This window comes from Leiobunum rupestre, chromosome 11 (assembly GCF_980474605.1).
Source record: "Leiobunum rupestre chromosome 11, qqLeiRupe1.1.hap1, whole genome shotgun sequence".
In the NCBI taxonomy this organism is placed as follows: Eukaryota; Metazoa; Arthropoda; class Arachnida; order Opiliones; family Sclerosomatidae; genus Leiobunum; species Leiobunum rupestre.
Window position 1 is genome coordinate 10,320,709 of NC_143394.1, and position 72,089 is coordinate 10,392,797.

Below are 72,089 nucleotides of genomic sequence, written 5' to 3' on the forward strand. Positions count from 1 at the left end.
GAATGACCTCCAGGACATGGCTCAGGGTCATCGAGTTTTGTATAATCTAAAGACCCCCTGCGCTTGCTATACGAAAACATCAAATTCGTAAGAAAAATAGCTTTTTAATTATTAGCTCTGGATCGTTTTGTAGTGGACACCCTGTACATACGTTTGTAAGATTATTACACAAAAGACCGTTTTCGACCATCACTCTGAATAGATCGACCGAAAAGGGGGCAGCATTCGCCTTTCTCTACAAGTCCGATAACGGCGAGAAAAGAAATGAGCCTCGACCAAAAACGGGGTTAGATTTTCTCCTTTATTCGCCTTAGACCATGAAGATATTGGCCTAGGCGGCCGAGGGTTAAACGACACCGTTGCCGAAGCGAAGGTTAGGGTTACGGCTGCGACACCGCGTACGGAGACGAAACCGTAACTTAAGCTTCGGCCGTTCCCTGAGAGAGGGAAAATATAGTTCACTATTTTTCCGCGCCAGCTGAACCCACAGTAGTTCGAATAGTCCAGAGTTTTGGGAGTCTGAACGGTATTACTTGTAAGAAACATACCGTCCAAGTTGTATAATCATTTAGAAGCGTAAGAGATTTTATTGTTTAACTTAAGGGGCGGCTCAATTTTGCCTGAAAGAGTTTCCCGAATTCTTGGCGCTATATTTTTGAGGTCTTTTGTGGTGGTGCCAATGAAAGCCCTTTATAGCTAAGCCTAGAAGCGAACGGTCGTAACTTTGTAGTGTTACTTATAAACTTTCCTTTTTACTCCGTCGCGGGCTCTACTGTACTATAATTCGGGAAACTTGGAGCGTCCATTTAATCCTATTACACCCGTATCGCCGCCGGAAGAGCCGTTACTCTTGGCCGGATGCGAATATACAACGTAAACAGCGCCCTCTAGAATTTTACGCGACTACCGCATCTTTTACCCCGTTTGGAGCACTTTTCTTTTTCGTTGCAGGAAGCTCGGCAAATCTTATTTTTACGGGTTTGACCAAATCGCGCACGAGTTTCAGGTCTCTCTTCTTTCTTAATTTTAATCGCTTTTTTCTACTGAAATGGTTTTAATGATTTTATGGTTTCGTGCTAGCTGAAAGAATTTTAAGTACTTCATTACGATTATCGGTTCCAGTCTTACGAAAGAGATTAGGCCAATTAGCCTCTACGGTTTACATAAACTGCTGGAAATTCGTCTGCTCAGCAGACGAATATCCAGGGAAAACAAAATAAGTGAAAATAATCACGTGACTTTAGACGTTGTCGTTCAAATTTCTAGAGCGCTTTGGTTAAATTGTTTATAGGCTTCGATTCCGTGATTCCACGTTGCTTCGGTATGATTCCAGCATGATTCGGTATGATTCCAGCATGATTCGGTATGGTTTGGTATGATTCCAGCATGATTCGGTATGATTCCAGCATGATTCGGTATGATTCCAGCATGATTCGGTATGATTCCAGCATGATTCGGTATGATTCCAGCATGATTCGGTATGATTCCAGCATGATTCGGTATGATTCCAGCATGATTCGGTAGGATTCCAGCATGATTCGGTATTATTCCAGCATGATTCGGTATGATTCGGTATGATTCCAGCATGATTCCATCATGATTCGGTATGATTCCAGCATGATTCGGTATGATTCGGTATGATTCCAGCATGATTCCATCATGATTCGGTATGATTCAAGCATGATTCGGTATGGTTTGGTATGATTCCAGCATGATTCGGTATGATTCCAGCACGATTCGGTATGATTCGGTATGATTCCAGCATGATTAGGTATGATTCGGTATGATTCCAGCATGATTCGGTATGATTCCAGCATGATTCGGTATGATTCGGTATGATTCCAGCATGATTCGGTATGATTCCAGCATGATTCGGTATGATTCCAGCATGACTCGGTATGATTCCAGCATGATTCGGTATGATTCGGTATGATTCCAGCATGATTCGGTATGATTCCAGCATGATTCGGTATGATTCCAGCATGATTCGGTATGATTCCAGCATGATTCGGTAGGATTCCAGCATGATTCGGTATGATTCCAGCATGATTCGGTATGATTCGGTATGATTCCAGCATGATTCCATCATGATTCGGTATGATTCCAGCATGATTCGGTATGATTCGGTATGATTCCAGCATGATTCCATCATGATTCGGTATGATTCAAGCATGATTCGGTATGGTTTGGTATGATTCCAGCATGATTCGGTATGATTCCAGCACGATTCGGTATGATTCGGTATGATTCCAGCATGATTAGGTATGATTCGGTATGATTCCAGCATGATTCGGTATGATTCCAGCATGATTCGGTATGATTCGGTAAGATTCCAGCATGATTCGGTATGATTCCAGCATGATTCGGTATGATTCCAGCATGATTCGGTATGATTCCAGCATGATTCGGTATGATTCGGTATGATTCCAGCATGATTCGGTATGATTCCAGCATGATTCGGTATGATTCCAGCATGATTCGGTATGATTCCAGCATGATTCGGTAGGATTCCAGCATGATTCGGTATGATTCCAGCATGATTCGGTATGATTCGGTATGATTCCAGCATGATTCCATCATGATTCGGTATGATTCCAGCATGATTCGGTATGATTCGGTATGATTCCAGCATGATTCCATCATGATTCGGTATGATTCAAGCATGATTCGGTATGGTTTGGTATGATTCCAGCATGATTAGGTATGATTCGGTATGATTCCAGCATGATTCGGTATGATTCCAGCATGATTCGGTATGATTCCAGCATGATTCGGTATGATTCGGTATGATTCCAGCATGATTCGGTATGATTCCAGCATGATTCGGTATGATTCCAGCATGATTCGGTATGATTCCAGCATGATTCGGTATGGTTTGGTATGATTCCAGCATGATTCGGTATTATTCCAGCATGATTCGGTATGATTCGGTATGATTCCAGCATGATTCCATCATGATTCGGTATGATTCCAGCATGATTCGGTATGATTCGGTATGATTCCAGCATGATTCCATCATGATTCGGTATGATTCAAGCATGATTCGGTATGGTTTGGTATGATTCCAGCATGATTCGGTATGATTCCAGCACGATTCGGTATGATTCGGTATGATTCCAGCATGATTAGGTATGATTCGGTATGATTCCAGCATGATTCGGTATGATTCCAGCATGATTCGGTATGATTCGGTATGATTCCAGCATGATTCGGTATGATTCCAGCATGATTCGGTATGATTCCAGCATGACTCGGTATGATTCCAGCATGATTCGGTATGATTCGGTATGATTCCAGCATGATTCGGTATGATTCCAGCATGATTCGGTATGATTCCAGCATGATTCGGTATGATTCCAGCATGATTCGGTAGGATTCCAGCATGATTCGGTATGATTCCAGCATGATTCGGTATGATTCGGTATGATTCCAGCATGATTCCATCATGATTCGGTATGATTCCAGCATGATTCGGTATGATTCGGTATGATTCCAGCATGATTCCATCATGATTCGGTATGATTCAAGCATGATTCGGTATGGTTTGGTATGATTCCAGCATGATTCGGTATGATTCCAGCACGATTCGGTATGATTCGGTATGATTCCAGCATGATTAGGTATGATTCGGTATGATTCCAGCATGATTCGGTATGATTCCAGCATGATTCGGTATGATTCGGTAAGATTCCAGCATGATTCGGTATGATTCCAGCATGATTCGGTATGATTCCAGCATGATTCGGTATGATTCCAGCATGATTCGGTATGATTCGGTATGATTCCAGCATGATTCGGTATGATTCCAGCATGATTCGGTATGATTCCAGCATGATTCGGTATGATTCCAGCATGATTCGGTATGATTTCAGCATGACTCGGTATGATTCCAGCATGATTCGGTATGATTCCAGCATGATTCGGTATGATTCCAGCATGATTCGGTATGATTCCAGCATGATTGGGTATGATTCCAGCAATATACGGTATGATTCCAGCATGATTCAGTATGATTCCAGCATGATTCGGTATGATTCCAGCATGATTCGGTATGATTCCCTGATTCGGGTATGATTCCTAATTCTAGAGGTGATTCCAGGATTCGAAGTTAATTCGACTATGATTCCGTGATTCGAAGTTGATTCGCTTATGATTCCATGATTCGAACACGATTTTTTGATTCTGAAAAATTTATGATTCCCGCCTAGATTCCTACGATTCGGAATCAAGGAATCAGGGCTTGTGCATGATTCCTTGAAGTGACGGACCCCTCGGTCCTACCTGTTTAAAAAGGAACGCCATGGGGAACGCTTGTTGTTATCATATAAAGGTGAAAATTTTCCATTATTTTAACAAGCACTGTATAAACAGTGACTTGCAGGTCCTGTCTCTCGGCGATTTCCTGGGAGGAGGATTCATATAGTGCGGCAAGCATTTTTACGAACCTTGAGGATGATTTATTGAAGCGTCTATTTGTTCCCAGGAATCCATACCTCTACTTCGAATGCTTATGGCGGCAGATTTTCGTCTCGATAAGGCTGACGGTTTTTTGACGTCACTATGTTAACTGAACAAACAACAATGTGGGAGGGGAGCGCGCGCAGATTGTATTTTCTCTATTGTAGGCGGGGCCAAAGCCGTCAGAGTGATCTTACAATACGCGATACGGCAGGATAAGCATTCCAATAAAATGTATGCATTCCTGTTGTTCCTTATTGCTAGTTTTCAAAATGCAAAATGCGATGGCGGGCGTCATCACTAAAATCTTTGTTAAAGGGCCACAGAATCATTTGAAAATTTCATATTAGTATGGATTAAAATGGAATTATTAATACCCTTTGATGATAAGACCAATTTTGTCACATTTTAATTATATTTAAATTCCGTCCCTAAACATTAATTGACGCAGGCGGCAATAGTTCATAGAAAGTACATAAATATACCAATTTTATTATTAATTAATTAATAATAAGAGTATTATGAGCTTATCGAAATTTATATTGTTTCCGGTTGATATATTACGAAAAGTTAATGAATGGAGAAAAGTCTTCCATCACTCGCTAAAAGGGGGCGCGACGTTACCAAAACGTAAAAGGCCACGAGGGGGCGCTGTTGGAGTTAGATGAGCCTGAAATGATGAAAATGAACTATGACGAGCTGTTACTGTTTCCCTCGTCATTTACCATTAACCTCATAATTTAAGTTCGTTTCAGTGCCGTAATTAACGTCTCTTTAGAACACAGATTAGCGCGTTAAGCCTTTGCCGGGCCTCGGCCTTCTTTTCCCACCCTTTCCTTATTTCGCGAGTAATTAGCCCCAACTGGCTGCCGAAAATCGATTGCGACAATATTTCGCGTATTTTCTCCGGGCGAAGACGAAGATGCGCTTGGACGTCGTTTTCGGTCTGATATAGTGGCCATAAGCCATTAGTTTGTAAAGACAAGCGTATTAGACTGAGAGACCGGTATTTTAGACAAACAATTTAAACGTACGTGCTATTTACTTAGTTTTCGAGGGAAAATTTCCTGTACTAAAACAACCATTTTATGTTGGTGAGCACAATACGCCAAATACGTCATATCTGCCGGGTGTAAGTAGGGTTGGGGGAAATTTACCATTCAGCTATGGGAATTTAGACTATCAAACTTTTTCGACACCATAAGCCTATCATAAGGTCGCCATAAGCAAAGGTCTAGGCCAAATTTTTGACGACCACATACCCGTTATTAAGAGGTATGTATTCAAAATCTGCACCTCCTAGTGGCTACGCATTTTTGAAATAAATTTCGCGAAATGCATGATGAATGCGCAGAAGGCGTGCGCGAACGTTTTTAAACTTAGAACCAGGCGGGAGAAATTTCTGCCGCGAGCCCTCAACACCGTGGCCAAGGCTTATTTACAATTCTTTCGCTTTAAAACTTAAAATTACCACTTATCTTTGTAAAATGATTCATGGCAACACTGATTTTCGTTCACACGCTCCCATGGCCGTAACCAGGGGGGGGCGGTCGGGCCGTGCCCACCCTGAGCCGTATGGTTGCATAGCATATACAATTTTTTATTTTTATTTATTTGTTTCCATTGCGTGCCCCCCCCCCCCCCCCCCTGAAATCAAATCCTGGTTACGGTGCTGCACGCTTCTGGAAAAGTTGTCAAGAATCGAGTGTTAAACCATGGTCTAATTAAAGTACTTCGTGAATATTTGCTTCGGGCGATTGTTAAATGTGCGCTCTGGCGGCGGAGTTAAGAACCAACGGCAAACTAGGGTCAACCGGGGTAGAAGAAATGGGGGGGAGGTGAAAATTCAAATATAGTTTCAGCACCTGGCAATCACGTGGGATTAACTTAATTTTTAAACATAGTTCTTTTTATTGTTTATTTTTGGTATTTCTATCCGCTGGAAACTTTTTCAGAGGTGGGGTGGCGGAGTGGTTAGCGCATTCGCCTCGCAGCGAGAGGAGCCGGGTTCGATCCCTACTTGTGGCACTGGGTGAAAACTCGGAACAACTCCTTCCGCGTTGAGTTTGCAAGTTCTCTCCCCATTGGCTTAAGGGATTTTCCCCCGAGTTCTTCGGTTTCCCCTTCCGTAAAAACTTGTAGAGGTTAACCGTAATAGTTAGTGTAGGGCGCTGTTGGCTCGCGTGGCATGTAGGCCTTGCCACCACCCTCCTACGCATTGTAGCCCAGCCACCTGTTTAAAGGCATAATAAGTCGCTAGCTGATTATTATTATTATTTTAAGAAATTTAAAATGAATTTTTAATCAATCCATTTTGACATTGTAAAAATGTACTTAAAAAATAGTAAAAATACATAATAATAATCATCATCAGCTAGGCCCAAATCTTATAATGCCTTTAAACAGGTGGCCGGATTACAATGCCACGCGAGCCAACTGATCCCTACACTAACTATTACCCTTAACCTCTACAAGTTTGTATGGAACGGGGGGACTGGGGAGAGAACTTGCAAACTCAACGCGGAAGCAGTAGTTCCGAGTGCCACAAGTTGGGATTAGAGGTCGGGGACGGTTAATCATTGTCCATGTTTAAATTGATTTTTTTCGGAAAAAATGTAAACAAAGAAATTTACCGGTTAATATTTCGGAAAATGATTAAAAAAAACATGTATTATTCGTAAAATTTGAGCTTTTTATCGAAAAAACGTCGTTTTTCCGATTAATTTTACAAATTTATCAAAAAATTAATCGGATAATTCAGAAATATAAATTACTTAATCAAAACGTTTTACGAATAATTTTGAGAGCTTTATCCATTGAATAAAAGTTAACCATCCCCGACCTCTAGTTGGGATCGAACCTGACGAGGCGAAAAGCGCTAACCACTCCGCCACCCCAAAACCGTTTCAGGTAATTCAGTACTAAATCGCCTCCGATAACTAATCCGTTGCAAAATGTTGTAATTAACCGTCTGCTAATCTAGGTGGTGGTAGCCGTTTCTTATTTGTTACGTTTTGACCCTAGTATAATTTTGGCGGGAAGTTGAAAAAGTGGTTTTGCATTTAAGAAGCCTCTATCATAGACCCCGACGCCGCCGATCGTTTTTTTTTGCGCGCCGCTGCTTTCTTGGCGCCGCCGACGGTTTGTAATATTTTTTAACAGGGCTACCAATTTTCCGTCGATATCAATCTCTTTGCAGCTTTATCAAAAATCTAGTTCTTTATTTAAAACATTTCAATGTATGTCTTAACCTCCTAGAAAAGAGATTGCTAAATCGTCCTACAATGAAAACGAAATTTCATATCAACGCCGCGCCACGCCGCCGCCGTTAAATTTTGTAGCTATGTGTAAACGATTTCGATATTAATGTATATTTCAATTTTAAATACTCCATCTATCGGTGGAAATCTTAACTACTTACCTGTAGCCAAACTTTAATATTCTAAATGTAGTTCCAAAGATTAAACCTTACGTCCAGGGCATTGGATTGGGAATAGTACCGTTAGAATGGCAATTTCAATCTGCCTTCCGCGAAACAAATTTTTCCAAATTGAGAATTCTATCATTTGTCGGTAGCGCCATCTGCTGTTAGCGGCGGAAACTATATTCTATGAAAATGACTTTTTCCAATATTTCACCTTGAAAGTGATAGATGGCGCCACCGTATAATGATAGAGTTGACGGCTGAGTGCTCCGACTGGAAATTTCGTCTCAATAAACTCCGCTCTCCTTTCCCTTCTATCATGACGTAGTCACTGATCTGAAATATTTTCGGTCGGGCGGTAACAGGGTTGCCAATTCAACCGGTAACCAACCAATTAAGCCAACTTCAATTCGACTTGTAAAATAGATTTTGCGTTTCACTTTCACCATGCTTTCACAAAAGAGACAAGCCTTTGCACACGTGTTCGTAAATGATAAATTTTATATGATATAAAGGTAAAATTTAACCTTTTTTAAACTTTTATATAACTTTTACCGCCTTAAATGTAGTCTTATTTTTGGCACCGCTTCAAAACCAAGAGACAATGACTAAATAAAACCTATCTTTCCATTCTACGCTCTCAGTGCTATTACTCCTTGGGGACTCGCTGATCTGGTTTTATTGAGACGCCTATTGATTTTGCGAAACCACGACACCCGAACGCGCCTTTATAATTCTGGCGGTACTATTCCCAATTCAATGGTCCAGGGGGGCTTAAAAGATGGTAGGCACGTGACTTTGTGGAGAACTGCAGCGCCATCTATCCTAAGAAATACGAACTATTATTCATTTTATTTTTGCTAATGGTGGTTTAAATTTTTATCGATTCATCTAAATTATCTAATTATTATTATTATTTAAAACATCTTGAAATAGAAAGGTGGAAGTTAATTACATGTCGTTAGTATCTGGAAGGAATTATTTTTTCTTTACCGTCGCACGGCCAACTAAGAACACGAGTTACCGAATCGACTTGGCTGTGATATAGTAGTCACGTGATTTGTTTTCCCCATTTTAACAAGCTGGTTAAGACCAAATTGATTTTATAGTTTCGCACACACCGGTGACGATTTTCCTAAGGTAAATTAGATCTTGATTCCCGCGTATCACCTAAACATTATCACTAAATATTCATAAATAAGCGTTGGCATTGCATAAACTAGTGCGTTTTCAATTGCGTAATCGAGTTCTTGGTCCTTATTCAAAGTGTATCGCTACATCAGCTACTGGAGCTTTTGGATTAAATATATTAAATTTCAAACGAAAAAATTCGAAATATTTATATCTGACAGTCGGTTTAATAATTGGTTTCCAAACAAGTAACAACTTTTTTAGGTTTTTTTTTTCAGCAAAATTTTCATTTCGCTTGAAATATATAGCTATCATATTAAAATATATGAAATGGAAAAAAAATCTGGCAAGATCCGAATCCATCGGCGTTTTTTTTAGCTCGGAGGCATAATACGAATTGTTATCCACGCTGTCATCATTTCTCCAATCTTTTTATTGGTAGAAAACATATTATTAGTTTTGCCTATGTCAACCCCTACTTTCCAGTCCAACGTTTTTATTCCGTTTTTTAAATTTATTCTTTACCCGGCTGCGAAAAGTAGTTTTGGCTTTCACTGCTAGTTTTATGGATGGCTAGGCCTTTGAAAAGCGCTTTCGGAAAAAGGCTTAGGGTTCTTTAAAAATATTGCCAGAAAGCCGGCCTTTTTTCCCCTAGTATTGTTAAACCAGCTGCGGTTCCAAAGATCTTTATAAACAAGTTTCCCTCCACCCTCCCTGAACTGGATAGAATATATTTTCGGTTCTTTTTTTGTGGTTGAGACTTTTAGTTGATACGCGGTTTAAATATCTTTAAACTTTAAATTTTTTGCTTAAAATGATGAACCAATTTTGTATATGGTAGCGATATCTTACAACAGTAGATTTTGTCAATTAGATTTGCTTTGGATGCGATTATTGTTAATTTAATGTTATTTGAACGGTGTTAATGGGAAAATTTGCTATGATAAAATTTTAAATTTAAAAACCATATGACGTTTATTGAATTTGCAATTTGTTAACAATATCGCGTTTCTTGAATTTGCAATTTGTAAACGAAATTGTTAATTGATAATTTGCCATTTATAGAATTTTAATTTTGTAAACCAAATTAATAATTGAATTTTTGCCGTTGATAGAATTTTAAATTTGTAAACCAAATTATTATTTGATATTTTGCTGTTTATAGAATTTTAAATTTTGCGCGAAGATTGCGAAAATAGAATTTTAAATTTTGAAAAAAGTCTAGATTATTGGAAATTTTCCAAAAAGTGGTGTCTATAGAATTCAAAATTTTGGAAATAAGATGGTGTCTATAGCATTTTAAATTTTTAAATAAAGTATATATTCTTTACAATTTTGTAAAAAGATGGTGTTTATAGAAATTGATAAATTGACAATTTGCAATTTTTTGGAGGGTAGAATCGTTTCATTAAGAGAAAATCCTGTTAATGTTTAGTATCGTTTTCTGCCACCAGATGGGGTAAGGACTTCCCCAGCATCGCCCTGTATTGTTATAATAACGCTCAAACTAATTTTCTATAGCCAGATGTGAGTAAGATCCTGCACGCTTCGAAATATCGTCTTTCAATTAATTAACATCTCGGCCGCATATAAGCCAATTAAAAAATTTAATAAATGAAATAAAAAGTTAATATATATGGCGCTATAGAAATCGAGAACGATGGATAAAGTGTGATTTTTTATTAAATAATTAAGGGTCTAATTTGGAAAAGTGCTCCGAAAATATTTGAAATTATTACCCATTTAACAAAATAAACCCGACCGCAATCAATTATATTACGCCAATCTCATAAAAAAATTATTTAAAAATTGCCAAAATTTATTGTTTTAAAGGGAATATAACCTGCAAAGCAATATTGATGAAAGACGCCTTCAATTTTTCAAATTTCCCTGTACAGTGGCGCCAAACATTTTAAAAGCCAAAGGCAAGAGCGACCAGAGCTGCAAACGTTGGTGTTCCACACCTGAGGTTATATTCCCTTTAAGTTGGTTTAAGATTTTTGGAATAAAATGACTAAATTATTAGTCAAAATAAAGTTTATTTTTAAAGATTTTATTTTTAATCATGAATTAAAGATAAAATATCAATTTAAAAAATTGATAAAACAACGGTTTTATCGAACTAACAGAACTTTCAAAAACGTATCAATGAACACGCGAAGGATTTAAATTTTAATAGACCGGGGAAACTTATATTAGAACACTTAACTAATAAGAATAATCATGAGATAAATTATACGTTAAAAATCCAATACGCTGTTTTAAATAATGGTTCTTTAAATTGCTCTCTCGTGGATGGAAATAATTAAAATAAATACCAAAAAAATGAATTTAATTTTATGCACAGGTAGTTACAACCAATTTTATTGACCTTAAAGATAAAATATTTCATTTAAGAAAAGATATACAAAATATTAACGATCGAATTTCAAAATGAAGAATGAAAACAATGAATTTGTTTCGTATCTTTAACCAGACCTTCGGAAAGAACTGCTCGAATTTAGAACGTGATCAACTCTGCATTTGTGGCGCCATCTATTGCCGAAATTTGATCTAGCGAAAATGTTTGAGAATTTGTTTCAACTAATTTAACTTCGATAAGTTTGCGAAACGCGATCCTCTAAGGCCGTAATCGGCTCTGTTTTAAAACTTGACACCGTTTACGTTTACTTTAAACAGCGTCGTGGCGTGAAATTTAACGCTTAACCTCTATTACGTAAGTTTTCACGTGTAGATGGCGAAAGCTACGTCGAAATAGACGCTCGACTGTAAATAAATAATCAATACCGTTGCCGTGGCTACTCAGTATCCCGATTTTTTAACCTTACCGCTTGACAGGGTTGTTGTGAAGGTGCTAAATTTGGGCCATCCGTTATTGGTGTTTGTATACCATAAGTAGCCTTATATGGTCGTTCTTAACACTACCATAAGTAACATAGTAAGAGAAAGTTGTACATTTTTTATTAAAATATTTTAATGATATGTCACCAGAAACAATATAAATAATTACGTGGCTTAGGACTAAGAACTCGACTCGAGCGCCATTTTGAAGGATCGACCAAGGCTTAAAAATCTCTGTCAACAGTAAAAATAACTTTTATTTAGGCCAAATAATGGGACTTATTTTCGGATTTGATACCTACGATCATTTTTACAAGTATGTATCAACATTACAGTAACGTGGCACTAATTGTGCCAATGAAGAGAGTAGGGTGTGACGATTTTCCTCTTGCGAAATTTCCATTTACGCAATCACTTTAAGGAGTGGTAGGGGGTGAGTAGAGAAGTATGCCTGTTTTTTTTTTCTTCATATTTTCCTACGGTGAGTTAAGAGAGCGCCAGAGAGCTTCAAAGTGTGGCCTACTAGCCCCTGGACGTAGGCTGCAACAAGCGCAAAACCAAGCAGCAGGGACTTTAAATAATGTTTAAGTTTACTTTTTTTACGCTGGTTACCTCGATTTGTTTACCAAATCCTTTTTAAATATCACACGAACCCAAACCTTAATGTTCGTGTTTCCCTGCTGCTTGGTTTGGCGCTTGTTGAAGCCTACTTCCAGGGGCTAGTAGGCCACACTTTGAAGCTCTCTGGATCTTTTAACTCAACGTTGGAAAATGGGGAAAAACAGTCATATTTCTCTACTCACCCCCTACAACTCCTTAAAATTTTGCATAACCTTTTGAAACACCCTGTATATACTTAAGTATTGTAATGAAAATAGCTACCATAAACGGGGACATTTCAGCCTTAAAGACCCTCAAGATGGCGGAACTTTCTCAATAGCCGGTAAAATAAATGGGGTGGAATTTTTAATCGTCACTGCTACTTTTAAACTGGGCGCTAGCTAAGGAGGGAACACCGGATTGGTTGGTATTTTTATGTTTCCTCATGGAACACGTGGCGCCATCTAAGTTAACTGACCGTTATATTTCGGAAATAAAAGATGGAAAAAATGATCGTTTAACCATAAAGTTAGGTATAACATGGAATTAGTTAAATTTAAACGTAAATTATTAATTGAAATAGTCGTGAAAAATGATAGAAATGACCTCAGTGACAAATGAAGTCACAAAGCGTTGAGACTGGCTGCCATGCTTTCACCAAATGTTCCCCTTTTTTTCCTACCCCCCCTTCCACCCCACCCCCGAGGCTGGTTGGTTTCTTTCGGGGCCGAAATAGCTCAGTTGGGAGAGCATTAGACTGAAGATCTAAAGGTCCCTGGTTCGATCCCTGGTTTCGGCAACGTGCTCCGAAGATTTAATGTATTAAAATTGCACTTGTTCTTAGTTGCCTTAATGCGTTCTCGATGATTACAAGCGTGTGAAGCTGTATTATGAACGTGGCGATCTTTCGTTTTAGTTTGGCCCATTTTCATGGTGGAGTGTTTTCATCCCAGAATTTTGTTTGTTAAGCCACAGAGTCCATCAGTTTTCGGGCTGAGCCAAGCAAATTGGGGAGCCGTAAGCTCTTTTTGATGAAAAACATGACCCTTTCACGCGCTAAATAGCCGTTTTATTGTTTCTCCATCTAGTGCCGCCATCTGTCGCCCAAATGTCGCTTCGATGTATTTCCGCATCTTCGCTCCCGCAGACAACTGAACCTCCTTAGCCTACTTTCCCACCAGCCAACGATTACTTTAAGACAAAACCATTACACGCGCTTTTAACGCAATAACCACAAAAAAGGTCTACGTTTTATCAGAAGTAAATAATATTTTTATTTTCAAAATAAGTTTCCATTTTAATGTTAATTAAAATATGAAAATATATTTATAAACAAAAAATAGTTAAGGTAAAATTCGATGTTATACTTTTTTTCTAAAGGAATTACAGCGAGATAGTATGGTTTATAGATATGTAAATATTCTTACCAGGGCCGGACTTAGAGATCCTGGGCCCATAGGCAGATAAGGAGTCTGGGCCCCCTTTTCACGCGCTGCATTTACTCTTATCCCTGGAACTAGGCTGTGCCTGAATTTCCCTGATTCAAAAAAAGAAGTCTGAGCTCTACGGTTATATTACTAAATAAAAGCTCTTAACAATCGTCGACTAAATACGCGATAATTATGCAACATTGCGATTAGGCTGTTTCTCCAATTTAAATTACGATTGTTATTGTAGATTTATGACTTCGAATATAGTAATTACGGTCACTGGAGGGCCCCTTCCAAGGATGGGCCCCTAGGCCACGGCCTAGGTTGGCCTAGGCGGAAATACGGCACTGATTCTTACGCCACGTAATAAGGTGGTTTCTTTTCGCCTGTTCTCGGACTAAAAGTGTACTCTTTTTAGCCTAAACCGTTTTATTCGCCTCCTCCGGGGATAAGAATTACTCCGCCAAATAAACTATTGGCTTGTTCCAGAGTACTAGGGCTACTCTTTTTCCTCCTTCTGAAAAGGAGGTGTACAGGAGTAAATCAGATTTTGTCGTCTGCTAGCCAGAATTTATATGCTGAAAAGGCCACAGGCAGCCATTTTTTACTCCGACTCGAATTATTCGCCACGACACAGAATCGGAGTAAAATGACGTCATAGCGTTACCCTACTCCGATATCCCGGAACAAGCGAAATTAAACCACTAATTATTTACTATGACATTTTACGTACTTAGGTGGAGTAATACAGGTGGTAAATTTCGTTCAGTGATTGATAAAACATAGTATAGCCTTAGATAATGCTAAAATCTTGAATTCCTTATGTAATATCTTTAGTACACTCAAAACTCAGCTAGGCTAATACCCAAGGCACCACCTTAAGCCTAAAGTCATCAAACGACTTTTAAAGCCACTAATTCCGGTGGCCGGGTTACAATGCGTAGGAGGGTGGTTGCAAGCCCTGCATGCCACACGATCGAGCTAACAGGAGCTGCTCCCTACACTAACTATTAGCGTTAACCTCTACAAGTTAGCGTGGTTATTCTTTCGGAAATCACAAACAGGGTTCTGCCCATACATTCTCTGCTCACCTGAATACGTTCTTCCTAAAATATATGCATGTTTAAGTTGAGGTCGATAATTTAGAAGCAAAACGCATGTAGATCTCATTTTCGAAAATTATAATCTCAATCGAATCCAGTCTTTCAATTCGTGATTATTTTTCCGTGCGAACGTTCTTTTTTTAAGTACTTTGAATTTAATGTTCTCGGTCATAGTTACCTTCCAGTTACTTTCCGTATTTGGCATCGTAAATTTACTCCCATCTGCACTTATAAAAATGAACTAAATGCTTATAGCTACTCGGAAAATTGTAGTTCATTCGGGGAAAACGTGGTGTCGCTGCAGTCCATTTTTTAGCACACCCCTCGTTGCCATAGTTCAAAGGAATTATTAAAGGGCTTCTGGGTTTGAATTACAGCCGCTAATTTATAGCAGCAAAAGTACGCCTACCGTGAAAAAATATCGGGAAAATTAAGTCCAATAATAAATTCTTGGATCATTAATAAATATTTTTAGAATTTGAAAAGCAAGCAGACGAAAAACAGAGCATCTTGTTACCGATTCTGTCGTTGTATGTCACTAGCTAACCAATAAAATCCAGTCTATATTTAGGAAGATTTTTACTCTTACTATCATGTAGATGGTGCCACAAAACAGTAGGACGTTTTCCAGCTTTTAATTAATAACGGCGCGTGACGCACGCTTGGTGTCACCTTTGAATATTTAACACTATCATTAGCCACGGTATTATTCGAAAGAATTTGGGGCGGAGCCTATTTTCGCGCCTCACGAGTGATTTACATTTTGAAGCCAATAAGAATGAATTTGGAAATTATGTCATTTTAGGAAAAAACTGTTTACGAGCGCAGAATTAGCGTGAAATGATTTATCACGGATGGTTCACGTTATAAATATTTCTAGAATAAAAAAAAATGAAGGAATGTAACTCCGATCTTTTGGAAGCGTTTATATCGAGTGCCTGTGAAGTTTTTATCCGTGGTTCTGCGGCAGAACGCTCAGCTGTCGTTCAAGAGGGCTCGGGTTCGAATCCCGGCCGATTTAAAAATTATACTACACCCAATGACAAAAAGAGGGCGCTTTTGGAAAAACTTTTTCCCTGATTCTGAGAAAATGCGTACGCAGTGATTACCCTTTGCCCCGAAAATGCGAACGCAATCGCAGGCCTGACAGACAGACCCACAGACAGACAGACAGACACGGTGGTTGTATAACCCCTCCTAGGGTACAAAGTCCCCTCGGAGAAGTAAAAACTACCTCTGAAAGCTTAAGCCTTGGCGATACATTGGAAGGAAACCTGAGTCAGTGTTTGCCATATCATTATTATTATTAAATATTAAATGCTCTGTTATCATTTTATTATAATAATAACTTTTCTAATAATAATATTAAATAAATACATGAATCTATTTAATTATAAATACTGCGAAAGGGAAACCTAATATTTTTAGGAACGCGCTGTTATGAATCAGAAGCGGGGAAAGCCCCCTAGTGTTGTATGACGCCATCTACAGAATAGTCGGAGTAAAAATCTTCCTTGTCCTTCGTTGGTTTTTTAATCGAAGAAACTTTGAATTTGTTGTTGATCAAATACGAACCGGAAAAATACGTGATGTAGGTCAAAAATAGTAGATTTTTTCCCGCCCCAGAATTCCAGAGTTTCTAAATCAAACAGACGTTTTAGATTGAAATGTATGAATAGTAAATAGTGCTACGCAATACAATGTGTTTGATATATTTAGATTGTGCGAAAAGGTATGTGCGTACAGTGCTAGTCAGTCCATGTTTTTTTGTATTATTGGGGGGTACTTTGTTTGCCAATGGAAGAGGGTGGGTTACTTTCCTATTGATTATATTATTGAATTTAAAGCGCGCGTTTTGCGTAAGGGCTATTATTTTCTGGCTTCAATGTCAATTGGTTGATACATTTGCCTAACAGCGTATTGTAGCAGCGCTATTTCTTGAGAAAATATTACTCTTTGTGAAAAGTCTTACGTGACACATCTGGTTCTTTGCGGTTCACCTACTTTGGCCCCAGCACTCTTAGTTACGTCGTACATCGATTACCGCGACAGACCATATTTACATTGTGTGACGATTTCTTTAAATTGCAGTCCTCATAATGGTTAAATCCATACTGGCTTTTCCTATTCAAATTGATATTTTTCATTCTTTAGTTTTCCTTAACTAAATGCGAGAGACCTTACGTTTATGACAATTAATCTAATTAATTAATATGCACTTTTAGTATTAAATTAATTAATAAAGCTTATAGAATAACGCTAATATATCAACCTTAGTAATAGGCGAATTTAAAAGATTTGAAAACATTTAATTATTATGTTTTAGAATAAGTATAATTTAATGACGTTGAAACTAGTGTAATATGTAAAGCTTTTGAATTAGTTTAATTTAAAAGATTTTGAATTAAGTTAATATATTAAGATTTAGAATAAGACTAACTTCAGAGTTTAAAAATAAGGTTAACAAAAGCTTTTGAACTTAATATGAAACGTTTTAAAAATGATTAGTTGTTAGAATTGATCTAATTAATAACGCTTTATTATTGAAGTAATTGCTAAATTCTTTAACTTAAAACTATGTGATAAAATACTTACTATTAATTTAAATTTATCTAATTCTTTTGTATTTCCTTAACTAATAAACTCTTTAACTTTGAACTACGTGATAAATTACTTACTATTAATCTAAATATATGTAATTCTTTTGTATTTCCTTAATTAATAAACTCTAAACTAATATAATTCTTTCACATTAATTAATTAATAAATTCTTTAACTTTGTACCATGTTATGATTTTTTAGTATTAATCTAAATACGTCATCCTTATTAGTAAACTAAATTCTTAATACGTATTTAGTAAGAAATTCCTTAAGAGACAAATTGCTAAATCGATAACTTTGTTCCAAAACCAGATAATTTCAATCATCATTTATACTAAATAATAAAAATACAAATAACGTAACGAAGTAAGGGGGAACAATCAAACGTCATTAATTTTTTAATTTGTAAGGTTTCACTCAAATAATACTTAACAACTCAATAACCAAACCGAAATTAGCCATTATTTTAACTAACATTCGTAAATAATATATAAATAAGCTTTATGTTGAAGTAAATTTATTAATTTTAAGGTTTCTGGTGCTATGAGGCTGCCGGGGGGTATGGCATTTTTTAATTAAAGCAAGTGTCGGCTCTAGGTGAAGTAGCTCTTTTTTCAACAGATGTCACTAGCATCGAAATCAAAACAAGATGTCGCTAGCATTGCCATAAAAACTAGATGCTTAAAGGGCTCCATCACTCACAACAGGGGTAGGCATAGGGGTAACATAAAATCCAGATTTGCAGTGTGCTTCAAAACCAGTTTTTTTGTGTCCCCTATGCCTTCCCCTGTTGTGAGTGAGGGATCCTTTTAAGCTACATTTTGACCCAAAAGGCGGGACATAAAAGTATGCTTCGCATTGATTGGCTCGTTTGTAAATTTGTAAATAACTTCAATTCTAGTAATTGTTTACAATATATTTTATATGGGATATATAATTTAGGTTAAAGTTCACTAAGTAGAGTAAAATGGTCTAAATAGAATACTCTATAATGGCTCTCTGACGACGTTATTGTTTCGCTATTTTGAATTTTAGCTTCCGTTCCCATTAATAGATGGCTCCACGCTCTCCATGAAAGTCATTTTTTTCGAAGATTCGGATAGATTCATGGCCATCTCTAATAACGGGGGCCTTTTCATAATACAGGTGGCAATGATAGAGCCTGCAGTTGCTTTAAATTTAGGGGTTCGGCACTTTCAAATTGTGAATTTTCGTTGCAAGGTGTTAAGTAATTGGATAAAATTATAGATTTTTGAGCTATTATTAACTCAATGGTTTTTTGAGATACCTGTTTTTGGAAGCAAAGCAATGATTCAAACCTATAAAAGAAGCAAAATTTGGTAAAACACAATTTAATGAGATGAATAATCTTTTTACAATTCCAAAATGCGAATGAAGTCAATAAATGAATCGGAATGAACGCGTTCATAAAGCCGAGATGAATTGCTGTGTCGTCCGTCATCTGGTCAAGCCGTCATTTTGAGAGTGGTGGGGTTCGTGGGGCTTTTCTGGTGCAAAATCAGCAACTGGCGCAGAGCGTGCGCTTCCTCCCTGAGTGTGCCCACCTGCGCTCTCAGCACGGCGTTTTCCTTCTCCAGAAAACACGCTCGGAGCGCCACTTCGTCCTCTCGAGCCTTTCTGGCGTCTCTGGATTTTTTGGCGGCCAAATTGTTGCGTTTGCGACGCTCGTAGTATCTGTTGTCCTGCGGAAAAAATTGAGACTCGCGATTAGGGGCAGTCCGGGCAGAGGTGTACCGACCCGGGTTAAGGGGGTGAATATTTAACCGGGCGCGCTGGCTATCATCCTGTAGGGGGCGCCAAAAAACCAGTGATCATTCTGATTAAAGGCTTCAAAAGTCACTTGATGACTTAGGCCTAAGGTGGTGAATTGGGTATTAGCCTAGCTGATTATTATTATTTTTTTTTATTATTCGGTCAATAGAATCTTAATATTTCAATTGTTCAGATTTCTATCTAAAACTATTTCTAGTTTTTCCAAAATTTCTCTAAATATCTCATATCTATGATATATACAGAACAAAATCGAACTTTCGAAGGACGGACTAATGTTGAGGTTGGTAAAGTAATCGGTTGGTTGTATAAAATTGGAAGTAAGACCGTACCAATGACGATTCTAAACTAACGGTGATAGGTATAGACTAAAATAACGTGCTTTATTAAAAAAAATATAAAAAAATTTGGTATATAGGGAGTGCCATTTTGAAACTTTTTAATCTGGCGCCATATATCCTCGGTACGCCACTGACTCATCTAAAATATTTTCTTTTATATTAAAAAATTACTTCGTATAAAGTCTTTTTTAAATTAATAATTAGCTTCTTCATCGTTTGGCTAAGATCAAACTGCAGGATCTTCTAGCATCAGCTTTCAAATATATCTCTTATGTCCACCCGCTCTTTAGAAGGTTTTTGTTGTCCATTTAAACAGTTTGAAAATATTAGGAAATTTAAAAGAAGTTTCAAGTAAAGTTAAGTCCTAACAATATTTTATTTGAAAACGTTCTTTAATAATATATATTTTAAGAAAACATATACAAAACAAATTATGAAATATAAATGAAGTTTGATTTTAATCCCAAAATTAGACATACATTTTGAAACCTTTTGACTGCCTTTAAAATTCTTTTGAGAACCCCTTAAATTTTGAAAGGCTACCTCGGCTACCTCCCGCCCGTTCAGTTTGCGGCCCCAGATTTAGATCTTTATCTCCAGTAATAACGACTCCCTCGGGGCCCGAATTCTGTGTTTTACTGGGGCCCCCATCGGCATTTGTTTGGTGTCACCGCTCTCAAGAAACAAGGACTTTATTAAGGTTGTGTCATTTTAAGTACTTCGTATGCCCTGAACACTAAGACTTTTGTGGACCCTATTTCCAAGAAGAAATCTGTTTAATAGAGTTTTTAATTTTCCGGAAAATTTTCCGCAAAACGTAAAAATATAAAATTGAACCATTAATTACTTTTAAGGGGTTTTTATTCTAGACTAGTCTAGAGGTTAAGTTTTACTTTTAAATTCGAAAAAAATGAGCTGGAAATGCCGCGAAATTTAAATTCGAGAACAATTTATGGGCTAATCATGGAACCAAAACATTTTTACTTTTTTTTTGAAATTTTCCGAAAAATGGCCGTGGGTTATGTATATCAATAATTCCTAGCGAATCGTTCAAATGGTTTTAATAATAATAATAATCAGCTAGGCTAACCCCCATGACATCACCTTCGGCCCAAGTCATCTAGCGACATTGAATGCCTTTAATTCAGATGATCGGGTTGTACTGACAAGGAGACGACCCGAGGTGTTACACACCGATTTTGTTCAAACTCGGGGGATTGGTAGACCTTCATGTAACTTGAAAAAGCCTAAAGCGATTTTATTCAATGGGCAACAGGTTTGCCATGGTAACGAAAAATGTTTTTAACAACATAAAATTGAAATTTTCCCATTGAAAATAACATGGAATTTTGATCAATTTCCCTGTGAAAAAAAAAAAAAAAAAAAAAAAAAACAGAAATTGATCAAAATGTGATCAATTTTATTTTTTTCGTCAATTTTTATAAACAATTTTATTATTTTGGTATTTTAATTTTTTTTTCAATTTTGTAAAATGTTTCACAGGGCAGGGACCCTTGGAATCGGTCAAAATCCCATGTTATTTTCAGTGGGAAAATTTCCATTTTATGTTGTCAAAAACATTTTTCGTTGCCATGGCAAAACCATTGCCCATTGAATAAAATCCCTTTAGGATTTTTCAATTTACATGAAGGTCTACCAATCCCCCGAGTTTGAACAAAATCGGTGTGTAACACCTCGGGTCGTCTCCTTGTGAGTAGGAGGGTGGTGGAAAGCCCTTCATGCCACGCGAACCAACACTAACTATTACCGTTAAATTCAACAAGATTTAATGGAAAGGTTAAACCGAGGAGCTCTGGGCAAACTCCTTCAAGCAAAGAGGATTTTCAAACTCAACGTGGAAGTGGCACTAGGTGGAACCGAACCCGGAATTTCTCTGGCTGCGAGGTGAAAGCGCAATGGTACCTCACCTTGAGTTCATCTGGGATGGGCCTCTTCTCGCTGCGGCTGCGACTGGACCGGTGCGAGGCCAGGGGCTGAGTGAGCCCCGGTGGGCGGTACAGCAGGGCGCTGCCCAAGGGCGGCTTCCTCTTCTGCGGGTAAGGAATGGTCGTGGCGGGAGGCAAGGCGCCACTCTTCGTCGTGGTCTTCGCAGTGTCCTTGTCGGCGGAAACCGCTTTGGGAATGGCCGACAACGGCGGAATCCCCGCTCCTAAAATTAAATGATCCAATTAATATCTAAGTATTCTCATAAGTAACGTCATTAGCATAAGTACGACACAATTTTTAATGATTGTCTGTTTCGCCAATGACCGTATTAATTATGGAATAAAATTAATTTGGTACCTAAAAAATATTTTTTAAACCAATTTCAATAAAAAAAAATAAAATCGATTGCTGCCTTATTTTAAAAATCAATATCCCTATAAAATTTGAAAAATCGTTTATTAGTTGTTTGTTCTACTGGACAAAAAGAGCTTTGTAAAATTTGAAAAAAATCCTTTATTAGTTGTTTGTTCTACTGGACAAAAAGTGCTTTGTAAAATTAAGAAAAATCCTTTATTAGTTGTTTGTTCTACTGGAAAAAAGTGCTTTGTAAAATTTGAAAAAAATCCTTCATTTGTTGTTTGTTCTACTGGACAAAAAGTGCTTTGTAAAATTTGAAAAAAATCCTTTATTAGTTGTTTGTTCTACTGGACAAAAAGTGCTTTGTAAAATTAAGAAAAATCCTTTATTAGTTGTTTGTTCTACTGGAAAAAAGTGCTTTGTAAAATTTGAAAAAAATCCTTTATTAGTTGTTTGTTCTACTGGACAAAAAGTGCTTTGTAAAATTTGAAAAAATCCTTTATTAGTTGTTTGTTCTACTGGACAAAAAGTGCTTTGTAAAATTAAGAAAAATCCTTTATTAGTTGTTTGTTCTACTGGACAAAAAGTGCTTTGTAAAATTTGAAAAAAATCCTTTATTAGTTGTTTGTTCTACTGGACAAAAAGTGCTTTGTAAAATTTGAAAAAAATCCTTTATTAGTTGTTTGTTCTACTGGACAAAAAGTGCTTTGTAAAATTTGAAAAAAATCCTTTATTAGTTGTTTGTTCTACTGGACAAGAAGTGCTTTGTAAAATTAAGAAAAATCCTTTATTAGTTGTTTGTTCTACTGGAAAAAAGTGCTTTGTAAAATTTGAAAAAAATCCTTTATTAGTTGTTTGTTCTACTGGCCAAAAAGAGCTTTGTAAAATTTGAAAAAATCCTTTATTAGTTGTTTGTTCTACTGAATTAAAAGAGCTTTGCCCCAGAGGAATATTTTTCGCTTCGTTTGAGACCACCACCAATTTTTGGTGTATTGCGATACCGAAAATGTATTGACTTTTGTACGTTTTTATGAACACATGGCGAGTACATTTTCCATCGCGCCACATATCACCCTCGATCGTAACGAGCCAGATAGGGTTTTGGTATTCTTGAAAGGTGCTCAATTCTAACCAGTTACGATTTCTCCAAGTGCTGTGACCCGTCTTTGGAAGTGCCTGGTATCGGTGTTCGAGAAATGGTCATCTTTTTAAAGGGAATATAACCTGCGAAACAAACTTTATGGAAGACCCCTTCAATTTTTCAAATTAACGTGTACAAGGGCGCCAAACATTTTTAAGCCAGAGCTGCAAACATTGGTGTTCCACACCAAATACCTGGGTTTATATTCCCTTTAAAGGATTGGACAAGGCTTATTGAAAATTAAAAAAGTTTTAAATAATAAAATTAACTTATGTTAATATAAATTACTATTGTCCCGTATTCGTTAGTAGAATGCTCTTCTTAGTTGTTTTACTGAGGTAATCTCTAAAGAAGAATATATTTTGGCGGTAGTTAATGAGAGCTAGGAGCAACAAACACAGCACCCACACAAGGAGATAGCAACCCGTCAAAAGTTGTGGATTTTCTTGCGTACATTATTCATTGGTTAGACGCTTTAGCGCCTGCTGCCGTCGGAAGGGGAAAATTCAGAAATTGTCTACCCCCGCCCGTAAAACGTGCAGCGTAACGGTTCGTCCAATGGAATATGTACACAACACTGCGTTAGCGTGTTTAAAGGCTAGCTGCGTTCTCCTTGTGTTTGTTGCTTCTAGTCTAGCTAGCTGTTAGTGTATTTATAAAAAGTATAAATACATTCTGGTCATAAGATTATTTGAGTCCAGCCTAAAAACGCGATGGAGCTTAAATTTTCTTTATTTGAAAATAAGTACAATTTTCCTTAAACTTAATGAATTTCAATAGGTGAAATATGATATCGACAAATACACGTATAAAAGAGTTATTTTTTTTTGGGCGCGTGCTCTTGATAAATTAGTAGATTGTGGCTCGCGCAATTTCGCGCGCGTTGAAGATAAAAAAGCGCGCGCTCAAATACTTTAACCATACGACAGTAAGTAACCTAATCATGTGACTAGAATCACCTATTAATAGTTGTCTTATTAAACGAGATTAAAATCACTTGATTTTCTTATTTTAATCATTATTTACATTAAAATCGTAGTATGTTTCTTAAAATCATTAATATAAATCGTGAATTTAAGGAAATGTGCAAAATAGTTTCCGTAGAAAAGAAAAAACAAGTAACAAATGAAATTAAAATTTTAATTAACATTTAAAATTTTGAGTTATACGTCACAGATACGATCAAAATATAAATAAGTTAAGAAATGTGAAAATAATTAAAATTTATCATTTAAGAAATCTTGAGTTTAATATCGATTTGGCGTGCCTCCGAGCAGTTTACGACCAATTTCGAGTAACAAGTATGCTTGAGACTAAACGTAAAAAGTTGGTAGTGGCGCTGCTCCGAGCAGTTTATGGCCAATTTCGGCAACATGTTTGCTTGAAACTAATTGTAAAAGTTGGTAGTACTGAAATTTCAAACAGCCTAGTTAAATGAATAGTTTAGGTACTGAGAACATATGCGTCTACCTGCCAGGCCGGCTAACATGGTCAAACAAAAACCATTTTCCATTTTCTCTAATTGTAAAGCGCCATCTATGATTGCTCTTAACAATATTTCTGTTTACATTTATTAAAATGGGTCGACTCGTGGGTTCTTAGTAACTTAAATACGTTCTTGGTAGAACATTAATTTAATACACGTAAGAACAAGAATGTTTAGTCGCCAAAATGTACATATTTTCAGTTACGTTGTTTTGCCCATAATACCGCGAAATTGCGTGACGTAAGCTTATCATCGTCTGAAAGCAAAATCCGTGTAACTTCATACACAAATCTTAAAAAGATACGTAAATTTGGCTTTCAGGCGACGTTATGTAATTACAAAGCAATTTTACGCTTGGGTAATTTATTCGTAAAACCTATTTTTTTCATCGCAGGTTTTTATTTAGAATTAGCCCATTTCTCGAGACATAAAAGCTGTTTTCTGAAAGAGATTGCCCCTTTTATACCGGTAAATGGTCCGAAAGGGGACCGTGTTAGTGCAACCTAGGAGCAACAAACACAAGGAGAACGCAGCTAGCCTTTAAACACGCTAACGAAGGGTTGTGTACGAATTTCATTGGACGAGCGTCACGAGCCTTTACGCTGAACGTTTTACGGGGGGGGGGGAAGACAATTTTCGAATTTTCCCCTTCCGACGGCAGCAGGCGCTAAAGCGTCTAGCCAATGAAAAACGTACACAAGAAAATCCATCAGTTTTGACGGGTTGCGTTCTCCTTGTGTAGAGTGCTGTGTTTGTTGCTCCTAGGTGCAATTAACGTTACCTAAATTACCAGGGTGGTTTTATATAATTATCTCTAGAATGAGATTAAGCCTAGTAGAATGACACACGTACGGAGAACGTGCAGACGGTGATTAAATTTTGACACTTAATGTTTTGTTAATGTGAAATTATTTTAAAATAAACCGAATTAGGAGACGATGAATATGAATTAAAGCGTTAATTAAATTATAAAATCAATTGTGTAGCGAAAATTATTTACTCTAGGCGTTATTTTTACTCGTTTAAACGTACCGGGCTTCATCTCGATATTATGAGAGAATGATTAAGTTAAGTCACTCGGAATATCTGAAACATTTAAAATCATGAAAATAGATAAAATTTTGCAATTTTAACTTTTACTTGGAATTTCAATTTTTGTACACATAACTAGAAATATAATTTAACGTTCTCAGTTGTGAAAACACATTCCAGCTTACATCAATTTAGTGAGATTACAATCATGCTTTAAAACGCGTACGTATAACGCGTAGAGCTGGTTGTTTCGCGGGTGTATGTACTAATGAAAATGCTGTACATCTTATTACTGAATTTCGACTTCCACTGATTTTTCGCCGTTTGTACTGGGATTTACAGTTAAACTCAATGTGTTTCTACAGTGGCGTATAGCTAAGGTCTCCACCGCCCGCCCCCCTAGCGAAACCCTTTTAATAAGAGACGAGTGGAGAGCCCCTTCATTATGAGACCCCTAGAATCCGGGGGGCCCCGACATTGCGGGCTCTGCAGGCTCATTATTTGTTTCTATGATTTCATTGTGATCATTTCCATGATTACTTAAGTGACCATCCATTTGATAGTTTTCACCACACGACTTATTTTATTCCTACTAAAGCTGGTCAATAGACCACGACGCAAAAAAATTGTATTAGGCCTAATTGAAATTTATTGCGTCGTGGCGTTTATTCCCTAGTGAAAACTAGCCCTTAGCCTGTCTAGCACCAATAATTCATATGGAAAACCAATTGAGAAGCCATTAGGAAACCAGTCAAGTCGTTCGCCCTGCGGGTTTCATGGAACGGTGCTTAACCCAAAGAATATAAAGCCCCAGGAATGGAAGGATTGATATTTTTCGCCGCGTGTTTTGGCCGAGCTAGAAACTTCCGGCAAAGCAAATCCGAGTAACCGGAAATGGTTAAAGCAACCCGGTCTCTCTTTAAAAACGAGAGGCGCAAAAGTTCCACTAGACGGAGCTACACCTTCCATTCCTGGGGCTTTATATTCTATGCTTAACCTCTCTTAAGAAACTAGACTTACCATCGAAGTTCTTGAACGCCAACGAATCCCAGAACAATCCGTTCAGAAACTGATGAGAGGCTGCTTGGAACAGCGAGGACGTCGAAGTCACGTCGGGATTCGAACCCAGATCTTCCAACACGCTGGCGGCGGCCGCGACCGGATTAGGCACCTTTGAAGTGGCGGGATTCAACCCCCAATAATTGGGGGCAGCCGCCGCCGCCCACGTCAAGGGCAACCAATTCACGTTAAAGTTATTAACGAGGGGCCATGGGTTGAGACCATCGCTAGAGGGCATAAACCGGTATTGAGGGTCGGGGCTGGGGGAAGGGGCGTCCGACTTCGGGGACGCCGTCCGGGGTCCCGTGGTCGTGGAATCGTCTTCGAGTTCGTCCATCTCACTGTTTGCACTGACCATTTGATAATGGTCTAAATCGCGATAGAGACTGTGTTGAAAATAGCCAATGGCTCGCGTTTTTTGTTCGCCAGGGGGTGCGGGGGGAATATTTCTATTGTTATACACTTTCGTTTTTTTAATTGATCGTCCAGCGCTCTTAATACTCGTATTTACAGCCCATTCGTGAGTCCCCCGGCACCTGTCGTCTTTCCCCGCGGACTAATATACGTGCATTGTCGAGTGTGTGTGCTGGTCGCTCCTCCCCGTATTGGCTTTATTCCCCGATGGTTTTGATTCGCGATTTCAAAGCTACACTTTTGTATTTTGATTCCAATCAGCGTTTCCAAGAGACGCTTATTCTTGACAATTTCGACTTCACTTTGACTACTCCCGAAAACTTTGTAACTTCGGAGAAAACTTGTACAGAGTGTTTCGTACTTTTCGAACGGTTTTGCGCAGACTTTATCGTCCGCTAAAACGCAGGTACGACTTGAATTGAACCTAATTAGCATCAGTTATCCTTAGCTTCTGTCAAACCATCGCGGTTCGACTTGATTTGAACCTAATTAGTATCAGTTATCCTTAGCTTCTGTCAAACCATCGCGGTACGACTTGATTTGAACCTAATTAGCATCCTTTATCTCTAGCTTCTGTCAAACCATCGCGGTTCGACTTGATTTGAACCTAATTAGCATCAGTTATCCTTAGCTTCTGTCAAACCAACGCGGTAGGACTTGATTTGAACCTAATTAGCATCAGTTATCCTTAGCTTCTGTCAAACCAACGCGGTAGGACTTGATTTGAACCTAATTAGCATCAGTTATCCTTAGCTTTTGCCAAACCATCGCGGTTCGACTTGATTTGAACCTAATTAGCATTAGTTATCCTTAGCTTTTGCCAAACCATCGCGGTTCGATTTGATTTGAACCTAATTAGCATTTGTTATCGTTTGCTTTTGCCAAACCATCGTGGTTCGATTTGATTTGAACCTAATTAGCATTTGTTATCGTTAGCTTTTGCCAAACCAACGCGGTACGACTTGATTTGAACCTAATTAGCATCAGTTATATATACCACTACGAAATCTTAATATGGGAAAAAGAGACAGTACGTGCCTGAAAGCATGGACGAATTACTTAGTTAGGTTAGGCTCAGTTCATTAGATTTTTTAAGTTTAGAAATGGGAATTTTATTAAAAATGTCCGCCATACGCGTCTTTTTCTTATTTTTACTTAACACAATATTTAACTACCATTACTTAAACTTTGATAGAACGTATTTCAAAAATAAAAGGATAAAAACTTATTAAGCCTCATCATTTAAACGACAACAACGGTGCCATTTTTTCAGCGACACCAAGTTTCTCCACATTGAATTAAAATTAACCATGATTTTACATTCCCAGTATTCACGCGTGCTTTTTTAAGCCTGAACAGTGAGTTCCCTTTGATTCTTGGTCCATGGTCCCATCATCGCTATAAAGCCATGGAAGCCATCTTGTCAAAATCGATCGTGAATACACTCTACTGCCCAACTTGGTTCGTCAATCATAGTTGTTTGCTGCTTTTAACACTTCTATTAGGCAACCAAACGTAATAGCCCAATTTGGTTGGCCAAACGAGAGGTAACTCCAAAGCTTTTGTTTTGGCTAACTTTTGAAAACCGACCCAACTAAAATGCATATGAGCAAACGTTTCAATACAATTTCCTTTACAACATAGTTGGTTAACCAAAATGCTCCATGCGAATGGATCAAACTATTTCCAATATTTGTCAGACCCAGTGAAACTTTCATTGATGAGCTTTTGCAAAATTATTATTATTCATTGCATTATGATTCATTAAAGTGTTATTATTAATTGCATTACGATTCATTATAGTGTTAGTATTAATTGCATTACGATTCATTATAGTGTTATTATTAATTGCATTATGATTCATTATAGTGTTATTACTAATTGCATTATGATTCTGTATAGTGTTATTATTAATTGCATTATGATTCATTATAGTGTCATTATTAATTGCATTATGATTCATTATAGTGTTATTATTAATTGCATTATGATACATTATAGTGTTATTATTTATTGCATTATCATTCATTGTAGTGTTATTATTAATTTCATTATGATTCATTACAGTGTTATTTTTAATTTTAGCATTATTTTAAGATTTTACAAGAATTACCAGAAGTTGTCCAGATAAAATTTCTGAAACATAGCGTATGGACTAAATACTTTGTTTTGCTTGAAGGAATATTGGTTCAGGTGAGATCGTTATAGCAAACGTTCACAATAATATTAATTTGAAATAAAACATTAAAATTGGCGATTTAGTAAAGTGAAATTAACGGGGTAGACAAACACTCTGTACACAATTAGACCCTTTTTCATTTGCCGGTGATGCCTTTTACTCGAGAATAACGCGACTTGGAATAAATAAAAAAGCAACGCCAACTGTAAATTGCATCGCTCAGGTGTTGTATGTAAATTAGTGCCGCTTGAGCGGTCGTAGAATGAGCTTTGGACTCGGTATTACAGAAATTACGAAGCGCTTTTGGTACGCACTCGTGCCTTGGAGTTTACGTGTTAACTCCAAAAATAAGCTTCGGGGATACGACTAAATGACAACTAAATACGGCACACGCTTGAACCTAATGTCTTTTGTTTTTCTAGTTATTTTGCATTACATTATGTCGTTAAGAAATCCTGTTTTTTTTAGTTACATCAATAAATTGTCAATGTAACATATGAACAGTGTGTCATGTTTTGACCTTTCTGAGTTTTTCCCTAAAAATTTCGAAAATTAATTTGAAAATTCCAAAATGTTGTAGTTTATGGATGAAATTTGTTTTAAATTTCACCAACTTTTGACAATGGTTGACAAAGAAAATTTTTGAGAAACATCTTAATGGTTGAGAAACCAAATCTCACTTTTTGACAAACGAAATATCAAGGATTGACAAAAGAAATTTCAATTTTTACAAACGAATTCTCAATTTTTGACAAACGAAATCTAAATGATTGACAAACAAAATGTAAATGGTTGACAAACAAAATCTCACTTTTTGACAAACAAAATCTCAATGGTTGAGAAACAAAATTCCACTTTTGACAAAAATCTCAGTGGTTCAGAAACCAAATCTCACTTTTGGACAAAAAAAATCTTAATTGGTCGAAAATTATTTTTTCACCGCTAGGTTTTAGACCAAAAATATAAATACGAAATTTCTTGCGAATTGTTGAACACCTTAGAAATTTATTTGTCCCGTCGATAAAGAATCATTTTTCACCAAAACTACCACAAAAAATTGGAAAAATTGCATTTTTTAAGAAATTTCCATAAACGAGGCAATTTTTATGGAACATTATATTTCTATAAATTTTCCATCTCAAATTTTGGTGTATTTATAAATTTGAATTTATGTCTAGAAAAAAAATTATATTTGAAATTTTGTCCGCTTCTATATTAATATAATATAACTCAAGCGTTATATTATATTAATATAAAACGAAGATTCGTTTTATAGTATTCAGATTAATTCCCCGAAGCAATGTAAAATAATATTTATCTGACATTAATAGTGGGCGTAGCTTTTTGGAAATGTGGGCGTAGCCTTTTGGAAATGTGGGCGTAACGTTTTGAAAACGTGGGCGGGCGTAACTTTTTGAAAACCTGGGCGTAATTTGTTGAAACCGTGGGCGTGGCTTGTTGAAACCGTGGGCGTGGCTTGTTGAAACCGTGGGCGTAATTTGTTTAAACCGTGGGCGTGGCTTGTTGAAACCGTGGGCGTGGCTTGTTGAAACCGTGGGCGTGGTTTGTTTAAACCGTGGGCGTGGTTTGTTGAAACCGTGGGCGTGGCTTGTTGAAACCGTGGGCGTGGTTTGTTTAAACCGTGGGCGTGGTTTGTTGAAACCGTGGGCGTGGCTTGTTGAAACCGTGGGCGTAATTTGTTGAAACCGTGGGCGTGGCTTGTTGAAACCGTGGGCGTCATTGGTTGAAACCGTGGGCGTGGCTTGTTGAAACCGTGGGCGTGACTTTTCGTCAAAGAATAGCAATGATGACGCCATCATTAAACGTTTTCGAGAACAACGTTTGGATAAAATATCAAAAGGCTTAGGCTTCGTAGGTTCTCTGTTTACCTCAATTAGTTCTTGACATTATGGTGTTAAATTAGATTAAGGTTCAGCGTATCATTAAAAGCGAATATATCTTTTAAAGATCTCAATAGCACGTGTGGAATGAGCCATTTCGACGTGAGCTAAATTACAAGTTTGAAGAAAGGAGGCGTAAGTCGCTCTATAATGATTACTTGGAGAGTCGCTTTTGTCCGAACGTCAAACTGTAATTATTATCTTCGTGTTGTTTTCAACTTATGCCATCAAGAAAAGGCGCTCTGCGAGAATGAAAACGATCTGCCTTTTTTATCGTTCTTATACAGACAAGAACAACTTACTCGTTCATTTGGTCCGAACAATACTAAACGATCTCTATACGACTCGTTATCGGTTGTAGGCTGTAAACAAAGGGTCCAATTGCATAAATAAGCTCTATGGGCTAAGGCACTGGTCTTGCCCAATCTTTAGAAACCCCTAATAGGGTGTATTCTCGTGACGTCATCATCGCTGTAGTGGAAGGGTAGTGTCATCCCCCTTTCCACCATAACTATCTACCTTAAAGCAATGGCCGCCATCTTCTCGTGAATACCACCTATACCCGAATTGTTTCGTTTGAAAAACTTGGCCACGCCTTCATGTAGAAGCTATCAGGGCTAGGTTTCGATTGAAGTTATCAGAACTGGGTTTTCAGATAAAATTAATCAGGGCTAGGTTTACAGGTAGAATTGATCAGGTATGGTTTTCGAAAGAAATTATTAAGTTTGGATTGAAGTTACCAAGACTGGCTTATTTTCGATTTAAATTATCAGGGTTGGGTTTCAATTTCAATTATCAGGGTTGGGTTTTCAATTTAATAATCAGGGCTGGGTTTTCGATTTAAATTATCAGGGTTAAGTTTTCGATTTAATTTATCAGGGTTGGGTTTTCGATTTAAATTATCAGGGTTGGGCTTCCATTTAAATTATCAGGGTTGGGTTTTCGATTTAAATTATCAGGGTTGGGCTTCCATTTAAATTATCAGGGTCGGGTTTTCGATTTAAATTATCAGGGTTGGGTTTTCGATTTAAATTATCAGGGTTGGGTTTTCGAATTAAATTATCAGGGTTGGGCTTCCATTTAAATTATCAGGGTTGGGCTTCCATTTAAATTATCAGGGTTGGGCTTTCGATTTAAATTATCAGGGTTGGGTTTTCGATTTAAATTATCAGGGTTGGGCTTCCATTTAAATTATCAGGGTTGGGTTTCCATTTAAATTATCAGGGTTGGGTGTTCGATTTAAATTATCAGGGTTGGGCTTCCATTTAAATTATCAGGGTTGGGTTTCCATTTAAATTATCAGGGTTGGGTGTTCGATTTAAATTATCAGGGTTGGGCTTCCATTTAAATTATCAGGGTTGGGTTTCCATTTAAATTATCAGGGTTGGGTGTTCGATTTAAATTATCAGGGTTGGGCTTCCATTTAAATTATCAGGGTTGGGTTTCCATTTAAATTATCAGGGTTGGGTGTTCGATTTAAATTATCAGGGTTGGGTTTCCATTTAAATTATCAGAGCTGTGTTTCGTTTGAATTAAGCAAGACTCTGGTTCAAAATTTAAGTTATCAGGTTTTGAAGACGTTATCAAAGCTGGGCTTCGATTGAAGTTATTAGTTATTAGACTTGAAACTACGATGGTAACTTTGATTTGAAAGTACTGTGGACTGTAATCATGAAGCTAGACAGCTAACCCCTTTCTCTAATTAACCTCTATCGTTTAACAATACAGGGACCAAAAAATATCGCTGCAGCGTTCACGACAACGTCACCCGACACATTTAAACAGCCATTTTAAGGCTACTCCGCTTTAGGCTGAACTATCAGCTGAGTGTCCAGTGTCAAAACACGAGGAAATTTATTTAAGCGCCTCCCCCTCTTGCGAAAAGTTGCACCGGAGACAAAATAAGTTACAAACTTAAGCGCGTGTAACTGTTATCGAGCGTGGCTTGAGCTTAGAACAACGAAGGCTCCAGGTTGCGACGGCTTAAAGCGAAAACGACCTAAGTCTCAAATTCGAATAATACGTCAATTTTACGTTCCTGAAGATGTACAGTAATATCATTTTTCAGGGGTCCTGAATTCTTGTTTTACCGCGACCCGGGCCCGTTCATCGTTGCTAGAATAACCCGGGCCCGGGTTTAATTCCTACTCCCCAGTTTCTCGTAATTATTGCTTTACCGCGGCCCGGGCCGGTTCACCGTTGCTAGAATAACCCAGGCCCGGGTTTAATTCCTACTCCCCGGTTTCTCGTAATTATTGCTTTACCGCGGCCCGGGCCCGTTCACCGTAACTAGAATGACCCGGGCTCGGATTTAATTCATACTCCCTGGTTTGTCGTAATTATTGCTTTACCGCGGCCCGGGCCCGTTCACAGTAACTAGAATGACCCGGGCCCGGGTTTAATTCCTACTCCCCGGTTTCTCGTAATTATTGCTTTACCGCGGCCCGGGCCCGTTTACGGCGGCCCGGAGCGTTAGATTTTATAAATTGGTATGCGGGAAGAATATTATTCAATAGATAATTCAAAATGTACAGCCTTTCTAAAACGCAAATCTCGATTTGGTGTTTGAGGTGACTTAGCGCGTTTTCGCTCGGAGGCGTTGCGGTGATCGGCGCGCGATGTCAGATGTCGGGTTCCCATGACACGTCGGGCCGACCTCAACTTGTAAGAGCGCGACCTGACGCGTCCGTAATAACTACCTTTTGCCAATGTATAATAATGAACGCGGGGGGCGATTGAGGTGAAAGGCGGCGACCCCGTAATAGCCCGCTTCGACCCGCAAAGCGCCCCCAACTGACCACTGCCCATTTCCCCGATAATAAGATTTATAACGTATTATAGACGCGTTTTCCACTTGGCGCGCGCGATACGTCATCATTGTTTTACGGCCCAGATAGGCGGAAAACAAGAGCGTCGCGGGGTGACACACTCCGGCGCACCGTCACCCTATTAAATGGACCAATATAGTAATTGTATAGGATAGTAGCGCCATCTTTGATTTAAATAAGATTCCTATTAATAACAATTTATATTAATATAGGTAGGGAATATTTAAATTTTCAAATGGTTTGATTCAATAAAATGGATGTGTACAAAAATGGTTTGGTTCAATAAAATGGATGTATACAAAAATGGTTTGGTTCAATAAAATCGATGTGTACGAAAATGGTTTGGTTCAATAAAATGGATGTGTACAAAAATGGTTTGGTCCAATAAAATCGATGTGTACGAAAATTATTCGATTTAAGTATTTGGATTAAAAAACATGTGTGTCCAACACGTTGTGCAAATTCGGTTTTTCCAACGGCCAATGTTATTCAGGTCGTAATTTTTAGGTATCTGAAGATATTTAATTGGTCAGATCATGTTCATCTTTTTTTGGTCAGATCAGGTTAACTTTTTCGTTCCCTTCAGCCAACAATCTGATCTCATATTGTACATGATCCATTATCCCATGTTACCGATCGGATCTGATTTGCTATAATCATCTGACCAGATTCACTTATACGGTTAGTATATATCTATATAATCTTTAAAAAAAATCTAAATGAAAAGAATTTAAATTTCCAAAGAATTAAATTGAGGGATATATAAAATGTATGACTGTGAGGTATCTGAAATCTGCTCATATTCGGTTTGTCAGTTTACAACGGATTCAGATTAGCTCAGGTTTAAACTATATGGTCTGATAATATCACAACGGTAATGCCAATAATCTGATATCTGATCTATCGTAATTGTTTCCTCGGTTCAAAAAACTGTCACAAGTTTGCCGACAATGATTGGAAACAGTGTTGACCTTTGTGAATAGGCACACTTTTACGTTCGCGTTAATTCTATTCGCAGTCCACTTTGCGTATTTGGGTGTAGGGTAAAAAGCGAAAACTAATGAAGAATAGCCGCGTAATTCGGTGTGTTGGGGGAGTCGACAGCTAAAACCTCAAAAGAACATTTCATTTTTTTTGGAGCGTTAATGCAGCTCCCCCTGGCGATATAAATGCAACTTTTGATTAATTATTAACGCTATTGATTGGCCTTTTATGAAAGTTTTATTTTCATTTGGGGCTCCATTTAGATTGAGCCTGAGTTTTTTAGGTACGGTATTATTTCTGATAATTGGTATCGTACATTGGGGCGGGGATTTTTGGATGCTGCCAAGAACTCATTTACGTATTACGGATGGAGAACGTACGCAACATTTCCCAAAGACTTAAATCTGTAGACTTTTATTTCGCACCAAAATATAGGCGCCGCCATTTTGTACAAACCGGCCCCCCTGCATGCTATAATGGTTTATAGTATTTTTCAAAATATAGCAATATTATAAATATATATTATAATAAATTAAGTAACTAATTAATAAAATAAATAAATAATAAATTAAGTAAATAATTAATAAACTAAATAAATAATAAATAAACTAAATAAATAAATAATTAATAAACTTAATAAATAATTAATAATTAATAAACTTAATAAATAATTAATAATAAATTAATTAATTAATTAAATAATTAATAATAAATTAATTAATTAAATAATTAATTAATAAACTTAATAATTAATTAATAATAAATAAACTTAATAATTAATTAATAATAAATAAATTAATTAAATAATTAATAATAAATTAATTAATTAAATAACTAATAATAAATAAATTAATTAAATAATTTATAATAAATAAATTAATTAAATAACTAATAATAAATTAATTAATTAAATAATTAAATAATTAATAATAAATAAATTAATTAAATAATTAATTAATATACTAAATAACTAAGTAAATAATTAATTAATATACTAAATAACTAAGTAAATAAATAAATAAATAAATAAATAAATGATAGAAATAACTAGTAAATAAGAAAAATAAAGAAATAAGTAAGTAAATATATAAATAAATAAATAGATTAAAGAAATAAGTAAGTAAATATATAAATAAATAAATATATTAAAAAAATGAATAAATAAATTAAATAAATAATTAAGTAAATATGAAAATTAAAGAAATAATTAAGTAAATATGAAAATTAAAGAAATAATTAAGTAAAGATGAAAATTAAAGAAATAATTAAGTAAACATGTAAATTAAATAATTAATTAAGTAAATATATAAATTATAGAATTAAATAATTAAGTAAATATATAAATTATAGAAAAAAATAAGTAATTTTAAGAGATAAATAAGAGAATGAAAATCAGGGATGTGTAGTGTGGTTGAAAGAAATGGTATTATTGAAATGTAGTCGTACAAAGATTAAAAATTTTGTTAAAAGTGTTAAATAAATAATAAATAATTTAAACCTAACATTGAGCTATTGTAATTTCACTGTGCGCAATGGTTTGTTTTAGGAATTTCATGTATAAATGAGTTTTATTTGGTGCTACATATAAATATATTTGAAATCTGTCCAAACCATCCTATCCCGACCCTTTATACTCAAAAGCAGAAGTTTATAGGTTGATTGTAACTTGGAACATGGTAAGTGTTTTCCAAAATCACCTCCTACAATCACTACTAACAATAGTGAGCGAGAATGGCGGATATCGCGAGTGGTAATGGCTATAGGAAGCCCAAGGACGAGAAAGCACGAAAAAAATATTCGGTTTAACGGTCTTCATATTCACGGGGAGTTAGATGTAAACAAACCGCGGCCATTGTTAAGACGTGGTTCACCATGGACAGTATTATTGTAGTTAGTTTTTACCATTTTGATGTTAAATTAAAAATAAAACTACGATCGTAAATAAAAAAATGCCCATTTGTTTTGAACACTTAAGCCTCGTCAAGAACCGCTAAAATTAGGTGACCGCCATTGGTTTTTGTTTACAACTAACTCCTTGCGTTTAGGTCGTTTTAGGTGATTTATTACAACAGAGGCCGCCAATACACTTTCTCGTCCCTGTATCTACTGTCCTTGGGAAGCCTAAGGTAAGTATTTCTATAGGAATGGCAATTTTTCATAAGCTAAAGATTCCGATTAATTTTTTTATATATTTTTCCACCCACATCGGTTCAGTTTATTTAAATCAATAGGCAGAAAACACAATTTACAATTTCATAATATTTCTTATATTTTTTTTAGTTATTTCAAGAATGTATTTATTCATACTTCGGGATAATGCCAATTTGAGACAATTTTTAGCTTTGCTCTAACTGTAAGTTCCTACCCCCTAAAGTCAATCAAATCAGCCCGTTTTCTCATTGGTTCCTTCAAACTTACGTCTTCCGACGCGATTGAAGAGCGTGCCGGTGACGTATTTCCTTCCCCCTCTTTGAAGGGGTGAAATCGACCATGGCTCCCGCGAACCATCTCAACATAGTTAATTATAATTAAATGAATTCTTGGTTATTTATTGTTCATTTCCCCCAATTTAATCAATGTTTTGGAAAGGTACTTCGAAATGTTTGAACTAGATGGCGCCATTGTTTTAATAATTTGATTTTTAGCTCAGCAAAATTTTAATAGAGAAATCAGTCGCTCTTTTTGTAAGCAATTTTAAAAATGTTTAAACTTTGACGGCTCGTGTTTTGGTATTAATCTGATCCGATTTGTTTAATTTGGTTCAAACTCAAGGTTTCTCTAGAGCCATAGACTATACTAAAGCCAACGTTTGTAAATATTTTCCAAACGGAAAAAGTTACATTGGTCGTTAATTCATTTCCATGGCAACCAAAAATATTTTTGACAAAAAAAATTATATGAGAAAGCAATGGGAAGCGTTGCTAGTAAGATAATTTCAAGGGTGACAGGCGGAAGAAAATCTAGGCCTTTAAGGCTGAAACAACTTCTAAAAATAACAAAAAAAGGAAAATAATATATTAACAAAAGTAACGTAGGTACTGAAAGTATGCCAAAGGGAGTGATTTTTTTCAATTGGGCCGACCATAATAAATAATACTAATCAGCTGGGCTAACACCCAAGGCACCACCTTAGACCTAAGTCATTTAGCGCCTACACTCAATATTACCGTTAACCTCAACAAATCTTTATGGAAGGGGAAATCGAAGAAGTCAGGGGAAACCCCTTCAGCCAGTGGAGAGATGACTTGCAAACTGACCGCGGAAAGAGTAGTTCTGAGTTTTCGTCCAGTGTCACAAGTAGCGCTCGGAATTGTTTATTCATTACAAATTTTCCGATTTATTTAAAAAACGTTGGTAAAAAGAATATCATTTTAACTTATTTAATTATGTTTTTTACGCAACCAAGCATTTATTTGAATAAAAGTGGCATTTATTTAAATAATTTTTTGTTTTATTTAAATAATAGGCTTATTCACTTTCGATTATTTAAACATTTTACAATTTTTATTCAACTATTGGTTATTTAAATAAAAATTATTTAAATATCGCCGAACTTATTTTATTCATGGATAAAAATTAATCGAAATCCGAGCACTAGTCACAAGATAGGATCGAGATCGGCTCTTCTTGCCACCCCATTTTTTTAATCTGAGATTCTTGGCTAGGTTTTCGATAAATTTATATTTTTATAAGAATCTCGCGCAATCGTTTTAAAGGAAATAACTTATAAATGCTTCACTAAAATTGAGGGGTTTCGAAGGTCATCACGGTGGAAAAATGACGGGCTTATTGATTTTCGAAGGCGCGACGGAAACGCTAGCGACATCTATCTACGTTATAATACAAAAAAGAAAAACAGGCCAGATTTTATGCATAGTTCCGAATCGACAAATTATATCCTATAATCCTAGTAGGATATTGCTTGTCGATGGACCAGCTGTGAACACGTTACCCACGTTGAAAAAAATACCATATCCGAATCCTCCAAAAATCGAAAACCAGCAGCGGGAACCTGCATTTATTTTTTATATTGAACGAGTCAGGTCACTATCGCGATTCATGGTTATTAAGACACTCTAAAAGATTAAATCAGATTAAATCATAATTAAAATTAATTAACCATGATGAAAATTATTGTATCGATATTAAATAGATTAAATCCGAATTAAAAGATTATATCTTATAAAGGTTTAAATCGTAATTGAAACGAATAAATCCTAATTGAAACAAAAAAATTCTGATTGTAATGATTAAATCCTAATTGAAACGATTAAATCCTAATTGAAATGATTAAATGCTGATTGAAATGATTAAATCCTGATTGAAATGATTAAATCCTGATTGAAATGATTAATTCCTAATTAAAATGATTAAATCCTGATTGAATTGATTACATGCTGATTGAAATGATTAAATGCTGATTGAAATGATTAAATCTTAATTGAAATTATTAAATCATAATTGAAATGATTAAATCGTAATTGAAACGGTTAAATCCTGATTGAAATGATTAAATGCTGATTGAAATGATCAAATCCTAATGGAAATTATTAAATCATAATTGAAATGATTAAATCGTAATTGAAACGGTTAAATCCTGATTGAAATGATTAAATGCTGATTGAAATGGTTAAATCCTAATTGAAATGATTAAATCATAATTGAAATGATTAAATCCTAATTAAAATGATTAAATCCTGATTGAAATGATTAAATCCTAATTAAAATGATTAAATCCTGATTGAAATGATTAAATCCTGATTGAAATGATTAAATCCTGATTGAAATGATTAAATCCTAATTAAAATGATTAAATCCTGATTGAAATGGATAAATCGTAATGGAAATGGATAAATCGTAATGGAAATGATCAAATCCTGATTGAAATGATTAAATCATAATTAAAATGATTAAATACTGATTGAAATGATTAAATGCTGATTGGAATGATTAAAGTCTAATTAAAATGATTAAATGCTGATTGAAATGATTAAATCCTAATTGAAATGATTAAATCATAATTGAAATGATTAAATCCTAATTGAATTGATTAAATCATAATTGAAACGAATAAATCCTGATTGAAATGATTAAATCCTGATTGAAACGGTCAAATCATAATTGAAACGGTCAAATCATAATTGAAACGGTTAAATCCTGATTGAAATGATTAAATCCTGATTGAAATGATTAAATCCTATTTGAAATGATTACATCCTATTTGAAATGATTAAAACCTAATTGAAATGATTAAATCCTAATTGAAATGATTAAATCCCAATTGAAATTATTAAATCCCAATTGAAATTATTAAATCCCAATTGAAATTATTAAATCCTAATTGAAATTATTAAATCGAGATTTTTTAATCTATGTTCAAATATTAAAATGGCGTTAAAATATCGACCCACACAGCTGGATTTTAATTTATACGAATACCAAGGGGAAATGGATTTCAGAGCCTCCTAGTGTCTAATTATGACCAACGCGAAATATACTACTAACAATGACGATCATTTGCAACTCGTTTCGGTTGCAGGTCCAAGTCGGGAAAAAGTTAGCATTAAAAAAAAACAAGTGCCATACTTATTGTTATTATGTTACTTATGGCATCATTAAAACAAATTGGCACTCAACTTATATCTGTTTTTATATTTAAGTTTGTTGACGTTTCTCCTTTAAAAAGCACTGTTTTTTTTACTTTAACATATTACGTAGTTTAGTTCTTGGTATGACACGCCCTGAAACGAAAAAATGCGTTATATCAACGGTAATTACAGGAGATTTATACGTCTTGTTACCGGAAATTCATCACCTTTGTCACAGCGTGTAACATTAGCCACATCCGGTTCTAGCGAAGTTTGACTTTGAGGGTTTCAAAGCCTTCAGAAATCTCCGTACGAAACATAGTTATGAGACAGCGGGGATTTCCTATAAAGAGAAGTTTCCATTCTTCTCCGCTAGGGGGCGGAAATACGGCTCAAAATTACTTCCGTATTAAATACCTTTTGCGAACTATTTTTAGAAGTTTTAGTACGACAATTTTTACACAAGGTTTAATAGCTGTATTATGTAAAGTTTTTACTTGCTGCTCACTTTTAAATAACTTTGCGTCCTGACGTATTGTGACGTCACATTCTATTTATAACATAAGCTAATAAATGTTTCATAAGTGTGTAAGTTAGAGGAATAATTACTGATAGCATTAAGTGTATAATATTGTTCCATAAGTTTGTCACTTTGGGGAATATTTTACTGAGAGCTAGTAACGGAGCGACGTCATCAGAAGAATAAAATCTCCCCCTAGCGAGGCGCTGTCAAAGGCTACGTGTGACGCGTTAGAAAGCGGACGCAAAACGGCGACGAAGCCCGTAAAGCAGTCTGTCTTGTGAATAGCTCTCAGTAAAACTTTTGCATCTGAAGAATAGGAAGTGTCACACTTATGTAACAATATTATACACTTATGCTGATAGCTATGTGTGTAGGGATTAGTGACGAAGGATTGACGTCATATCAAAAACCAATAAGCGCTTCTTATTGGAATGGTTCTTTGCACGCTATCAGCTCATTTTAGAGCAGGTTGGAGCGTTTTAAGTCAAAATGAGCGGAATATTGAAAACAAATCTTCAATACCCCCCCCCCCCCCCCGCTCTCCCGATATGGCGAAAAGGTAAGCGCTTAATGAAATATTTCCGGTTGGACAGTTACCAGATCCACCTGGCTAGCCAAATAAGCCATTTTCAAGTCAAGTCAAGGCAACTAGGTTCGTCATACCTTTATAACCACAATTATTTTATCATCGCTTAATTTCATTTTTCAAAGATAAAAAAAATCTCGGTTAGGCTTAACGCAATTTTTTCTCATCGACGCAAAAAAATCTCGGTTAGGCCTAACACAAATTTTTGTCATCGACGCAAAAAAATCTCTGATAGTCCTAACGCAATTTTATCTCATCGACGCAAAACAAATCTCGGTTAGGCCCATTAATTTATGAAATTGTACAGATCCACAATTTGGTAAGGATGAAGGATATGACTGTATCGCCTTCCAGTCACATCCTTCATCCATGGTATCTATACTATTTCATATATCTATGGTTAGGCCACGGCCAACTTCGATCACGCGTACCGCGCTTTAGCGGCCCCGTCAATCGCCTAAATTTACCGTGTATATATTTTCCCACCAGGCTTTCGCTACGACCAAAATTTAACGTTAGTCAGATATTAAAAATCCACAAAAAAACAATTATTTTTAAATAAATTTTGAAAAACATTTAATTAAACCGAATGTAGGTTAATAATTAACTAATAGTATAATATTTTTTTCATGATTCAAATTTTTTAACGGTGTTTATAAATTATAAAAGAGTTAAACAGAAACCAAGAACATCCTCTAGATGCTGCCAGCAACATAGTATTATTGTTTAACACTTGAAACACATGTAAATATATAAAACAAATAGTGAAAAGAAAATTCAATGTAACTTCAGGGTAAATATATTATTTTAACATTTTTTATTAAATAATATTAAGTTAAAATATATTATAAGCGCAATAAATTATAATTTTAGGTTTCAACAAGTTTTAAGCTTTCATCTTTTTAAACCTAGAATAATATTGTATATTTAGAAAGGGCCGGTTTGTAATTTTATCTGACTGAAATGTTTTCCAAAATAAAGGTACAAACCTGAACAGAAATCATCCTCCTTGAAATGCAGGCTGAAGACCATCTATCTTTTACCTATTTAGTTCCAAAGATGTACCTAAGCATCTTTTATCTTCAATTATATTAGTTTTAAGATTCTTACTATTAAAATTAATTAGATTTACAGAAAATACTACCTAAGAACGGTTATAAACTCGTGAATTTGCTATATATATATATATACTATTAATAAAGATTTGATATTATTAAAGATTTATAAATTTTAAGAGATACATTATTTACGCGTCAAAACGCTCTAAACACCTCTACAGCCTTCAAAACTATGTATTCTAATATGGCACCTTCGCGTAAAAAACGCGTCTCTTTTTCTTCATTTAATATTTGTAAGGTAATAATTTTTTTAAATTATGAATTATACATAAATATATCGCGAAAAGATAGTTTAACTTACTATACCTTGTTTTTTCTAAATATTAAAGTGGAAAACCGAAGAAAAAACATTTTTCCGCGATTTCGCTTGTATTCCCGCCTTTGGTGATAGTAGGTTTTTGGTCGAATGTAGCGCCCCTATCGGGATTATTCATACACGCAAATTAACATTAGATGCGAGGCGATTTACGGGGCCGCTAAAGCGCGGTACGCGCGATCGAAGTTGGCCGTGGTTAGGCCTAACGCAATTTTATCTCATCGACGCAAAAAAATAACGGTTAGGCCTAACGCAAGTTTTTCGCGTCTACACTCCGCTAAGCTCTCCCCATCTATGTACTTTTGCCCGTTTGAACACTAGGCCTTGTAAAGGACCATATAAAGAGTAGCTCTCAAGTTCATAGTCCATGCATTAATACATCCTAGCGCTTCTATACTTACCCATTAATGAGACAGATGATCGATAATCAAAATTTTAGTTTAGGTAACGGAGCTCGGAGCTTCACCTAGCAATAGATTGAGCAACAGAAGAGTCGGGGCTATCATTTTTACCCCTTAAATATATTAGCCCAAAAAAACAATTTTCCTGGGCTATTTGCGACCGAATACTATCGCTATGCCCCCTTTGGTTGGCCATTGAAACCTAGATAGGTAGCGGATAAAACAGACGCTATTAGTTTTTCCTCGTCGTCTATCGTAAATTTGACTTTCAAAATAATGATACTGGCTTTTTAATATAATTTTTGAATCGTTTGCTTATAACTTAATAAGTTTTTTAAAAAACAAAACCGCTCTCATGACTTTTTAATTGGTCTGTAGCAGACGCTACATCACTTAACTGTTTGTGTTGCTTTAACCTTCTTTTAAGTATATTTTAATTATGAAATTATTATAGATATTACACTAAACACAAGTTTTTCTCAAAATGGTTATTTTTTACTTGCTTAACTTTTGCTCTCTGGTATGGGATTGAGAGCTGATTCTCGATATCAAAAACGCCCATCACTGGCTCATTATGACGACCAAAACTGTGTGGTCATTCTAGAAATGACTCTCAGTAAAAAATATAACATGTTTAAGATATGGAACCAGTGGCGTAGCCGGGGGCTAAGTAGGCAAACACTTTATTTTTAAACCTTTTCTCAATGGTGGGCGTTTTGAAAATTAGCAAAGTTCACTACTAATTTTTTTAAGCCTTTAAACTCGGTACATTCTTATCTAAAAAATGTTTTATTTCATAACGTTTTTATGTATATAATTTGGTTGATTACAACGGCGTGGCAACTTGCTCACCATTTTATCTCGTCAAAATAAATAGTCTATATTTATTTTTACTCATACTTCTAAATATGACATCTTTGGTAAGTCATTAGTGCCCCCTCCATCCCCGGAACCAAAATCCTGGTTACGCCACTGTATGGAACTTGCTAACTTATGTGAAGAAACGTAATTATTAACTTATGCTTACACTAAATAAATAAACGAAAACAAACAGGAAATAAACCTTTAATAGCTCAATCGATTTACATGTTTGTATTATGTATATACAAGCTATAATGTTTTACAATTAAAAAGGTACAATTAACAGAGTGAAACGGAGGGCAAAATAGACGTCATGTAAACAAATAATTCTAAAGTATCAATTAAATCCAAAATGTAAATGTAGTGGCTAGATTATTTATTTATGAAACTACAGCCAAGTGATTTAAATGTTTCAAGAAGTTTCGTGTTCAAGGTTTTCGGAGAATGAATATTTCATGAATATTTATCCCACCACTTTAGTAATGTTATAAGTTACTTAGGTCTACTTTTTATATAAATAAAAAATTTCATTCCAATGCCACGCATTACATAAAAGAGTAAAACCAGAAGCTAATAATAAACCCCCTTCGTTGGGCAAGTATCAACCCTAGACGTTTTGTAACATGTTACATGACTAGCACGTATTATAAGTTATAAAACTGTCAAAAAATAGTGCGTTGTTAAATGTGCATTTTTCGTTTTGTTAGAGCATGCGCAATAAACAATTTTATAAAAATCAGAGGCGTAGCAAGGGGGGAGCACTAAGTGCTAGTGTCCCCCCTAAAACGTATAGTCGTATGTACGTATATTTTTATTTTTTTAAATTGTCTTCCCCCCAGCCGAATGAAAATCCAGGCTACGCCACTGACAAACATTCTTAATCCAGATAATACTAAAGACCAAACGTATTATGCATATATTGATCAGTCCATTATCGTGAAGTTATTTCTCTGGTCATTGGGGAAAAATTTACACGGGGAATAGAGTTATACTTCCTCAAGAAGCAGTTTAAATATAAACTTATGGTAAAACTATTCTATTGGTATTTCTAGTAAAATAAATTCGCTCCTCTAAATTTTTAATTAGTTAATTTAAAAAAATACAATTCCTATTTCATAAACTGAAGATTTTTCGTTTACTAAGCAGGCGATAAATCACAAGGCGTCTGCTTAGCAGACGAAATACTAGCAGTTAAAGAGCTTCTGGCTTTGGTCACTAAGTGAATACATACACTGAAAAGGCTAATTGTAGTGCTAACAGAACTGAATTTTATTATATCTAACGCGTATACAATATGGAAATCAGTTAATTATGTAGCGATTTGTAATAGAAATATCCTACTTTTATACAATATATTTATTGTTTTGGTTAAGTGTGTTTTGGCTTTTAATTTACCTTTCTGCATTTCCGAAATTAACCTGTAAATCAGGCATTTGATAACCCGCTTGGTTTATACCAAAGCCTTCATGCGTTTTGATTAAACAAAAATAAGTTATCCGGAAATGGAAAAATTATTCATCTGTAAAGAGATATATAAACCACAAAGTTACAAAAATTACATCATTAACCAAAATTAGTTATTTTATATCAAGAACGTATTGAGGTCAACAGAGAACATGTGGTCGCACTCTTTTCACGATTCCCCGCCATTAAATTGGGAATAATACTGCTAGAATTACAATTACGATTTCGGTTGTCATGGTTACGCGGGACCTGTTCTGATAAGACTGTACGAAATTAATCTTTATAATTAGGCGGTAGCGCCATCTACATTTTGTAAAGTTATATGGCTGAAAATAAATAATGATTAGATAAATCACCGTAACTTGAGTTAAAAAGGATTGTGTTGACAGAATAAAATTATTTTTAAACAATTTCAAAGGTTTGTTTGTTACGAATAATCATACATTTCAATTTCGCATCAGATTCGCGAAAAAATTCAATTGCAATATAGTTGCCACCACTAGAGACAGATGCCGCCACGGTAGAACGATAAAGTTGAATAAGTATCCTTATTGAACGAAATTGGTCCCGCGCCAGCCAGATTTAGTTGTACATCTATTTATTCCCAACTCAATGTTCCCCGCCTACTCGGCGAGATAGCACGCCTTCGTGCAGAAGTGTCTTCCCCCTTTACGAGAAAATGGAGGAAGAGATTACACGAGGAAGGCGTGGTTTTTCTTACGGGGATCACGAGTCGAATAAATTCTCTGTTCGCATTAATACATTCTTGGTTATGTTAATTGTTTTCATGCAAAATGAGCTTAACCAAAACAACGCTTTGCGTGTCACAAAGCGGTGTTTAAATGAACCGCAGCTGCTGGGAAATACTTCAGAGGTGGGAAATTGACGGAAAAAGTCCATAATTTAACGCTTCAATAAACAGACAACTTTGCGTCAAACCTTACGAACTTTTTTTGCTGTATGTATGAGCAATATGCCATATTATGTCTTTTGCCAGTTAATATTCATAAATTAGACCTTGTAATTATTTAATTTTGCGGAAAACCCATTCTTGTGTTTGCGAATACTTATATCTAAAAAAAATTGTTCATACAGCATTGCCACAGTTTTTTTAATTCAAAATCCACAGGCTTTACCTTACCATTTCTTAAATAATTACCTGACTTGTAGACCTATTTTAAAATTCAATGACCTGCAGATACACACACACATACATACATACATACATACATACATACATACATACATATATATATATATATATATATATACATATATATATACATATATACATATATATATATATACATATATAAGATTCTATATAAAACCTTTTCAAGGATTTTGTTTCTTAAAAAGAGTATAAAGTAGAAAGTTCGATAGTGGATCATCGAATTTCACGTTTTTTCCGCTTGGAGCGCTGATGATTGATTTTGAGTGAAAAGTTTGTAGCAACCTATATTCCTACCGCCTTAAGTTAAGGGAGGTTTTCACTAGGTCTAAAAGTCGAGATGGCAGCGTCGACGCAAAAAATATCCGTTGGGCCTAAGAGCTGGTTTTCTCTATACTCGAACTACATGTTAACTTCAACCACTACCAAAGGCGGGGAATTTTCAGCCTCCGCCGGAAATATAGTCCGCAAAATAAAGTGATCAATGTTAAATATTATTAGATTAGTTTGTGAAATTTATTGTCTGCCACTAATACGATGTAAGAGCTTGAATGGGCTCGTAAGTAAAATTAGTATTTTCGTCAAAATATTATCCCACTCAAAAATTTAATTTAAAGTAACACCCATTGAGTTGGAAATATTAATCTAGAGATCCAATCAAATCTGCTCCCCGCGAAACAAGTTTTTGAAAATTACGAATGTGCCGTCTGCTCTAAAATGACGAGAAAACGTTATCATATGACCCGTGGCGCCATCAATTATTTTTGAAAAAATAATCTTTTTGCCGGAAAACGCGTCTTATTTGAACGAACCATTGAGAGATAGACGGTGCCACGGGTAGAATGATAAAGTTTTCTCGTCATTTGGGAGCAGACGGCAAAATTCTTATTTTTTAAAAACTTGTTTCGCGAAATAGAAATCCGACGTTTTTATTGGACTTCTAGATTCATACTCAATGGTAACACCGCGCCGTAAGTACCTTAACCACCGTAATTCGTAATAGCATCCGCTTCTACATTAGAAAGATCATAGCAACCCTGTTTAAAAAGATTTCATTTGAAAATTGCGCTTTTAGAAAAACGGAAGAGGACTAAGGCAATTGATCAAATAATGAAGTTATTAATGTTAAATGCAGACCGCTTTAGTTGTCTCAGGTCAAGGTTAGTAGAGAAATTCGCTTTAAAGGTCTCAGGTAGCATTGATTTCGAGTATAGAGGAAAAAACTTCGTGCGGAAAAATGTGTTAGGCCTAGACCACGGCCAACTTTGATCACGCGCTGTTCGCGCTACTACGGCCAACACATTCGTCGAAATTCCGCGAGCAAGGATTTTCCCCCTATAAACTGTACTATAATATGTAGGAGTTCAGCGCCACGCTCGGTGGTTATATTGTCCCCAATGTAAAAACTATACTAAAAATAATAATCCGCTAGGGGCGCTGACGTCATACACATCTTTTGCTCATAGGTTAACACAGAAACGTCAACGAATGAGATGGCCGCTGTAGCGCGAGAGATGCGCGAGAAATCAAAGTTGGCCGTGCCTAGACCTAAGAGGCATTTTTGGCGACCGTGAACGTAGACGCAAAAAATGTCTTAAGGCGAATTTATTACGACAGTAGGTGGTTTCTTTTCACTTGCTTCGGAATTTCGGAGTATGTTAAGAAGAGTAAGTCTATAATGTAATTTTACTCCGATTCTGTGGTGGAGAATAGTTTGAGTCGGAGTAAAAACGCTTTTTCAGGCTGCCTGTGACCAAAGATAATTTAAACTCGTACCCTAGATTCGAAATCACTTTCTCGGGCGTTGCCGATAGCGTTTACCCACTTCCCGCTGGAACTCAGAAAAAATTCGCTCCATGGTTTGAATAAAACGATTTAGGTTAAAAAGAGTACACTTTTAGTCCGAGAACTGGCGAAAAGAAACCACCCAATGAACGTCGACGCAAAAAATGTATTAAGCTTAACGGGAATTTATTACGACAGTGAACGTCGACGCAAAAAATGTATTAGGCTTAACGGGAATTTAATATTTTATATATATTTAATATCTTTATTGCACATTAACATTGATTTTTTCCTTTCCTATTAAACTTTTCTAAATGGGTCACCAAGAAATAGCAGACGATTCAGCTTGGGCAATCAAAGAGTGAACAGGGTGTTAAACCATGGACCAAGAATCTAAGGGAACTCACAGTGACTGTTTCCGATATTGTGACACGGTAGGAGTGGCCTAAATCGGAAGGCTTACTGAGGTACACCAGCCACTTTGAAGCGCCTAAAGAATTCTGTTCAACTATCAGTACGAGAGGCTTAGCCGGGGCATGGCTTATAAACAACGTGCGCTAAAGTTTGGTTAGGCTTAGTTCATTAATTTTTTAAGTTTAGAAATGAAATGGAATCCAGTTAAAGACTTATGGTTTTACCATATTGTCAATAATTTTCGAACCCATGTTCAGCCCAAAAACGTTATTAGTCGCCTTTGTTTAAATTATATCTTGAGTCGACAACGGCAATTTTTGGTGGTTTGATCTTTAAAATTAACTTTTAATTTTTTTAATTTATCGAAACTAGCCTACATAATGCTAGTGAAATAATTTTGCAAATAATTCAATAATTTTTGAGTTCCTATACCTACGGCCACCTTTGATCTCTCGCGTTACAGCGGCCATATCATTCGTTGACGTTTCTGTGTTAACCTATGAGCAAAAGATGTGTATGACGTGAGCGCCCCTAACGGATTATTACTTTTAGAATAGTTTTTACATTGAAGTCAATATAACAACCGAGTGTGGCGCTGAACTCCTACACGTTATAGTACAGTTTATAGGGGGAAAATCCTTGCTCGCGGAATTTCGAAGAATGTGTTGGCCGCTGTAGCGCGAACAGCGCGTGATCAAAGTTGGCCGTGGTATACCATAATTTCTTTTTATATCTGGCAACGCTGCCCCCTTATTTTCGAAACTAAGGCGGGGAAACTAGCCTTTGTGAATCATAATTTTCTTATCATGGTATCAATATGAGTTTTATTTAATTACACTAAATTTATGGAGATAATTTATTAATTAATTTCCTGAATTTCTATTAGAACCCTTAAAATGTACTTAGCAATTTAGAGTTAAGTTTGTATACATACCTACGAGGATCAGCTAACTCTAATGTCGGAAGCCCAAGATGGCTTTTTACAACCCAATCTTGAAAGAACTGTGTCACCTAAATATAGAAAGATTAGAATGTTCTAGTAGTTTACTGAATTTTAGTTTAAGCAGAATACCTTTAGTGGCCACAGCGCTGTCAGCTTCATCTGCAACATCATCGTATGGTTTTCTTAACCTTCCTAGTACTCGAACAACCTCGCTGTAATCACCCTCTTCAGCTTTATCAATCGCTTGTTGAGCGACATAATTTCGTAAAATAAAGCTAAAAATAGATTCATGCAATTATTTCAACATTTTGGCTCAAAATTATTAAGATTTCCATCAGGATTATGAGCCTGGTTTAAAAATATGCAATACGATTATTGTTTTATTTCATTGAAGCCAGGTTGGATGTTAGGTTTTCTATTATTATCTAAAACAGGCAGTGCTCCAAATGGACTGGAACGCCGTTCCGTTTCGAAAAAGTTTTTCCTGATAGCGTTCTGGTTCATAAAGATAATATTTTAATGCACAGCCCCCGTTTTTCAGAATAATCGGAATCTTTGAAAGGAAACACATTCCGTTTCGTGAATAAAGCGATTTCGAGCACTGCTAACAGGGTTATAGTTAGTGGTGTGCGAGTACTCGAAAATTGCAAGTACTCGTTATCGAGTCCGAGTCGGACTCGGAATACGTAATTTTATTACTCGCACGGGTACCCGATTCCCACGAAAAGGGTACATAATTACTCGAAGCGGACTCAAGTAAATAGATAATTTGAAAATTACCCGGCGCGTCTAATATTACTCGGCGAGTCCATTATTACTCGGTGAGTCCATTATTATTGGAATGTGGTATAAAATTAAATTGGTAATAGTCTAGATAACTTGTTATAAGTTAAAAGAAATACCTGTGATAAGTTTTTCTAGTCGAGCCCTAACCTAAACAGTATCATTTCATTTGTTCTACAGTTATATATAGTTTTAATTTTAAATTTTGTTCTTGAATACCAATTGCCACAAGTTGTGTCATTGAGAATTAAGATCAAATTAAAAAATATTTTTTAACATTCTGATTGCTGAATTACTGATTTTTCTATTATTTAATAAAATATAAAAGTCCTAAAAATTAAAATATATCATACTAATTAATTAGAAACCACTATTAATAAATTTACAAATTTAATGATTATTTAAACAGCGGCAAATAAATTCCAGACGAATTGGCCACGATAACTTAGGACTCGAATTGAACTCGATAAAAATTAGGACTCAAATTGGACTCGTTAAAAACATTCCGGACTCGTATTGGACTCGAAAGCTTTAAACCTAATTCTTTAGGACTCGAGGACTCGATCAAGCCCTTAATATTTGGACTCGAGGACTCGCGAGTCCAAGTTTCTAAGACTCGAGACTCGACTCGAATTTCAAAAAACAGGACTCGCACACCCTTAGTTATAGTATTAGATCTCAGATGGGGTTTTGTGGTTTATCCTCCATTGCAAACAATTCCGTCTTTTGGTGTATTGAATGTAAATCAGGTTTTTACTTTTGGCGGAATTTTCGATGTTGATTTCTTAAAATTTTTAACCTAATATTGAATATCTGACAAACTACTAACCATGGATTAGAACTATTCATAACATGAACTCTGTCATCGTTAATTTTGGTAAGCTCTTCCTCATCAGCTATTCCTTCCACTTCTAATTTCAGTCGACCTTCGTAGTCTTTTAACCATTCTTCCCAAACTTCTTGATCAGTTGATTTCTTTAATTCCGGTGTTAACCTCTGTAATGATAGTTGCGTGTCAATATGTTTCATTTACATTTTCTCTCAAAATAAAATACTTTTAGTTCTTCAGCTCTTTCAATTCTCGCTTGAATTCTCTCTACCGCAACCATTCCTTTGCCTAACTGCTCTAACAATTCGGGATTGCTTCTCATAAGCATCAAAAACATTTGAAACTGGCGGCTATCCATTGCCCCTTCATTTGTCTTCATTAAATCTTCCACGGTTGCGCATGTCTCTAATAAGCTTTGTAAGGTTTTGGTTTTCCCTTCTTGGTTGTTTAGTTGATAGAAGCTTAAAAGGCGAAAGGTTGCAGTGAAATCCGACCCAGTTTTTTCCATCGCAGCTAATAATGCCTTTACCAATTGCCTATAATTAAGAACCGTATTAATTTTAATATGGTTTAGTCAAATATCTTAAATTTTCAATTAGTATTTACCTGTCTTGTGGCATTTCCTTTTTTATTAGACCTAGCTGTAAAATTACAAAAATAAATAACTAGGAATAAATCATGGGGCCAATCATGGTATAATAGGTGTACACGCTTCCCATAATGAGTACATAATCTTGGTGTAATCTGCGTAATCTTATTTTGCCTACTCCACATAATTGGGGTACATCAGTCAAACTAACAAGGAGACGTACCGAAGCGAGGGGCTGATCACTATCCGTAATCGGTGAACAAGCCTATAGCTTTGACTGCACTAAAAAGATTACGTAATTGGTTACACACTTTGCACTAGCAAAGGCTGTGTACTGCCTGTAATCAGTATACAGAATTTGAGGAAGTGGTTAGCCCCTCGACTAATTTGGGAGATAAGTAGACATTTTTTAAACTTGAAATTTCCCAAAAGGAAAAGTTTTGATGGGCTTTAGTTTTGCCATGGCAACCAAAAATGTTTTTGATTACTTAACAAGTTAAAATCTATTTTTCCCTATTAAAATTTCAAGTTACATAAACGTCTATTTATCCCCCAAATTTAAACAAAATCGGTGAAAATCAACTCGGGTCGTCTCATTGTAAGTGATCAATACCTCAGAATAAATGGTCTTTAAAAGGCAATTTCAATTCTACCTTTTTCCTCATAAGATCGAGGTACATTTTATCGAACTCTTCCTCATACAATTCATCCAATATTGGAAGGGAATCAGATAAGGGCAAAAAAGGCTGCAAGGCTTCGGCTAATTTCTGGAGGTTCCATTTGCATATTTCCGGTTGCTTAACATAAGTATAACGCCCTCCATCATCTGAACAAAAAATATTATAATTAAATTTTGTTACAAAAATTAATTACCGATTGCTTACCTGAAGAGTTGCATATATAGTCCGGATTAAAATTCTCCATAAACCCAAAAGGTCCATAATCAATTGTCAATCCTAAAATGCTCATGTTATCTGTATTTAAAACACTATGAAAGAATATTTTTATTATTTTTTCCTCCACTAAATTTAACTGGCAAAATTCATTTACCCATGACAAAATCCAACGCACTGCCAATGTGCCACTAGCCTAGCAGTTCGTGACACTACTTCTTTATAAAACACTTTCAGTCTTTCAATATCGTTATTTTGGTGCATTTCTTGAATCTAAAATTTTGAAATTAACAGTGATGGCGTGTTTGAATTTATATTTAAAGCATCCGTACCTCAGGATAAAATGTAGACAAGACGTAATCCAATAATTGTTTTAGAATATCTACTCGGCCGACGCTTGGCCCTCTCCGACCCGTAAACTGATCCACAGTTTTGAATATTTCAAACGAGCCAAATCTTATAAAACTTTGAGCAATACGAAGAACTATAGTGCATCTTTCATTTATAGGATGTCCATCATAAAATATATCTCTAACAACTCGTGAATCAGATGTAATGCAAGAGCCAGCTCTCGTAGTTGGAATATTTAAAAAATGCATTGCCTGTTGAATGTTTCAATTTAGAAATTTTTAGTACTTAAGAAGATTTAAAACTCAAACCTCGCTACATAAAAATTCGCGGATCGAGGAACGCAAAACTTTACGACCATCAGCCTGACGAGAGTATGGAGTGGATCCAGCACCTTTTAGCTGGAATTCCCAGCGTTCTCCTTTACTATTTAAAACTTCCCCTAAATACCTTCATTATAAATATAGATTAGTATTATGTTAAGTTCGTGGATGATTTTAACACGTACATTGCTGCTCCATCGCCTAACTGCCCAGAGAAATATCCAAATTGATGACCACAATAACAATGTGCTGCAGGCTCACTTCCTGGTATAAGTTTATTGCCACCAAAGTATTCCACAAAATCAGCATGATTTACAGCATCTTCGTTCAAATCTAACAATGATAAGGCATCTGTTGATGCTGCCACTAATGTAGGGTTTTTTACAGGTGACAGTTGAACTTTTGAAAAGCAGGCGCCTGCAACACTACGTACATAATTTCGTTCTTCGGTGTCAATCGGTAGTTTTTTTAATGCGAGGTTATCAAACCGTAGGGTTGGAAAAGAACCCATTCCTACTGATTGGGTTCCGATTGAAAAACAAGAAAAGCCTTGGCCCAAAAAACTAGAATTTATTTTTCGAAATATTAAACTACCGATGAATTTCCTAATAAATGCCAGGTTTATAGATAATAATTTAATAATTATCAAGTCACACTTTCCTTTTATTAAAACTGTGTATGTTATTGTTGGGAAGCACCTTTTATTAGAAACTGACCTTAGTTGATCAAATGATTAAATTTCACTGCGTAGCAGACGTTTTTTTATACCCTCCCCATCACTGCACTTTGTTTACCGTTTTCTCCACGGTGATTGGTTATTTGTATGAGCCCAGTCGTCCCTGTGATTTACGTCAATTGCGGGGCAAATTTGAATTTACAAATTTTTACGTAAACAAGGTTCATCACAGACATTATAATAGAATAGAAAGTCCATGGGCTCATGAACTTAATTTTCAGTGTTACTTGTAAAAAGAGTAGTTTATGTTAGATTATAGAGAAGGGACTATTTCATTGGCTGTGGATTACGTCAATTTGTTTATTTTCCCGAATAAATGGATAGACCTAGTTTTTCGTGCTGTTTGATTAATTTGTATTAGGTTAGGCCAGAGAGGGTAAAGTCGCTTCGCTACTGAGAGGCGTCTCTTCCTATTCCCGCAATGTTAAAATTTCGTTACCAGTTTTTGACGCACGCGCGAATAGAAGAAATTACAAATGAAGTTCAGGATCCCACTACCAGGGTGCTACAGGGTGTCGTTAGTTAAATTTTTTTAGAAGATTTTTGTTACATCCGCAATATGGCACCGATTATTTTCTTATTTCTGATACTAAAAAATTTAATTAAAATGTGAAATGGTTGTTTCATGTGAATTTATGACGCAAGTAAGTAAAACTAATTATTTTTAAATATTATATTTGAATATTGAAGTGTCAATTCTTTTTAACAGCCTAAAATAATGGGAAACATAAATAGCCAAGGCCTAACAACAATAACAATAGAAATTAATATATTGGAAATGAAATAAGATCAAATAACTTAATGAAAATAAATAAGAAATAAATATATAAGATAAAGCTTCGAAGTAGTTCAAAAAAGACGAATATGAGGTATGAGTTTAGTGCTGTATCTTCATCAATTTCCTGTCCAGTCTTTTCTGTGTCTTTTTGTAATCATGATCGAGATCTTGTTTTTTCAGGGCACTGTGCATGCAAAACTCAACGAAGAAACTTATCATGTTTTGAAATACAGTCGGACATGTTGAATCTATTGATGCTTGAAACCAAGTCTTGTCAATTCGACGTGTAATAAATTTTTCCATACGCTCTTTGACATTTGGCATGTGAGATAGTAGTTTAAAGCTATAGTATCAAATACCTCATTTGTTTCTGTAATAAACTTTAAAAAATTGTCAGTAGGTACTATAAGGCTACCAAAAGAAGAGTTCTTTGTTGTTTTGAAAAACTTGAAGAAGGAGAGCACATTTGTAGGATCAATAATTGGATTGTTCTTTTTGAGTTGGCTGAGGCAAGAGGAGCATTGGTGGTTGGAAAAACAGCGATGGATTAGATATCCTGATATATAGCTAAGGACATTTTGTTTAAGTAGATTTGGACTCTCAATTGAATTGCATATGCTCTGTTCGAATGTGTTTAGAAGATGATGACAATTGCGTGTTTAAATCTAAAGTTCTTTTACCATTGTGATTAACAACTAAAGTAATGTAATTTATTAAAATTATTTGTTATTGAGATAGACAGTTTCAAATTTCAATTACCATTTTCTGAATTTTCGCATGAAATACTGCTGGACAAAGTGTAATTATGTTCATCTAGAACATTCAATGTGTTTTCCTCTGAAATTGGTTGTGATGCGTTTGTGACCAACGCGCTTTCTTCCAACCCATGTTCATATGTCGCATATGGATATGCTATACATTTTAGTATATTAATTGTCAGTAAATTTTTTAAACCACATTAAGAACCCTTAGATGTTTTTCTTTATACTTCACTAACTGTACTGGAAAATGAGTAGTGTTAATAAAATATTGTTGGCACAGCTGATGGTATTAGACTATTTTTAGTTTTAATATTCATAAAACTCGTCAGTGAAATGATTAGAGCAAAACCTATAGTTAAAGTGTAGGTATTCCGTTGTTTTATTTGTCAGATTCTCGTTTTTTACATTATCCAACTATGATAGGGAACTGAAATTTCAATAAGAAAGTTAAAGTAAAAATAAACCTATGTAAAAAACGCGTATTCACCGTTCTTTTTCCCTTGGAAACTTGAAAAATTATAATCGAGAATTCTTATTTTTCGTATTAGAACAATTTACGGCGGAACACAATGGTCCAGGCATATTTAAAACATTTAAAAACTACTTAAAATGTAAATTAAAAACGAATCAATTTTTGCGTCGTACTAAACTGAATATTGAATCGCGCGCTAGGACTTCCGGATACGCTTGCAGCGCCATCAAACGTTCGGATCCTATGGGCATTTTCGCCGAAAAAAATAAATACGGATTTTTGAACGAGAGACGCCTCTCAGTAGCGAAGCGACTTTACCCTCTCTGGTTAGGCTGACCTTGGGTCAGGTTAGGCTTAGGTAAACATTGGGTTAGGTTTAGGTTTACATTAAAGCTGGGTAAAATTAGGTTAAAGTGTTGGTTGCACGAAAAATCGATAGTAATAAAAACGAATGAATGCGGGCTTGTTTTGAAGTCCAGGACGTTCTATTTCCAAAAATGTCATTGTCGAAACAAATTTCCAAGCCTCAGTGTATTAAGTTTGAATCCGAAACTGGGGGGCGATTCTGTAAGAAATCGAATGGGAATTCGATCTCGATACCCTATACCATGTCGAGATCGACTTCGACAATTTACATTGATTTATGCTTATTCGAAATCTTTACCGAATACCATTCGTCGAGATCTCGAAGTTCGAAATCTAGTTTTCGATCGAAAATTGGATTTCTAATATTTACAGAATCGGCCCCCTGACCTTTTTCGCTCCCCAAAATCCTGAAATTTTCGGCGAATTTCTCTCCTCCGTAGCACGAGCAATTTGGGCCAAATCAAAGCTGTAGTTTTATTCCTAAAATAGAAGGAACTGAAGTGGAGGGATTCGGTTTACTTGTAGAAGTTTTCAAACCAGAGGTTTTTAATCATAATATTAGGCTTATTATCGAAATAAATTTTTTTTTGCGCGCGCGCGACCCGACGTTTTAAAAAGAATTTACAAGGAGCCTTCGGTTTCATATCGTTTTTCTACTACGTAGGCTTGTGTATGCCTATTTCAATTACTACTGCGTAGGATTTTGTCCTGGGTGTTAAATCAACCCACTTTTAATCCCAGATGTAAAGAATTGTATTACAGACAATTAGCCAATGATACGCTTCGCATTTTCTGACGTCACGGGTGCCGAGAAGAATTTTAGAAGTCTGGAAATTCGCCGAAAAACTCGATTTCCACCATTTCGACTTCTTTTTATAATAATTCAAAGACCACTTAACCGATTTTTATGAAATTTTCTGTACTTGTTATAAAATGTTTGCTCTTTCTAATGAATCATTAATTAGCCATAGCTAAAATATCGTGCAACCAACACTTTAATAAATGCATACTAAGGTCTTTCGGTTTAAAACTTAACTTTTTGGCACTTTGAAACGTCTACCACAGCCAGCGGCGTAACCAGATATCCTTCAAGGGATGGGGTCAAACTATCTAAAATACCCGAGAGTTGTTGAGAAGGGGTGAAATTTTATTACAGTCAAAGTTACTTCTAAGGAGGGGGGAAAGGGGTTGGACACGGAAACCCTCCCCTTGTCTTCGCCACTGACCACAAGTTATGTCTGCGCTTTGAGCCGTCTACAACAAGTACGTACTGCTTGAACCTTGAGCCGTCTACAACAAGTACTTCTTGTACGTTGAATCGTCTACAACAAGTACTGCCTTCACCTTGAAACCCCTACCACAAGTACTGCCTTCACCTTGAAACTTCTACCACATTTAAGTACTCCCTTCACCTTGAAACCTCTACCACAAGTACTGCCTTCACCTTGAAACTTCTACCACAATTAAGTACTCCCTTCACCTTGAAACCTCTACCACAAGTACTGCCTTCACCTTGAAACTTCTACCACAATTAAGTACTGCCTTCACCTTGAAACCTCTACCACAAGTACTGCCTTCACCTTGAAACATTTATCTACAACAAGTACTGCTGGCACCTTGAAACTTCTACCACAAGCTTTGTCCACACTTTGAGCCATCTACAACAAGTACTGCTTGTACGTTGAATCGCTTACAACAAGTAATGCTGCACCTTGAGCCATCTACAACCAGTATTTGTATTTTGAAGCGTCTACAACCAGTAATGCCTGCACATTCTACAATGAGTACTGCACCGTGGACTTTCTTACAAGCAGTTTCAGGAACGGTAAATCCTATTCTACATTTATTTTGTTAGATAAGCTAAATACTTTAATGGTTTAAAGGCAAGGCCAAAAAGGTAAAATACGTGGTTATGTAAACCTTTATATTTATCAACAATATAATTTTACAACTTTCATTAATACAATATGTTACGAAAAATAAGTGGTTTTATCGTAATAAAACCATAGTAGTATAAGTTCCAAAATATCCTGTTATTTACATTTTGTAACAATATAGATTTTCTATGAGATTGTGTTTAGTTCGATCTTGGAAGAAACGTGAAACACTGAGACCAAAGTTTTTAAATAATATCATAATACGTTGACAACGTAACTACATTGAGCTTTATATCGCCTTCATTTAAATTTAACTTACGATCACTACTTAATATTAGCTATTCAAATTACATATTAATTACATATTGATCAAACAACTTCAACAAATTATTTTTTACCATTATATCTACATTTTCAATATAAACTAATTTATCTCACGATTCTCACCAAGAACTTACTTTAACAGGAAGTGGCTCGATCTATTTGATTGATTTAAAATTATCCTTCAATAAATTATCAAAATAACGATTTAAAAACTAATTGAAAATAAACGTCTCTGTGACGATGTCTTAACTATGAATGTATTAACTTCAACCATTAATATCGAATTAGTCCCTCTATCATCTGGGTGGTACGTTTTTGCGTATTACCAGAAGTAAATGAACCGAAGTTATAGGAGAGGGCCAATATTTTAAAGGCATTTTCCTTAACGTGGGGAGATGAAAATCCATCGTAGTTAAACCCCCTTTAGTTCCCGCCAAAAATTGCACTAGGGAATTGTGGGTATCCACATTCGATTTACCCGTCATCACTTTCTAGTCGATAGATGGCGATAGTGGAGCTAGGAAGGCGCGAAATTTGAAAACGTGGATTAAAGGGAGATCTCATATGGAAAATGCGCTTAGTATGAGAGATATAGCGGTCTGATAACTTCGGTTCATTTACTTCTGGTATTACGTAATCACTTCAGCCAATCAGGTGACATGACTCGAGTAACACCAGATTACGCTGAAAATATTTACACCAATCCCACCTTGGTACCAGCCCTTGGCCGATTGGGACATTTCGACTTGAAAATGGGTGTTATCCCAACTGAGATGGCCAACCGCAAATCCATTACAGTTGGGCCAACGAAAATGTGCTACTGGGGTCGTGTCACATGTAATTCTTAGAAAAATATTGCTACTACTACAAAATCAGTTGATAATCGTAAATTAAGGTATTTGCTATTAATATTTCTACCTATTTTCGTTCAATCAAAAAGATGCTACTAAAATTTAAAATTTCAGTCTAAATCTAAAGTTCCAACATAACGTTGCCCATTAAAACACTTTTTGAGTGACAGCGTGTGACAAACGTCATAATAACGTCATAATAGGGGGATGGAGCTTACTGATAGAGCGTAAGGGAGATGGCAACCAAAGCTAAAATCGGCTCGACATAGACAATCTCGCCAAGTATAAATAAAAACGTTCTTGGTAGTATAGCAATAAATAACCTTTAACCCTTGAACTTTTAAAGCTGTTTAATCCTAAGTTAAAAACCGCAATCTAATTTAAATTTTTAAATATAGGTAGAACCAGGAGCTCATGAAGATAGGAGTGAGTATTCAACTTTGAATAGTGTTGATCAGATACGCGTATTAGGGGGCTGTGAATCAAAAGGGGTTCAGACTTGCTTCGTTTCATTGGGTTGTGGATCAAATTTAAAGATCACGGATGTTTAGAGCGTACAAATTGCTCTGACTAAGTTTTCTAATTTTAAGAAATGGTTTTTTAATTACATTTTAGTTTTATAGGAATTTTAACAGATGGCATGAAGCAGTTGAATATTCTGATCTTGAAGCATTCCTGGTAGAATGTATGTTCTCAAGTAGAAAATATATAACAATCACGCGCTTCTAATGCTCAGGGTTGGCGCGAGGGAACTTCCGGTTTATATTTCAGCAGACAAGGCTTAAGACATAATGTTACCGAAAGTTAATGTGCCTATTAATCGGCCATATTGCTATTCCTTTTGTATATTCTTGATTACGTACATGTGTTCTTGACAATCGCGAGTGTTTCGGGTACGTTGACCCATTTAAAAATTCCTTTTAAGATAAATATAATTAATTTAAATCTTATTCATCTTATAGACAAACTGAGCTGTCCGAAGACACGGGACTAATCGCTTCAGATTTCCAAGCCTTGGCTCTAACTAGGCCGTTGTCTGCCCCCGAGTTGGCCCTGTCGCGAAAGTCCTTTAACGCGATGGCGTTTTCAGTTTTGTCGTCGGCGGAGAAGGACCGGCGCCTGCGCCTTCGGTTGCACGGCAGGGTCAGACACTGCCGGTCGCCGGTCCCGATAGATGTCGCCGCGCTCTCGGTGGACACGTTGAGTTCTTCATTCATTCGCGTGCTGTACATGGGCTCCTCAGCTAGTGACTTGCTGGGTGAGAGTTTCACCTTGCATTTCTGTTTCTTGACGGATGTGTTATGGCTTTGAACTCCTACCAGCGTCGTGATGACGGCCGGCGAGAGGGTGGAGCTGTTCGGTATGATGTTGACCACCGTGTGCGTCCCAGCTATGGCGCAGGCGGAGTTTCGAGGCGAAGGGTTGAGTTCGTGTCTCTCGGCCGAAACTGGAATATTTTTCTAATTATTATTTTAAAGGGAGTATAACCTTTTCAGGAAATTGGGCCAATACATAATTTTCTCCCCTCAATTTTCTAAACCACGTGTTATACGTAGTGTGAAATACAGTGGTTTTTGAGGAATTATCCCACTAAAGCATCCCCGCTTTGGTAGTGCTTTAATTTCTCATATCTACTAGAACGCCTTTCGTGAATCTAAAACCACGTACCTCATTATTAAGAAATTATGTTTGAATAAATATCCAAACTATAATGATAATTAATAATTTATAGCTCGGATATTGTTGTTAATATGTTAATTAAAGGTGAATTTAAAAAATAAACACTAAATATGAAACAATAAAGGTTTAAAGTAAGAAAACCTCTTCAGGGCGGGCACGCTTCCTCTAATAGAAGAATTGGGTGTTTCTACTATCGTTCTAGACAAGCGCCATGAGCGAGAAAAGAGAGAAGCTATGGCGCACCCTACCAAACCAGGAGGGTGCTACTCCCTTTAAGTGCCTGGGTTTTCGGTTTGCTAAGCTGACACGTATTTGCGTTTTATAATCACAAATCGTCTGAGGCGAAGGAAAATATTCCGCATTTTATTAACTTCTCGCGTTGGCCGCTACGTGGCTCAGTGTAAACTGAAAAGGCCAATTGGGTGTCGAACAAACCTTTTCAGTTAACATAGAGCCACCTAGTGACCAACGTTTGAAACTTTTTGATCCGCTAAGCGGAACATTTGCAGTTATTAAGGTCCCAATAAGTATAGGTCTACCATAGGGGCCCACGGTAACGGCGTTGTCCTGGAGAGAAGAAAATTAAAGTACGACGATAGGGCAGTAGTGACATCTTCTTTTTAAAATTTCTACACCTAAAATATGGTAGAGCAGCTCAGCAGCCAAGCTCGGATTGATAATTGCCCCACAAAACGCGTCTAAATCTCAAATATCAAACATTAATACCTTCAGAAACACAACTCTTATTTCTAATAGCCAGTTTTAAGTTCTGATGAATCATTTTGCAAAGATAAATGTTAATTTTAAGTATTTAAGCGAATAAGCCTTGGCTACGGTGCTAAGGGCCCGCGGCGGAGATCTCTCCCGCGTGGTTCTAAGTTGAAAAACGTTTGCGCACGGCTTTCGCGCATTCATCATGCATTTCGCGAAATGAATTTAAGAAATGCATAGTTGAGGACGTAGCCACTAGGAGGTGCAGATTTTGAATACCTACCTCTTAATAACGGGTATGTGATCGTCAAATGTTTGGCCTAGCTTTTGCTTACGGGGACTTTTGATAGACTTATGGTATAGCCTAGTGTTGCCGATCCAACGCCGGCGTCGCCGCTATTTTCTCTGGCGTGAAAACGCCGCCGCCGAGTCATTTACTTTTTGGCGCGCCGAATATAAATTGCGATCACGCCGCCGATTTTTTTTTTTAGATTTTCTTTGTAACTTTTTTTTACTTAAAAACAATTTAGGAATTTTTTTTTCAAATTTACCAAAGGGGGAGAAACTTCGGCACCTTCGCCAAATATCATACATTAATTTGGTAGGTGGTATTTGAAACCCGCTTTTGGTAATGATTTTTAAAGAACATTAAAGAGGCCAAAACTCGTTTGAATTTCAGAAGTAAATGAACCGAAGTTATCGAAATAGTCCTCAGAATCGAAAGGCGTTTTCCTTATGAAAATGATGAGAAAATCGAGTCAAAAAAAGCTAATTTCCATCCCCGTCTTTTGACGCGATAAATTTCACTTGGGAATTGTGGGTATAGCTATTTCTATGTATAAAAAATGGTTTCATAAAAACAAAAACGTTTTTTTTTCGTCGCAAAATTTCAAATTCGAGGTAAAAATGTAGGCCTAACTTTATAAGGAAAACGCCTCCAACGTGGGGAGTATAGCAGTCTGATAGCTTTGGTTCATTTACTTTTGCTCTTACGAGATACAAATTTTGGGAAGAATTTTTCCAATCGTGTTCTGGTCCTTTAACCCTCGTCTACATATTTTCTACTTCCGTTTGGGAAGCATGAATTTTATTTTATAACTATGTTGCTGAGTTGCTCGCAATACTATCGTGTTGGGAGGGAAAGTCTTCAATGTGCCAGCGGATTATCCGTAATTAGAAATAAAGCCATCCTTGATTTACCCGTATTGGATTGCAGGGAATGCACGGAACCTCTGTTACGGCTAATGAGGGTGTTGGACTGAGTGAAGAGAGATGTGTGCGAACTGAAGCGGTCTGCCTGACTCTTCCATTTCTTCCACGCCCTTTTCAACTCGCTTCGTACCTACAACAAAATACGTATAAATACTAACAAAAGTGACATAATCAGTAGCGGCGCTAAGGTTTTTTCACAGGTGGGCTAGTTATTTTGTGGCCCCTAAGAATTTTGTGGCCCTTAGCGGGAACCTTGGATTGACCATATTTCGCAAAAGTGGTGAAATCGAAAAAACCCAAAATTTTCCAGGAAGCGAGAAGAGCAAGGTCGTTTTATTGTTGCGGCTCTCGTCACGTTTTCTGGACCCCCTACTGACCTTGTATCTGACCTGGAGGAGACACTTGCATGCCTGGGATATTTCCCTAAATTCCCATAAGCCCCTTTCTTTTCAACTTTTTCTCAATTTCCGCTACCTTCCACCCGAATCTATATGTTTATGGTCTACTACCTTTTTGAGTAAACAAATTGATTTTGAAAGATTTTGCCAGAAAAACGTTTCTTCGCAATAAAACAAATTTCTAGAGATAATGAAAATTCATAAATTAAAACATGTGGCCTCTTAATTATGAATATGTGGCCCTTTTAATATAAATATGTGGCCCCTCTCAGAAATGCAGGGGGACTAAAGCCCACTTCAGCCCACCCTTAGCGCCGCTACTGGACATAATTACCAAAGGTGTGTCAATCGGACCTATTTCTGAAATTCTGAATGAATGATACGAGTGAAATACAAGTTGGGAGGGGAGAAGGGAAAGTATGCCTTGGGGAGGGAAGGAAGTTAAAACCAACAAATAACGCCTCGTAGTGAGGAACGGAGGAACTAAGTAGCACTGGTCAAAGTTAGTGTATTTTTTTTCGTCGTTCTGTGGAGACGCTATCGCCATCTACCTACGATATAACACCATAGACTAAAAAAAGATCCAGAAAGGCGTCCACATATAGTCTTATATGTGGTCGATCTCTAGTCGAGCATTCATTAAACCTTTAGCATACGAAAGTACAGGGATTGTCACACTTTTGGTAATTATGTCAGTTTTGATACTAACCAGATTAAGAACGTTTTTCACTAGGGCAAAAACGACGCAAAAAATCCCCGTTAGGCCTAATACTATCTTTTTGCGTCGACGTTCACCGTTGTGTCGTTTTTGCCCGAGTGAAAACCAGCCTTAAGGCTTAACAACTACAGTCTTCCTTACCTCCCCGTTCAGAAAGCAGTACAATAGAGCTACCAAAAACCCCTGTTGAAATAAACGTTTAACTAATTTAATATAATGATCACTACCACGAAGAAAAGTTAAGGAGTCGTGTTGTAAGACAATTTCAACGCTTCACCGTGATGCCAGCGGGATAATAAATCTATTCCGAAAGTTCGTGGATGAAACATTTGTCCACCACCCATTTTATAACGTCGTCTGTTCCGTCTTCTTAAAGACCGACTACATAAATCTTCGGTTTACTCTGTCTTTCACTAGAAGTCGGCTGACTGCAATACACGTGTGCCATGCAGTCAGCCGACTTCCAGTGAAAGACAGAGTAAACCGAAGATTTATGTAGTCGGCCTTTAAACTTGGAGGAGTGGAAAGAAGATAACACAACAGACTATTTGATGACGTAGGGGACGTGAATCTTCACAAGATGAGTGGAATGATATTTTCATCCACCAACTTTTAGAATCGACCGAATCGACTTAGTGGGGTTGAAAGTAAAAAGGGTGTTTATTTGCGCGTGAAACAGCGTGATGACGTTAAAGAAAAATCTTTAGCAGGTGAGTTTGTGACGTCACTACGACCCATTTATGCGCTGGTGTCATGGTAACGGTTAAAAATGGTCTTAAATCACGACTACTTTCCTTTTCTCCATGCTTATATAAACTTCGCGGGTAGATCGAAAAGCGCCATCTAATGTTTATAACTGGGACAAATGGCTTCGGGCGAAATTTGAATTTTATTTTTGTGTCCTCGCTTTAGAACCAAAATATCTTACGAAAATCTAGAAAATAACTTCGCGACCGAAATCACACCACTACTGCCATCTATGTTGCTAAGTTGGCATTAAAAAAAAGATTTCCAAATTTTAAAGGGAAACATAATCATTTTAAAAATCCGGCCAGAATTTCAGGTAGCCCCTCCACTTCCGTACCCCGTGATAGCAGATTCAACGAATGCTAATTTGTCATTTTTCAAGCCCTATTTCCTAAATTAAAAATATTCTGTGACCTTTTAAGATTTCATAATGAAACTCTAAGCCTCATTTGCTAATAGAACTAGCGACTAGTTCACGTTTTAAAAACTAGATGGCACTTTCCAGGCTATAGAGTAAGAGGGACTAACTTGAAACGATGAGAATAATTGATCAATGTACAACCAAATAGTTTCGGCCAAATGACTGTAGTCGGCGGCGAATGAAATGCCCAATGTAAATGCGTAATGAACTCCGAACAACGGCACCAAGACCAACGTTGATTTGAACCATTTCCTGCGGGTTCAGTTAATTAGACTATTTTAGTAGTTAAAGTGTACATTAATACCTGTACTTGTATCGTTTCATCTGCGGCGCTTGCGGCAGGAACATTTTCATCAGAAGAACTCGAGTAATGTTGACGAAAATTAAAAAGTTTAGCTGTTGGAAAAATCAAACCTTCAATAAATGCCGCTCTCTTTTTTCCCCTGCGCGCATGCGCGGGAGTTTTTAAGACCCAGGATTGATCGATCGATATCGAAAGTATTAATAATGGTAACTTTCACAAATACCAAATTTTCACAATTTCTAACTACCTCTAAATGACGTGGGTTTAGAAAATACAGTAATGACAATTTTAAATCTAAAATGTGTAAATTTTTATACAATTAAGTATTAATTATTAAAATTACGTTATATATTGTAAAAAGCAACAAAAATATTAATGAAATATTATTAATATATTGTATATTAATATTATTGATAAAATATATAAAATAATATATAATAATTAATTAACATAATTATATTTATGAATACCGTATTCCCTTTAAAAGATGTCGCTCTAGACCTGAAATGGGGTGGGGCATCTATATAACGTCATAACACCGGAGTTATAAGTGGCGATTCCATGTTCCAATATAGTCTAAATCTAAAATTTATTTCATGACTTTTTTAAATTTTAAAAAAATATTTGCTACTATTTGCCATATAAGTAAATATTTGCCACATTATTTGACGCCTGTGATTTACCACTTTGGAACACTGAAATGGAATTGTTTGTTTACATATATACTCACAACAATGGAGGTAGTGATGGGTCCTCTGATGATCCAAAATATTTCCGCCTGTTTATTGGTGGTCCAACACCTAGTAAAATGTTTACATTAACCTTAACAGTTAGTATTATCAGAAGAAAATAATATATCTTTTAAGGAGCAGTATTCATCTTATTATCTTTCTAATGTTACCCCTTTGAAACATGTATCCTCGCAGGCTACCGCTGATTTTTCAAACTACTTTTCGTTCAGTAACACCACGGCCAACTTTGATCACGCCCTGTTCCCGCTACAGCGGCCAACACATTCGTCGAAATTCCGCGAGCAAGGATTTTCCCCCTATAAACTATACTATAATGTATAGAAGGTCAGCGCCACGCTCGGTGGTTATATTGTCCCCAATGTAAAAACTATACTAAAAATAATAATCCGCTAGGGGCGCTGACGTCATACACATCTTTTGCTCATAGGTTAAAACAGAAACGTCAACGAATGAGATGGCCGCTGTAGCGCGAGAGATGCGCGAGACATCAAAGTTGGCCGTGGTAACGCTTACCGTTGAGTGCCAGAATTTTCAAGTTTCCGGTTTTGACGTCACATTGCTCATCGGTATAGTGACGTCACACGAACGAAGAATTGCTCGAACATTAATTTAATGGTCGTTAAACTTAATGGAGTTATTGATAATTCTTTTGTTTTATGCATAAAAATGCAAAATAATAAAAAATAAATCAAATAATCAATGTGCAATATTTTGTATAAATTATGTACGTGGGAATTTCTGTTAAGCCTTTGCACACATGAGGTAGCCCCAGGTAGGCGGCATTTCCCAAAATTAGCAATGGCCAAATAAAGGGGTCCTATTTTTCAAAAAATGGTTTCTACTCCGTTGATGCTTACTGAACGCAGCCATAGTGTGGGTCTATAAATTGATTTTCTTAAACTATCACAACGGGAAAATATATTTGATAAATATGTAAATACATAAGTGTATAATATTATTACATATGTGTATAATATTATTAATAAGTATATAATATTATTACATAAGTGTATAATATTATTGCATAAGTGTATAATATTATTACATAAGTGTATAATATTATTACATAAGTGTATAATATTATTACATAAGTGTATAATATTATTACATAAGTGTATAATATTATTACATAAGTGTATAATATTATTACATAACTGTATAATATTATTACATAAGTGTATAATATTATTACATAACTGTATAATATTATTACATAAGTGTATAATATTATTACATAAGTGTATAATATTATTACATAACTGTATAATATTATTACATAAGTGTATAATATTATTACATAACTGTATAATATTATTACATAAGTGTATAATATTATTACATAAGTGTATAATATTATTACATAAGTGTATAATATTATTACATAAGTGTATAATATTATTACATAAGTGTATAATATTATTACATAAGTGTATAATATTATTACATAAGTGTATAATATTATTACATAAGTGTATAATATTATTACATAAGTGTATAATATTATTACATAAGTGTATAATACTATTACATAAGTGTATAATATTATTACATAAGTGTATAATATTATTACATAAGTGTATAATACTATTACATAAGTGTATAATATTATTACATAAGTGTATAATATTATTACATAAGTGTATAATATTATTACATAAGTGTATAATATTATTACATAAGTGTATAATATTATTACATAAGTGTATAATATTATTACATAAGTGTATAATATTATTACATAAGAGTATAATATTATTACATAAGTGTATAATATTATTACATAAGAGTATAATATTATTACATAAGTGTATAATATTATTAAACAAGTGTATAATATTATTACATAAGAGTATAATATTATTACATAAGTGTATAATATTATTACATAAGAGTATAATATTATTACATAAGTGTGACACTTTTTATTCTTCACTTGCAAAAAATTTATTGAGAGCTATTCGCAAGACAGACTGCATTACGGTCTTCGTCGCCATTTTGCGTCATCTTGCTATCGCGTCACCCGTAGCCTTTGACAGCGCCTCGCTAGGTGGGATTTTATTTTTGTGATGACGTCAGTTCGTTACTAGCTCTCAGTAAAATATTCCCCAAAGTGACAAACTTATGGAACAATATTATTGACTTATTGTAAATATAATGAGGGAAATTTCTAAGAACAGCCACCGCTTAAATGGCGTCACTAACAAGGAGACGACCCGAGGTGATAATCACTGATTTTGTTCAAAGTCGGGTATACAAGTTTTCTTATTTGGGTCAAATAACATAAGTGTATTTATGTGCAACAATAAAAAAAAAAAAAAAATGTACACCTCCATGTAACTTGAAAAACCTGCAAGGGAAAAGTTGCGACAGGCTTTCGTTTTGCCATGGCAACCGAAAACGTTTTTGAACAACATGATTTGGATTTTTTTCCATTGAAAATAACATGGGAATCTGAAGGATTTTAAGGGTCCCCCAATTGACCAAATTGCATTTAAACTTGGTTAAATAAAATTTTTAAAATAAATTTAAATGTATTTTTAACGGTTTTGAAATTTTCGAAATTTTTCATTTTTTAAAAGGTTTCACAGGGGGGATCCTTAAAATCCTTCAGATTCCCATGTTATTTTCAATGGAAAAATCCGAAATGTTGTCAAAAACGTTTTCGGTTGCCATGGCAAAACGAAAGCCCGTCGCAACTTTTCCCTTGCTGGTTTTTTAAGGTATATGGAGGTGTACACTATACCCGAGTTTGAACAAAATCGGTGATTATCACCTCGGGTCGTCTACTTGTAAGTACTAGCGGGGGTTAAGCTATTTCCACCAATGGAAAAACGGGTGGAAGATTAACGGGTGGAAGATTATAGCCCTTTAACCCCTTTTCTCTATTGGGCCATGAAAAAGCGTGACCTTTTACCCGCTTTCCCATTGGTGGAATTGGCTTAAGCTGCCCCTAGTACTTCCTTCATTTGGCAGTGGCATAATTTGGGGAGTTATAATGAATGTTAAGCAGTAATGAGATTAGGCTTTTGATTTGGAAAAATCCCGTCCGTTAAAAACAACATCGAGCCGGCGAAGGTACATCTTCCCTTTTTATCGCCTAGATGGATACTACTCGTACATACATCTGACAAAAATTCGAATTACATGTCATTCTCGAACAAAGCTCTAATGACGGTCCACGGGATCAGAAAGAAAGCCGGCAGAGCTGAATTAAAAATCCATTTTCACGGATAAATCTTTTGCCTGAAGACGTATTCACACTAGCGAATACAGTTGGCCAACCGAATTGCTCCGCGTTAATGGAGGCTTGGATAAATAATAGTTGTTCCTACTTGGATATACCAATCTAGCGTTCCGCCTGCATTTGATAAGTGTTTGTTACGGGTTCTGCCTTGTAGAAGGCTACGCGTTACGGGAGTTTCGGAAATTCTCCGTTAACTTCGTCGAAGCGGAGCTGTTGTCGCAAAAGCCATTTGCTTGTCAGGTTTTTTCCCAAGTGATATATCCAGGTAGGAACTACTATTATTATTTATCCAGGATGGAGGGAACATATTTCGCAACTTTTAGCGATTATTAACGTTTTAAAAGAAAGTTGATTTTGTTAATAAGACAGTTCCCAAATAATTATTTTAAAGGGGAACGGTCAAGCTTTAACCAGTTAGATAGCCCTATAGCCCGTTAAAAACTAAAATTTATGGCGAAAACCACATCAAAAAATATTGAGTGGTTAATTTTTTATTAAATAAAGAAATTTCGGGAAAAAGAAAAGCGCGCGTCTGCCGCGACACCTGGTGAGACGTCGGTGAGACAGAAAAACAACGTAAAAGCGCGCGCTGCTGAAGACGCGAAAAATTTGTTTTGCACACGTGGCGCGTTCCAGTTATAAGAGACTTAAACCTAAATTGCGCGATTTTAAAAGTTAGGATACTTCGCAAATCCCTCGTACGGGGTTAGGGGCGCTGGCGGCAGCCCCTAAGATGGCGGCGAAAATTCAAACCCAAACACCTGGCGTTATTTTTCGTTTCAACTTTTTGGGCCAAAAGCTATTTTTTCAAGACAAAAAAAGGTACGTGTTAGTATATTGAGCGTCTTGTTAATCTTTTGATACGGAAAAAAGGCCATATTTGGAAAAGCTTGGCCGTTCCCCTTTGAGTCTTCTTTTCTGCTACTAAATATCCTTCGCTTCAAACGATTCTGAGAATCTTGATATAGTATGAAAGACAAACTTTACCAACTGGGATCCAAAACCGCGCTGGCCAACTGTTAGCTTGCGTAATAATTTTTGGAACCATTTTAAATCGCGAACTGACCCCAACCCAGTACGACGTAAGGAATGATACCACCAGCGTCCCTGAAGACGGCCAAGAAGACCAAGTTATGCAGATATAGACCCTCCATGAGAATCCAGCTGTAATTGGCCATTAAGGTGTACTGCCAGAAACAAGTGAAGACCTTGCACTGTATGGACTGAAATTGCAAGATTTTATAAACACGTTTTTAACTAACTTCCGGGATTGCCGACAAGCCGTGCTTACCCTGTCGTTGGCCTCTGGGAAGAAAATGCTTCTGGTGAGAACGCTCCAAGCCCGCAACATGAACGATGAAAACAAATGCAGATGTAATTTGTTTCTGGGACATCGTAGTTTTCTGAAAATTAATCGTACCGGAAATCGATAATAAGGTTCATTATTTTGTACAGAATTGTAATAACAATTTTCCCATAACTCGCTGAAAATTAGCAATTTTCACTACGTGTCTTTCTACTGAACGTACTAGTTTAGGATCTTTCACTACGCTCTGCAATTTAAGTTTGAACACTTTTCATCTAAGCACTATTTGGGTCTAGTGTCTACGTGTTTGGTCGTGACTTAGTCTCCGTTAAAATGATTTATTGGAATCTGACACCACGAGGTTTAGAAGGCAGGAACGTCATTTCAAGATTTTTTAGGAGGGGGCAGAACTTGAATGTCCGGGATTCTGAGAAAATAGGTTTTTATA

At 36.1% G+C, this 72,089-nt stretch overlaps 3 protein-coding genes, 1 long non-coding RNA gene and 1 other non-coding gene across 5 annotated transcripts in view; 2 read left to right on the plus strand and 3 right to left on the minus strand.

Annotated features, from left to right (window-relative positions):
• The first annotated feature begins 13,180 nt into the window (after positions 1–13,180).
• TRNAF-GAA (transfer RNA phenylalanine (anticodon GAA)) lies at positions 13,181–13,253 on the plus strand. The gene has a single exon. It is a non-coding gene; the product is annotated as a tRNA-Phe (tRNA).
• A 5,796-nt stretch (positions 13,254–19,049) lies between these two features.
• LOC149921299 (uncharacterized) lies at positions 19,050–27,100 on the minus strand. The gene is made up of 3 exons (XM_090162152.1): positions 26,704–27,100; positions 21,649–21,890; positions 19,050–19,291 (listed from the first exon to the last, which is right to left on the minus strand). Exons 1-3 carry the CDS (start codon positions 27,098–27,100, stop codon positions 19,055–19,057), a joined length of 876 nt encoding a protein of 291 aa, XP_090018278.1. The 3' UTR covers positions 19,050–19,054.
• Positions 27,101–44,721: 17,621 nt separating this feature from the next.
• On the minus strand, positions 44,722–54,720 carry LOC149921300 (protein adenylyltransferase SelO, mitochondrial-like). The gene is made up of 12 exons (XM_090163602.1): positions 54,169–54,720; positions 53,972–54,110; positions 53,645–53,914; positions 53,470–53,585; positions 53,304–53,407; positions 53,073–53,245; positions 52,437–52,471; positions 52,057–52,366; positions 51,831–51,997; positions 50,348–50,493; positions 50,210–50,286; positions 44,722–45,960 (listed from the first exon to the last, which is right to left on the minus strand). The coding sequence occupies exons 1-11, from the start codon at positions 54,492–54,494 to the stop codon at positions 50,219–50,221; spliced, it is 1,854 nt and encodes a 617-aa protein (XP_090019728.1). The 5' UTR covers positions 54,495–54,720; the 3' UTR covers positions 44,722–45,960; positions 50,210–50,218.
• A 610-nt stretch (positions 54,721–55,330) lies between these two features.
• LOC149921301 (uncharacterized) lies at positions 55,331–56,537 on the plus strand. The gene is made up of 4 exons (XR_016477344.1): positions 55,331–55,363; positions 55,429–55,588; positions 55,678–55,783; positions 55,895–56,537. It is a non-coding gene; the product is annotated as an uncharacterized LOC149921301 (long non-coding RNA).
• Positions 56,538–60,869: 4,332 nt separating this feature from the next.
• LOC149921302 (vasoactive intestinal polypeptide receptor 1-like) overlaps positions 60,870–72,089 on the minus strand; it is a 14,866-nt gene continuing 3,646 nt past the window's right edge. Inside the window, exons 5-13 of the mRNA XM_090163545.1 lie at positions 71,627–71,738; positions 71,402–71,558; positions 70,236–70,296; positions 67,070–67,139; positions 66,340–66,431; positions 66,143–66,287; positions 65,009–65,050; positions 63,740–63,881; positions 60,870–61,595 (exon numbers count right to left, since the gene is read on the minus strand). Of these exons, the coding sequence (XP_090019671.1) occupies positions 61,105–61,595; positions 63,740–63,881; positions 65,009–65,050; positions 66,143–66,287; positions 66,340–66,431; positions 67,070–67,139; positions 70,236–70,296; positions 71,402–71,558; positions 71,627–71,738 (1,312 nt within the window). The 3' untranslated portion in view covers positions 60,870–61,104. The remainder of the gene's footprint in view (positions 61,596–63,739; positions 63,882–65,008; positions 65,051–66,142; positions 66,288–66,339; positions 66,432–67,069; positions 67,140–70,235; positions 70,297–71,401; positions 71,559–71,626; positions 71,739–72,089) is intronic.

Coding starts and splice junctions, on each gene's coding strand:
- LOC149921299 (XM_090162152.1), bottom strand. CDS start 27,100: ATGGTCAGTGCAAACAGTGAGATGGACGAACTCGAAGACGATTCCACG. Junction 21,891..26,703: donor GGCGTTCAAGAACTTCGATG/GTAAGTCTAGTT, acceptor ATTTAATTTTAG/GAGCGGGGATTCCGCCGTTG. Junction 19,292..21,648: donor CCATCCCAGATGAACTCAAG/GTGAGGTACCAT, acceptor TTTTTTCCGCAG/GACAACAGATACTACGAGCG.
- LOC149921300 (XM_090163602.1), bottom strand. CDS start 54,494: ATGGGTTCTTTTCCAACCCTACGGTTTGATAACCTCGCATTAAAAAAA. Junction 53,586..53,644: donor TGTCTACATTTTATCCTGAG/GTACGGATGCTT, acceptor TCAAAATTTTAG/ATTCAAGAAATGCACCAAAA. Junction 53,408..53,469: donor TGCGTTGGATTTTGTCATGG/GTAAATGAATTT, acceptor ATTCTTTCATAG/TGTTTTAAATACAGATAACA.